The sequence below is a fragment of the Microtus oregoni genome, unplaced genomic scaffold, assembly GCF_018167655.1.
Source record: "Microtus oregoni isolate MIOR12 unplaced genomic scaffold, Mior012 000029F_ref0000214, whole genome shotgun sequence".
In the NCBI taxonomy this organism is placed as follows: Eukaryota; Metazoa; Chordata; class Mammalia; order Rodentia; family Cricetidae; genus Microtus; species Microtus oregoni.
The window spans coordinates 16,427,947-16,500,035 of NW_024543088.1; the positions used below are offsets into that span (position 1 = coordinate 16,427,947).

A 72,089-nucleotide genomic window follows, 5' to 3' on the forward strand; every position below is an offset into this window, starting at 1 on the left:
CCAATAACACAAATGAAGAGGCCAGGGATGGCACTACCACGGCTACCGTTCTGGCACGTTCTATTGCCAAGGAGGACTTTGAGAAGATCAGCAAAGGGTCCAACCCAGTAGAAATCCGGAGAGGTGTGATGTTGGCTGTTGATGCTGTAATTGCTGAACTGAAAAAACATTCTAAACCTGTGACAACCCCTGAAGAAATTGCTCAGGTTGCCACAATTTCTGCAAATGGAGACAAAGACATTGGAAACATCATTTCTGATGCGATGAAGAAGGTGGGAAGGAAGGGTGTCATCACAGTGAAGGATGGGAAAACCCTGAATGATGAGTTAGAAATTATTGAAGGCATGAAGTTTGACAAAGGATATATTTCCCCATATTTTATTAACACATCAAAAGGTCAGAAATGTGAATTCCAAGACACCTATGTTCTGTTGAGCGAAAAGAAGATTTCTAGTGTGCAGTTCATCGTACCTGCTCTGGAAATTGCCAATGCTCATCGGAAGCCCTTGGCCATCATTGCTGAGGACGTTGATGGAGAAGCTCTAAGCACAGTGGTCTTGAACAGGCTGAAAGTGGGTCTTCAGGTTGTGGCAGTCAAAGCACCATGGTTTGGGGACAACAGGAAGAACCAGCTTAAAGATATGGCTATTGCTACTGGTGGTGCGGTATTTGGAGAAGAGGGGTTGTATCTGAACCTTGAAGATGTTCAAGCTCATGACTTAGAAAAAGTTGGAGAGGTCATTGTCACTAAAGATGACGCCATGCTTTTGAAAGGAAAAGGTGACAAGGCTCAAATTGAGAAACACATTCAGGAGATCACTGAGCAGCTCGACATCACCACTAGTGAATACGAAAAGGAGAAGCTCAACGAGCGGCTCGCAAAACTCTCAGATGGCGTAGCTGTATTGAAGGTTGGAGGAACAAGCGATGTGGAGGTGAACGAGAAGAAAGACAGAGTTACAGACGCGCTCAACACCACGCGAGCAGCTGTGGAAGAAGGCATCATGCTAGGCAGGGGCTGGCTCTGCTCCGCTGCATCCCAGTCTTGGATTCCCTAAAGCCTTCCAATGAGGATCAGAAAATAGGTATAGACATTATTAAAAGAGCACTCAAAATTCCCGCGATGACCATTGCTAAGAATGCGGGTGTTGAAGGGTCTTTGATAGTTGAGAAGATTCTGCAGAGTTCCTCGGAAGTTGGGTATGATGCCATGCTCGGGGAATTTGTGAACATGGTAGAAAAGGGAATCATTGATCCGACAAAGGTCATAAGAACTGCTTTACTGCATGCTGCTGGGGTGGCCTCCTTGCTAACGACAGCAGAAGCTGTAGTGACCGAAATTCCTAAAGAAGAGAAGGACCCTGGAATGGGCGCGATGGGGGGAATGGGAGAGGGAATGGGAGGTGGCATGTTCTAATTCCTAGAATAGCGCTTTGCCCTTACCAATGAACTGTGACAGGAAGCTCAAGGCAGATTCCTCACCGATACCTTCAGAGAAGCCCCTGAAGAAAATGATAAAAAGGCTGGCTGATCACTATAACCATCAGTTACTGGTTCCCATTGACAATACATAATGGTTTACTGCTGTCATTGTCCATGCCTACAGGTAATTTATTTTGTATTTTTGAATAAAGACATTTGTACATTCCTGATACTGGGTGCAAGAGCCATATACCAGTGTCCTGCTTTCAACTTGAGTCACCGAGGCAGGCCTGCTGGTCCGTCTGCTACGGTCAGCACTGTGGCGCTTGTGCCACCAGAAGAGAGGTCAGAGGCAGCCTTTCTGTGGAGCGAGAACTGTGCAAAGTAGAGAAGTATCCAATTATGTGACAACCTTTGTGTAATAAAATTTTGTTTAAAGTTCAAAATAAAAGAGTCATATTAGTGTAAATCTGCCTTACATTATATACAATACACATGAATGTAAATATAAATATACACATATAAATGAAAATTTCTCACCTGGGCTGGCAATGCGCCCCTCAAGACTGATAGACCATCAGTCACACCTCTAACACCAAGCATGAAAATCCTCTTGAGTTGTTGTTGGTCAAGGTTGTTCAAGACACTCTCAAAAGGTTATAGGCTAAAAGTACCTATTGATGAGGACACCGTTTCCTGTCCTTCCCATACAGACCCTGGAAGATACAAGCTGAATTAGACCTGAAAGCTCTCTCCCTCCAGACTAGCTTACATGGTACCAGGAGATACTGTGCAAATTTCCAAGGGAGGGAAGCATTCATTTGCCCTACCCATGTGCTGATCTAAGGGACACATCTACAACACAGCTCCCATACATAAGGCTCAGGGGTCTAGAGGTAGAAGGGGTGGAAAGACTGTAAGAGTCAGAGGCCATGAAGCTTCCTCTGAGATTATGTCTCCTAGAAATGTCAGAAGGAACTGCAATAATGAAATCTTATCAACACAGTTTCCTGAACATGAACGACACCAGCACACATCCTTAAGGGGAATTATTATGGAGTCCCACGTTCTTCCAAAGGACTACAGGCTACTAAGAAATATGAGGGCAGGAGAAATAGAGTTCCCCAGAGAAGAGCCCCCAATTGACTATCCAATAGCAAGCAGTCAGATCTGAAAAAAATATACAGAGAAGTAAAAAGTGTATTATAGAATGCACTGTTTGTATTTATGTATAACAAACAATTCCCATCTTATGAAAGAAAATGAGACCATGATTTAAAAGAGAGCATGGGGTGAATGGGGGTGCTTGAGGGATGTAGAAGATGTGTAATTGTTCTTTAGTGTCAAAACTAAAAATAATTATATAGAAATTACAGAAAAAAACCATAGCGACAAAACCCTTGGAAGTATAAAGAAAAGTTGTTAGTCATATTTAAAGAGGTGAAATAGAAGTTCTCAAAAATTACATCTAAATTTTTCTGATATGAGCCCCTTGGTATAAAAAATGGAAGTCCCTGGAAGAAGTGCTGGTGGGTAATGAAGACAGAACCAAGAAAGGAAGCTGTGAATCCAGCCCAGATGAGAAACCACTAAGGAAGTGGAGCAGGGAACTGGGCGGTGGGCATTGGGCGGAGCTATGTCTGAGTGATGTTTATTGCTTGTTTGCTATTTTTATGTCTGTAAATATGAGGCTGAAGAAGCCTCTCTGAGATTTTACTATCATCACTCATGGCCTCTATGCATTTACTGGTAAATTCATCTTTTATCAGATGTCCTTAATTCTCTGAGTGAGATTGCTCTTTGTTTCTGTCCAGTTATCTCGGATGTTTCCTGCACCACCTTTGTTACTGTGTTGTGCTCTTCATAGCCACCTGCTTCCTCCTGGTCTGGAAAGGAAATGACAGTGGTAAAGGTCAACTAGAAAAATCAGTTGTAGTGATTGTTGCCTCACTTGTGTGGCCAGTGGGTGGGGTTGTGCACAATATACAAACCAGAGCCTCTCAGATCTAAGTTGGCCGATTTGATATAGGTATGCATGGGATCAGCCATGTTCATCTTGTTTGCTTATTAATTTACATAGTAAAGGAGCAATGGTTATGGATTTATCCCATTGTAAATATTATCAAGGTGAAACGTTCATATCCATAGTTGAAATGATCATCATCATGATAGGGAAAAAATGAAAACATTTGAATATTATTTCTTTTTTAAAGAGATTGCATAAAGATATAGTGACATCATATCTTCCTCCTTTTTCTCCCTCCAAACCCTCTCATATACCCCTCCTTTCTGTCTTTCAAATTCTGTGCTTCTTTTTAAATCAGTTTTTATTCCTGCCATTGCTGCTGGTTGTGGTGGTGGTGGTGGTGGTGGTGGTGGTGGTGGTGGTGGTGGTGTGTGTGTGTGTGTACGCATGTGTGTTCCTAAGAAATAAATTCAACCAACATTGGATGTTATTTGTACATATGTTTATATGTTTTCAGGACTGATCATTTGATACCAAACAATCAGTGAGTTACCACTTCCCTGAGGAAGACAATGGCTCTTTAATTGAGCATTCCCAAGTTGCCTACAGGTTTTTCTGTAGGGATGAGACATCCAGGATTCACTGCTCCACCCATCAACCAGGCCACATTGTCATGTCTATTGCTCTTTTTCTTCTTCATCTCAAGTGTAGGCAGTAATGTTGGTGGGATTTATGTGTGTGGCTTCTCATAGACCCAAGTCACATAATCTCAGATTAAACTCACTGGGCTGGCTCTTACAATCATTCTAGTCCCACACACGCAATGATTCCTGAGACTCAGATAAGGTGGTTGTATTATAGATGTATCCAAATTGGGCTCCAACTCTGCACTTTGACTGCTTGTAGCTTCCTGTAATGGTCTCAATCTGTTTCAAAGACAAGTTTCCCAGATGAGGGATGAGGGTTACACTTACATGTTGGGACAGAGACAAATACATGGACACTACAGCATTATTCTTATTTATTAAAGTGGTGGTTATAGGTTCTCTTCCAAGATCCATGACTTCACTATCCCTGATTACCTGAGTTTCCTGTGCTAGGAATGATTGCTCTCTTGTTGAGAGGGCAGTAAAAGCAATTAGCAAGCTGTTGTTTGCTGCCAAGGTACACGTGCCACCATTGTACCCTGGGCTTGTTGTGCCATGCTGGGCACTGCTGTGGTTCATAGACATTATAGCTGGGTAGGATTGCTGGTGTTTCCCTCCTTTGGAAGTTTGCATGACTCCTCCTGGTCAAACAAAATGGGCAATTTTAATTTATATTTATAGACTTAAATATATTATTGGCATTGTAATAGATAGGTATTAGTATAATTCATTAGGACTTTTCCACAAAATCCTTAGTATGCTGCCTTCACTCCTCCTTCCTCTGTACTTATCTCTCTTCTCTTGCCTGGTTCAAACCCCCTGCCTTCTTTAAATTTCCCCTCATTTAGCCACTGGAACACTAGTGTTCCTGTCTCTATTACTCCACTACCTCTACAGCCCCAAAATGGCCCCTTTTTACTTTCCTGACTGACGCACTTCCTCCAGGATATGTCCTCACATCTGAAGATGGAGCTAGGGATATCAGATGAGAGAGAACACACAGTGTTTATCTTTTGGGCTTACCTGAGTTGGTATGATCTTTTCTAGTCCTACCCACTTACTACAAAGTTCATGATTCCATTTTCCTTTATAACAGAACAGTATTCCAAAGTCTATATTACCATATTTTCATATTCATTCCTCAGTTGTAGAGCATTTTGGTTGTTGCTAGCTATTGTGAAGATAGCAGCAATGCATATTGCCCAGCAAGTACCTGGGAGGAGAACGTCCCGAGACCTTTGGGCATATGCCAAGCAGTATGTTCTGCTTTCAGTCAGAGAGATGTTGATGACCACAAAGAATGTGTGGCGCTACTGCACCCCAGGTTTATCATGCTGTGCTAGCAGTTGATGTGTTTCATAGGCATCACATCTGGGGAGGAATGTTGGTTGTCTCCTTCTTCTTGAAGCTTCCATCTTTCCTTCTGGTACCATGATAGCCAGTCTCTAGGTAGGGAGCACTCAGGTCTGCTCCAGCTCGGGGAACCCTAGCCATGGTCCTGAAGTATACAGTGTTTTCAGCAGTGGGGACCTACCTTCCTCCTAGGTGTACCAAGGGCAACAGTGATGTGCTGTATGTTTTGGGAATCTTCTGGACGATCTTGACCAACAACTCAAAAGAGGGATTTTCCTGTCTGATAGCAGCATTTTTTGGTAGGTGGACTGGAGTTTTCTCTTGGACAGAGCACCATGAGCCCATCCAAAGTTCATTAAAATTATCTACATATGTTTATATACTGAATTCCATGCATTATTTTCTCCTAAGCAAGTGATGCCCATGAGTAGAATTTGTAATCTTTGGTGTTTGTGTAACATCTTTCTGGATACCTGTTTCTTTGATTAGAATGCAGTGTCCTTCATCTCTTCTGGTTAGTCCTAGTTTGAAAGCTCTCTTTCCAGGTATTAGATAGGGATGCCTGCTTCTTTCCTGTTCTCACTTGATTGTTTTACTTCTGTCCATCTTTTTATACAAATGCAGTGCCTACTTTCAAAATGAATACTTTGGACTGGCGAGATGGCTCAGTGGTTAATAACACTGACTGCTCTTCCAGGGGTTCTGAATTCAATTCCCAGAAACTGCATGGAGGCTTGCAACCGTCTATACTGAGATCTGGTGCCCTCTTCTGGCATGTAGGCATACATGCAGACAGAAAATTGTATACATAATAAATAAAATCTTTTTAAAAATTAATATGTCTTTCTTGTAGACTACAGACAGATGGATGAATGGTTATTAACCATTCAGTCATCATGTGTATTTTAACTGGAAAATTGAGATCATTAATATTTCAAGAGCTTTTGAAAATATATATGATAATGGAGATCATTGTGTTGTTTGGGAATGTTTGTGTTCTCAGTGGTATTTTGGGCTTTAGTAATAAGGCTTTATATTTCTCTCCAAAGTCATATAGCTATGCTCATTTCTCTCTTCAGACCAAAGTATTGCTTCTGTGTTTTCTTTAGGTTTGCTCTGTTGATTCAAAACTGTTTTGGATTGTTTATATTGTGGAGTCCATTTTTTCTTCTTCTTCAACTATAACAGGTAGTTTTCTTGCCATTTCAGTCTACGTTGATCTTCATTGTCTTTTATGACTTGGAACGTGTTGCTTTGATGTGGGAATCTCTTCTGTATGCCACGAATACCATTGGTTAATAAAGAAACTGGCTTGGTCTGATAGGGTAGAATAGAACTAGGATGGGAAAACTAAACTGAATTCTGGGAGAAAGAAGGCTAACTCAAGAGAGAAGCCATGTAGCCCTGCCAGAGACAGATGCTGGAACTTTACCTGGTAAGTCACAGCCTTGTGGCAATACACAGATTAATGGAGATGTGTTAATTTAAGATATGCATTAGCCTGAAATACACTTAAGCTATTGGCCAAGGAGTATTGCAAATTAATATGGTTTCTGTGTGGTTATTTCGGGGATGAGCAGCAGGGACCTAACTAGGGGCCTCTTACAACACTGCTTTATACTCCCAGGTCTTTCAAAGTTTCCACTAAGATATCAGTTGTTATTCTGATGGGTTTCTCTTGCAGCTTTCAACAAATCCTTTTTCTATATACCTAGTTCTTTAGTTGTCATATGTTCTGGCATTCTCTCCTCTGGGTTTCTCTATATGGTGTTCGGTGTGCATCTTATACCCATATGGCTGTGCTTTTCCATAGTTTATGGATGTTTTATTCCATGATCTTGACGAAGATTTGGGTCTATGACATTGACTATTAATTCTTCTCTTCTCCATCATCTATGTCTATAATTCAAAGCTTTCTTTTATTTGTAGTTTGACATGTACCCTGCTTGTTCTTCTCCTGTATGTGCTGTGGATTTTTGTTTGTTTGTTTTTTATATTCCTTGCTTACTTGGTCTAGATTCTCTGTTTCATCTTGAAATCCTGATCGTCTATCTTCTGCTTGGTACATTCAACTCTAAGACTTTCTTTCGGTTTCTCTGCTTTGGTTTTCTACTTCAGTTTTCAAATTGCATCTGCATCTCTGCTTGAGTCCTCTTCAACATTTCTCTGTGTTTACTGATTTTGTGTTTACGTCCTGAGCTGTCTCCATCATTTCCATCAGCTGTATGCATGTATTTGGTATTGCTTAGTCATTTATTCTACTGATATTCTTTCTCCTTCATTTCATTGAGCTGTTTCTTTATCTCCTTTTTAAACTCAGTGAATTTTTGACGAAGTTTATTATTATTCATTTAAATTTTGTGTCCTCGAGTTTTCTAGATAATTTTCACTGGCAACCTTTATTTATTTATTTATTTATTTATTTATTTTTGATTTTTATTGAGCTCTACATTTTTCTCTCCTCCCCTGCCTGCCTCTCCCCCTTTTAACCCTCCCCCAAGGTCCCCATGCTCACAATTTACTCAGAAGATCTTGTCTTTTTCCACTTCCCATGTAGATGAGATATATGTAAGTCTCTCTTAGTGTCTTCATTGTTGTCTATGTTCTCTGGGAATGTGATATATAGGCTGGTTTTCTTTGATTTATGTTTAAAAACCACCTATGTGTGAGTACATGTGATAATTGTCTTTCTGTGTCTGGGTTACCTCACTCAAAATAATGTTTTCTAGTTCCATCCATTTTCCTGCAAAATTCAAGCTGTCATTATTTTTTTCTGCTATGTAGTACTCCATTGTGTAAATGTACCACATTTTCCTTTTTATTTAGTTTTTCTAGACATAGTTTCTCTTTGTAGCTCTGGCTGTCCTGGAATTCTCTCTGTATACCAGACTGGCCACAAACTCACAGAGATCCACCTGCCTCTGCTTTCCAAATGCAGAGGACACTGTCATTAACACAAAAAGGCAACTTACAGAATGGGAGAAGATCTTCACCAACCTTGCATTAAATAAAGGCCTGATCTCCAAATTATATAAAGAACTCAAGAAACTAGACTTTAAAATGCTAATTAACCCAATTAAAGAATGGGGCACTAAACTGAACAGAGAATTCTCAAAAGAAGAAGTTCAAATGGCCAAAAGACACTTAAGGTCATGCTCAACCTCCTCAGAGATCAGGGAAATGCAAATCAAAACAACTTTGAGATACCATCTTACACCTGTCAGAATGGCTAAAATCAAAACCACCAATGATATCCTTTGCTAGAGAGGATGGGGAGTAAGGGGAACACTCATTCATTGCTGGTGGGAATGCAAACTTGTGCAACCATTTTGGAAATCAGTGTGGCTGTTTCTCAGGAAATTTGGTATCAACCTAACCCAGGATCCAGCAATACCATTCCTGGGAATATACCCAAGAGATGCCCTATCATATTACAAAAGCATTTGTTCAACTATATTCATAGCAGCATTATTTGTAATAGCCAGAACCTGGAAACAACCTAGATGTCCCTCAATGGAAGAATGGATAAAGAAAGTGTGGAATATATACACATTAGAGTACTACACAGCGGTAAAAAACAGTGACATCTTGAATTTTGCATGCAAATGGATGGAAATAGAAAACACTATCCTGAGTGAGGTAACACAGACCCAAAAAGTTGAATATGCTATGTACTCACTCATTAGTGGATTCTAGCCATAAATAAAGGACATTGAGCCTATAATTCAAGATCCTAGCGAAGCAAAATAGGCAGGTGAACCCAAAGAAAAACATGTAGTTATCCTCCTGGATATTGGAAGTAGACAAGATTGCAGGGCAAAAACTGGGAACTTGGGGGTGGGGGTAGGGTGGGGGTAAGGGGAAATGGGGAGAGAGAAGTGAGAAGGGGGGATGGGGAGAGCTTTGGGTAAAGGGATGGTTGGGACGGAGGAAGTGTGGATATGGGAGCAGGGAAGTATATATCTTAATTAAGGGAGCCATTTTAGGGTTGGCAAGAGACTGGACTGTAGAGGGGTTCCCAGGTGTCCAAGGAGATGTCCCCAGCTTGTTCCTTGAGCAGCTGAGGAGAGAGCGCAGGAACTGGCCCTATCCTATAGCCACACTGATGAATATCTTGCATATCACCATAGAACCTTCATCTGGCAATGGATGAAGCTAGAGACAGAGACTCACATTGGAGCACTGGACTGAGCTCCTGAGGTCCAAATGACGAGCAGAAGGAGGGAGAGCATGAGCAAGGAAGTCAGGACCGTGAGGGGTGCACCCACCCACTGTGACGGTGGTGCTGATCTAATGGGAACTCACCAAGGCCAGCTGGACTGGGACTGATGGAGCATGTGATCAAACCGGACTCTCTGAATGTGGCTGACAAGGAGGGCTGACTGAGAAGCCAAGGACAATGGCACTGGAAATGGAAGGCTGGGAGGAGGTGGAAATTTTTTTTTCAATAAAAAAAATAAAAAAAATAAAAAATAAAATAAAATAAATGTGTGTGTGTGTGTGTGTGTGTGTGTGTGTGTGTGTGTGTGTGTAAGAACAGTTAATGAAAAAAGAGGCTGTAATTTGAAACTGGGTGTCTGAGAACATTTAGAGGAAGGAGGCGAAAGTGGGAATTTTTGTAATTATACCACACTCTCAAAATAAGAAAAGAAACAAAAATTTAAAACAACACCACTAACAAAAGCCAAACGTTTGATTATAGTGTAAAACTCTAGGACAACTCTGAGGCCATTTCTGAGGCCTCTCCGTCTTAGTGCTTTCCCCTCTCCCCTGGGAACCTAACAACTACACAAGCATGTGCTGGAATGTTGGGGACTTTCCATCTCCCTGTGTTTTTGTGGATGTTCTCTAAATAGAGCTCTGTTCCTGGAATTGGGACAAGATAACGCCCAGATGTTTTGACTCAGATGTTCCCTCCTACCTCGCCTGATCTGGCAACCGCTCTCCAGCCTGGCTCAGATCAATTATTGTTAGTAGCCCTTTCAATAAGCCAACCCTAATAGTTGAAAAACAATCCCCAAGCTTCCCCCTTTGTTTCTATGGCTTTTTACTTTAAAAGTAGCTTGTGACAGTCATTTGGGGTCTTTTGGCTTCTTGAATGCTGAAGGACCCTGTCACGACAGAATTAAATCCTCTTGCTTTTATATCAACTGCAGTATGCGAGTGGTCTCTTAGGGCAACTCCTCCCTGGTAATTGGACTTCAGGGTCCAACAATAGGTTGATATAATTGAGATGTCATTCTATCAATATCAACTGTAACATACTTTCTGTCTTGCCTCAAAACAAAACAAAAACTTCATCACTATCACCAGATGTCTTAGTTTGGATTTCTATTGCTGCTACTAAACATCATGACCAAAGAAATCTGGGGAAGACAATGTTTATTTGACTTACACTTTCAACACTGTTCATTATCAAATGAAGTCAGGAAAGAGCTCAAAGAGAGCAGGATACTGGAGGCAGGAGCTGATGCAGAAGCCAAGGAAGAGTGGTGCTTACTGACTTGCTCATTATGGCTGCCTCAGCCTTCTTTCTTATAGAACCCAGGACCACCAACCCAGGGATGGCACCACCCAAAATGGGCTGGGCTCTAGACATCGACTTCTGATTCTGCTCCTAAAGCCTTCGATGTTTCAGGTGTGACCATGGATTCTGGCTTTTAAGAAAAGGATGTGTCCTTTCCAATGCACCCTCTAACTAACCCAAAAGAGTCACAGTAGCCCACGAAGTTTAATATTAAATATTTACATAATTTTTCTGGGAAGGATGATTTTAATGACAAGAGTCTTGGAGAAATGCTAATAAATCAGCGATATCAGGAGTTAATGGGAACAGTCTAGAGATGGGGGTGAAGTAGAATCAGAAGCCCTCGGTTCTCTCAATGCTAATAATTGTGCCAAACCCCAAGAACTTAAGGGAGAAGGACATGAACACAAGGGATAAATAGTGCCAGCTATTAAGAGTAAGTTTTCAAGTTATGTTGCTTATAGAATAAAAGGAAAAAAACTGGCATATCCCCAGAAGAGTCGGAGTAGCACAGATTGTAGGATGGATTGATCCAGCTTCAGTGGTGAGTTGGTTGTGAGAATCTAGACCTCACCAGATGGAAATATTAATCACTAGAGACAAAAATGTCTCTCACTCTGCATGACGCTGTAACTGCAAATGCTGTCAGTTGGGCAAACGGTTCTACCTGTAGGTGAGCAGAGTTAGAAAACTCCCTTTGTGGCTTGCAACACTGCTTATGCCTCTAGTTTTAGAGCTATAGATCAAGTAGGTAATGGTTATGGGTGGAAAAGTTGGGGGATGGAAGGGGAAAGAAGCAAAGGAACAAACTGGTAATTGTAAGTATTTTTAGAAACTAAAGGAAACAAAACTTATTGTAAAACTGTCCAACCAAACCATTGAAATTGTATAAATAAAAACGGCCTAGGCTATTCAGGGCCACTTGTTTGAACAACAGTGCCAACTTCACACATTATCCCAGGCCATTGAACCTACCTGGAGCGAGGCTTCCAGCAACTGTACTTCCTCTTTACTGGGATTCTTTTTTAGTTATGCAAAATCTTTTTAGTTTTATGAAGTTTCATTTTTCCATTATTGGCTTGAACAAATGGAGTCCATTTGGAAAGTCCTTTCCTACACCGATAGCATGGGGGTTCTGCCTATGTTCTCTAGCAGTTTCAGGGTTTCAGTTCCAAGGCTTTGATCCATTTGGATTCAGTGTGGTGTGTGTGTTCAAGGTGATAGACAATGGGTCCATTTTATTTTTCCACATGTGGACATCCAATTTCTCATCATCATTTCTTGAAGACTTTTTTTCCCTCCAGCTTATGCTTTTGGCATCCCTGTCAAATATTAATTGACTGAAGCTATGCATGTTGATGTTTGGGTCTGATTTTTGCTTATTGGTCTACATATTCACTTTGTGCCAGTGCCATGTTGCTTATGTTGCTATGCTTCTATAATATATGTTAAGATCTGGCATGGTAATCTCTTCAACATTGTTTTGCTTAGGATTGTTTTGGTTATCTGTTTTATTTGTGTGTGTGATTTTGTATAAATGTTAGGATAGTATTTTATTTATTTTAATTATATATATATATATGTAATTTGTAAACCATAAGATGTGGATTTTGATTGGGGTTGATTTGAATCTGTAAGCAGCTTTTGGTAATTTGGTCATTTTCACAATATTAATTCTACTAATCCATGAGAGGGATGTCTTTCTATTTCATAGTACCTTTCTCTCTTTCTACAGAGGTCTAAATTTTGATTGTGGAAGTACTGGACTTCTTTGGCTAGGTTTATTTCCAGATATTTTAATTCCTTTAAGGTTGTTGTGAATGGAGTGTGTCTATTATGATCTCCTTCTTAATATTCTTGTTCAATAGAAAAGCTATTGATTTGTGGATGTGGGTTGTTTATTCTGCAAGGTTGCGGAATTGATTTATCACTTCTAGAAGTTTTCGAAAGGAATTTTTGGCATCTCCAATGTATAGTGTCATGTCATCTGAAAGCAGGGAGTTTGGCTTCTTTGTTTGTTATTTGTATACTTTAATTTCCTTCTTTTCTCTTAGTGCCCCAGCAAGTACTTTGAGCACAATGTTGAAAAGGAAGCAGAGAGTAGATGTCCCCGTCTGCTCGCTGCAGTGGGATTGCTTCAAGCTTTTCTCTTTTCAGGATGTTATTGTTTGTCATACATATCTTTTATTATGTTGGTGCATATCCCCGACAGACCTCCATTTTCTAGGACCTTTATTGTGAAAGTATGTTTTACCCCCCCTCCCCCACGTCTATGGAGATGATCGTGTAATTTTTGCCCTGAAGTCTGTTTATATAGCCTATTACACTAATTGACTTTGTATGTTGAACCATCCATGCATTTTAGGGGAAAAGCCAATGGGTCATGGTGTATACTCTTATGACTTTTGTATTATCACCAGATATGGCTGTACCACACCCATAAACAAAGAACTTCAGATAACAAATACCAGCTGAGAGAGGACAAACTAACCTCTCACATAGAAGAGACCCATATTGGTGATCTGATACACAATAGTAAGCTCTAAAAACACATACACACAATAACAACAATACATTCAGCACTTGTATTTATATATTTGTGCACATAATATATATATATGAAATGATAATGAAAATCAATGAAATATAGACTATAAAATTGAGAATGAGGTGTATGGCATGTGTTGAAGGGAGGGTCTTTGAACGAAGCTGGTGGAAGAAAAGAAAAAGGGAAAGGGATGTAATTCTAGTTTAGTTAAAATCTGACTCTGAACATTAACAAATTCAGAAAAATTGAAATAATTCTATGTATCTTTTCTGACCACAATGTAATAAACTTACATCAATAACAAAGGAATCCCTAGTAATCAAACAAACTCATAAATATTGAAGAACATGATGATGAATAAGTCATAGAAGAAATATAGAGAGAAATATAAAGATTCCTGGAACTAAAATAAAATGAAACCAGCACAAGAAAATCTCTGGGCTCATATAACACAATTAAATAAAGTCTCCGCCACAGCTAAGATTGAATATGTGTTACTTGCATGAAAATGGGTAGAACTAGAGGTCACTGTGTTAAGTGAACTAAGACCCATAAAGACTTGTATCCTATGTTTTCTTTAAGATGAGGAAAATACATGAAAATGCAATGGGGTGTGCCAGGAAAGATGAAAAGAAGAGTGAGGGGTAAGAAAGAGTCACAGAAGTGAATACAATAAAAATACATTGTATTCATGTATGGAAATGTCAAAACAACTCATTTTATACAATTAATATGCAATGATAAAAGGAAAAAATAGAAAACCTCTGGGGCAAAAATACAGCACTGAGAGGGAAGCATAACAGGATGGTCCATTATTAAAAAAATATTGACACAAATAAATAACTTAATGATGCAACTCAAGAATTTGGAAAAAGAAGAACAAACCAAATCCAAATACAGTAGACCAGAAGAAAAAGCAAAAATAATATGGAAAAGTCGGGAAATACAAGTGAAGATAATACAAAGAATCAACAAATCTAAAATATGGCTCTCTTAAATGGTAAATTGAATCAGTAAAACTTTGACATACTGTGATTTCATTTAGTTCCATGAATCTAATGTTAGTCTTCATAGTTGTGTAAGATTTCTTTAAATATTTTCAACAGTGATGATTTACGGGTGATAAATTTCTTGTGTTTCTGAATATTGTCAATGTCTGGATTGATTTGAAGGATAATAGTTTCCATCCCATTAATTTCAATGCCACACTCCTCACTTGTTTTAGCTTTGTGACTATAATGAAAAAGGCTGAGTGTTTCCTCTTCCAGACTATTATAATATTGGAATTGTTTTGTAATGGGGACAATGAGGTCAAGGACTTCTGTGATCATAACTTGGTCAAAAAATCATGAGTCACCCCTTTGTTTTAGAAAAGAATAATAAAATTCATGGATATATTAACAGTTGTATACCCAAACAAAGTCAAGGCTTTGAAGGACTCATGAGACCTATTCATTCCAGGATACATTCATCAGAAGAGAGACAAAAGAAACATGAAGCAAACATTTGGCCAAAGTGAAGTCATGGTCTTAGTAGGTTATATTTTGGAAGGTAGACAAGCACATAGAGATGGATAAATCAAGTGTGATTCACGTGACACTTAATCAGGTGTCTTGGGAACAGAAACTCCACAAGAAAAACTCATTTCTAAGAAGAGCAAAGTCCCCTAGGAAAATGATGTAATCAGGATTGGAGATGGCAAGAGGGAATGGTGTATATAATATGCAGGTACAGAGAATTTTAAATATCTCCCTAACCTTTGCCTCCACATTTCAACCTTGCTGTGGACAGAGCATTTCTGTTTTCTTTAGCATATTCACCTAATTTGGAAATTAATACATGACCCCTCCCTGCCGTAGTAAAACTATCTCCAGTTCTTATTTTCAGCCATTAGGTAGAAAATTAGATTTCTAATCAGTGTCTTTCCATCCAGAAGCCCTATCCAGGTGAGTCTGAGGTCTCAGCAGTTGTGACAGAAATGAGACAGAGATCAAAAGCAAGAACACCTAGAGTGACTTATCCAGGAGGCTGCAGTTGTCAGCAGCCACTTAAAACTTGTCTGATTAATCCACTGATGCAGTCATCTGAAGAAAAAGGTGTTTTCTCCATGTGGAACCTCTACCTAAGAGTCTTTATAGTCAATTTGCTGGATAGAGAAGCATCCTAGGAACTGTGGAGGAACACAGTGAAATGAGGATGCTCCTTATTTCTGAGATGAAACACGAGTTTGATTAGCTTACACTAAACTTATGCCATGAGTCTTCTCAAGTAGTTTTTACTTTTGGCTTTTTCTGTTTCATTAAATGGTTCTCTCTTCATACTAAAGAGTTTTTGTAGCATTGTAGATAATTTTGTTCCTCCAATCTATATGTAGGTTTTTTTTAAGTGTTCTTTCAAAATGTATGGTTTGCTTTCACATAGTTTTTGTTTTGACCTTTTGTAGTATGTTAGCTAGAGGACTGGTATCATCTTACTCTAGACTGATAGCCATATATTTAAGTTTTATTTAAATATTTAAGTTTCTATAACAAGCATTCCCTATTGAAATCACATGACTACAGGCAACATTAAACAGCCTCAGCAGGTTGTATTTATACATCTATCTATATGTGGATATCATTGCCTCTCTCTCTCTCCATAGATATAGATATAGATATATGTAATAATGACAAAGAAAAAGGCTAGGATTCTGGGAGGAAGAGACAGAGAAGACATGGAAAGGATTAGAAGGAGGAAAAACAAGAAACAAAGTGATATTTTTATAATTTTTAAAAATTTAAAAGATAGGCTGTATAGCTGAGTTTAAATAACACATTAGCATGTGTTATATTTCTAAATGTACTGAGACTCAATTTCCAATTAATTAAAACAGCTACAGAGTATGTATTATGTACCACAATGTTAAAGAAACATTACAGTATTTATTTATTATTAGGTCACTTCCAATTAAGTTATGAATTTCTCTTGGAAACATTTGTTGATTTTCTGTTTAATTTGTTTAATCCAAATGTTTTAACATGAATTAGCTAAATCTGACATTATTTTTCTGCCACTATTTTTGTTACATAATATCTTTTTTAAAACCCTTTCACCAAATAATGCAAATGTGTTTGGCCAACTGCGAATATTGAAATGAGAATAAAACAGAATACTTCTCATTTGAATCTTTAATTACAACATCAATACAAAGTAGACTGTAGTAAATGTGCATAGAGTCCAACGTCCTCAGGGATCATGCACATCCCGTACTTTGTTTAGTGTAAAAGGTAGAGCAGTGCTGGTAGGTACAGGACATGATATAATATAGTAAATATAACAGCATTTGTTTATAGAATTTGAAGATAGCAGTCACAATTACAGTGCTCCTGTGCTATTTATTCTAGCAGATAAATTTTGAAAACCCAGAGTAAGACAGAAAATATACTCTATGGGATGATGGAGGTCTAACCTGCTATTGTTCACTTGCTAAATCATTGGTATTTGTCTTTCTATATCTGGTGCGTGCCACAGAACTAGACACACTGATGTTTCCCTGTGAATCCTAGGACATTTTTATCACAAAATTGAGGAGATCAGAATTTTCAGAGGCCAACAAATAAGAACTGAGGGAGATGGAAACGTGAGTAGTAAGACAGGAGGTCACATCGAGACATGAAGGAGATTGTGCCCTCCTTTGTGCACCGCAATGACTGTAGCTAATGTGCCATAAACTTCACAGTATGTAGAGGAGAATATTTGGAATGCTTGAACCACAGGAATTCGTGGTGGTAGACATAAAGATTATCTAGACTTGGTTATTATGTCATGTATAGATGTATATAGCACTATAAATATATTATTTAATTCAACATATTCAATTATTATGTGTAAGTTAAAATTCAAATTAACCTTGTATGTAGCAGAAAAAATTTCTTAGACTTTATATGTGCTGTTCTCTTCCCTTTGCATTTTGTGACCAAATGGAAGCTCAGTCTGTGAGGATGTGAGCACCAAAGTGATGAAACAGATTTTCTTCTGAGTACCTCACTTTGATGGTTTATTGTTCTAGTGATGCCTCGAGGGATATGACTGGGTTTGAAGTGCAATCAGAATCAAGAAAGCTTTTCTTCCTTTCTGTCTCTCAGGAACCACTTGAGCTAATTAGACAATATTATCCCTGGAGACATTTTTAAAAATAAAATCTGTACCTGTCTTTGCTCATGAAGCTAATGCATTATATTTAATTAATCACTGGGTAGAAAATGATCATGGTAAAATATACTCTCAAGGGTATAAGTGGAGCATGGCCCATATTAAAGTGTATTTCCCAACTATAACATTCATCGGAAACATTTGTATTACAAGTCTTCTTGGGTACAGGCTTAGAGTAAGAGAGCAGTTGCAAGTGAATTATACCAGAGACTGCCCCAAAAAGATCCACACTCGGACACAAAACAGGAGCTACTGTATGCGTACTATAGTACAAACTATAGTTTTTCTGTTTAACATTGCATAGTGTTATAGATAATAATGTAATTCCATCAGGTTACTTTTCTTTTTGTTGTTATACTAGCTATATGGAGTTGGAAAATGACACACAAACTTTGAAATTTATTCTCCTGGGAATTTCAGAGGATCCGCTATGGCAACCATTCCTTTTCGGACTGTTTTTGTTCATGTACCTGGCCACTCTGCTTGGGAACCTGCTCATTATCATTGCCACAGTTACAGATTCCAGTCTACACACGCCCATGTACTTTTTCCTCTCTAACCTGTCCTTTGCTGACATTTGTTTTACCTCTGTTAGCATCCCAAAGATGCTAGTGAATATTCAGACACAGAACAAGGAGATTACATATGAAGGCTGCATTGCTCAGGTGTACTTTTTCATACTGTTTGGAATTTTGGACAACTTTCTTCTAGCTGTGATGGCCTATGACCGATACGTGGCAATCCGTCACCCTCTGCACTATACAGTCATCATGAATCGCCACCTCTGTGGGTTGCTGGTTCTTGGGTCCTGGATCACAACAGTCTTGAATTCCTTGCTACAGAGTTCAATGGCATTGCGGCTGTCTTTCTGTACTGACTTGAAAATTCCCCACTTTCTTTGTGAACTTTATCAACTGGTTCAACTTGCGTGTAATAACACTTTCCCTAATGACATGGTGATGTTCTTTGGAGCTGTACTTGTGGGTGGTGGTCCCCTGGCTGGCATCCTTTACTCATATTCTAAGATAGTTTCCTCCATCCGTGCAATCTCATCAGCACAGGGGAAGTACAAAGCATTTGTCACCTGTGCATCTCATCTCTCAGTTGTTTCATTGTTCTATTCTACACTCTTGGGTGTGTACTTTAGTTCTTTTGTTACCCAAAACTCACAGTCAACTGCACGAGCATCTGTGATGTACAGTGTGGTCACCCCCATGCTGAACCCTTTCATCTACAGTCTGAGGAATAAGGATCTGATGGGAGCTCTCAGAAGACTCTTCAGAAGGAAGCCATGAAGGAGACATTCATCACAAAGTGCATAATGTCTGGGCAGCGAATACAGGCATCACAACTCCAATCAAATAACTCCAGCTAATTTCCTCTTTCAACTTTTCCCCTAGGGTTTTGATTTCTTTTGATGACCTCACTCATCTGTAGAATTGTTAGCACGTTTTTTCTTCTCTGTTGTATCATGTATCATGTCAGTGGCCACCTGTAGATTCTCATCTATTTTACATAGCCATGACTTGTGCTGGTACTTTGGAATAAACTGAACAAAGACTTATGAGGTCTTTGATATGATTTTACTATAGAAGAGATTCTGTGACTGGTTTTTACTACTTTTCTGTTCACCTTTCTATATTGCTGCCTTAATATTTCTTACAGTGTAGACTTCAATGTTATTGCTTTTATATTTGTGTAAGAGCCTAATACTGATTAGGTTGTTGTGTCTATGTTCAATTTTGTGTTCATAAAGCCCATTCTATTCCTTGGTATACAATAGTAGCAAAATATTCTTATAAAATATACATTGGTGTGTACTGGTACCATTTCCTGCCATGATACCTGTTCTAACGACATGCTGATGTACTTTCCAGCTGTGCTCACCCCTTTGTTAGCATCCTCACTCTTTTTCTAAGGTAGCTTCATTGTTCCTAAAACCTTTTGTACAGGAATATAAATTTGCAACATTAATTGTCTTAAGGTGGCTTCCAAGTCAGATAAGATCTTCTATATGTAAATATTTAATCATACATTAAAACCACAGTAATATACTTTGTGATATGGGATATTCTTCTGTATATGTGTTGTTTTTATTAGTTAATGAATAAAGTTGCTCTGACTGATGGCAGGGCTGAATATAGCCAGAATGGAAGGGAGAGAGAGAGAGAGAGAGAGAGAGAGAGAGAGAGAGAGAGAGTCGGCACAGTCTGGGAGACACCATGTAGCTGCCTTAGAAGCAAGAGGTAACAAACCACAAGCCTCGTGGTAAAATACAAAATTATAGAAATGGGTCTCTGCCTCAGCACTGAACAGAAATCTCAAGGTCCAAATCAGGACCAGAAGGAGAGGGAGCACAAGCAAGGAACTCAGGACCGCAAGGGGTGCACCCACACACTGAGACAATGGGGATGTTCTATTGGGAATTCACCAAGGCCAGCTGGCCTGTGTCTGAAAAAGCATGGGATAAAACAGGACTCGCTGAACGTAGCAGACAATGAGGACTACTGAGAACTCAAGAACAATGGCAATGGGTTTTTGATCCTACTGAACGTACTGGCTTTGTGGGAGCCTAGGCAGTTTGGATGCCCACCTTACTAGACCTGGATGGAGGTGGGTGGTCCTTGAACTTCCCACAGGGCAGGAAACCCTGATTGCTCTTTGGACTGACGAGGGAGGGGGACTTGATTGGGGGACGGGGAGGGAAATGGGAGGCAGTGGCGGGGAAAAGACAGAAATCTTTAATAAATAAATAAATTAATAAAAAGGTATAGAAATGGGTTAATTTAAGATGTAAGAGCTATCTAGAAATATGCCTGAACTGTTGGCCAAACAGTGTTGTAATTAATATAATTTCTGTGTGATTATTCAGGTCTGGGTACCCAGGAAACAAACATGCAGTTTCTGTTTGCAACTTTTTATGAAATATACAGTTTATGATGTATGTCTGTTTGTTTCAATGCCAAGCCACAGTGTCCAAACCTAAATCATTTATTAAATGGCCTTAATTATCAGATATGTGTGAAATGGCTTCATTTGCTTTTCTTCTGAAAAATTTCAAGTGCTGGACTGAAGGGATGCTTCAGGGATTAAGATCACTGGCCATTCTTCCAGAGGGTCTGGTTCAATTTACAGTAAAAAAAAAAAAAGTAAAAAAAGAAAGGTAGATATCAACCATCTGTAACTCAAGCTTCTGAGGGCTCTGACATCCTCTATGGACTACATGGGCAATGTGCTCACATGGTGTGTGTGTGTGTGTGTGTGTGTGTGTGTGTGTGTGTGTGTGTGTGTATGCATGAATACACTTCAACACACAAAATAAAAACATGCAAATCTTTAAGACCATTCCAGACCTTCTTACAAATTTCTTCCATTACCCTATAGCAAGAACACTACCCTTTAAATATCTGCTCATGAACATTAATGTTCTGTTAGCGAAAACATATTTAAATATTGTTTTCATTTTCTCATGTTCTGAAATCTCTTCAATGCACACACACAGGAAAGATGTCTTGTGTAAGAACTGCAGTCTTAAGTATACTCACTTCTAAGAAAGAGGCTGGACAGAAGGTATCACTTCATAAACAACCTGTCCTTTCAACTGCAGAACAGCTAGAAGAGAAATCAAACAATGGCCAATTAAAAATAATTACCCTAATGTCAGCTGTGGTTCCCTGCATTTTAATCCCGGCACTCAGGAGGCAGAGGCAGGTGGATCTCTGAGTTTGAGCTCTGCCTGATCTACAGAGTGAGTTCCAGGACAGCCAGGTATAGACAGTGAAACCATGTCTCAAAAAAATAAAACAAGCAAACAAAACCAAAAAGAGTTATATGTAATAAATGTGAACAATTTGATAATTGTTAATATTATCTTTAAATATCAGAGCAAATGTCAAATGTAAGGTGCAATGGGTTGTTCTGAACATTTTCATTGCTGTTTGCATTTGTTAATTGTAGTCGTCAGTCTTCTCCAAATAAATGGTTGAAAATAATGTGCTTCTATTTTCTTACGTAGACATGCATACTGGGAGTCTTTTGAACCTTCCTCGTCTTTGTCTTGACTGTAGTCAGGTCTGAGTCTGGACTTGCTCTGTTAATCTTAGTTGGAATCATTTGGATTTGAGGGCTTGCCTGGATCTAGGCTGGCTGGTGGTGGTCTAGGTCAGGTTATCTGATAGCACATAGTTTGAGCCTATAGCAGGTAGCCTGCTGGTACATCCCACATTATAACAGAGAACAGTAGATCCCCACAGAGGTCCCTTGAATTACATCATAACTTTCAGTGCATCCTTGAAAAGATCAAGGATGAATAAATCGACATGGCACGAGGACATCTCTAACAATGGCTCAATGCAAGTATCATTTTCAATTCAGAACATTCTTACACAGACATTTTAGTCTAAAATTTGAGGGATTATTTCCTCACGTTCACCTACAGTGACTGAATCAATTCTTGAATAAGGCAGTGATATTCAAACTCTGTGTATAGTGACATGCTATAGAAGCTGCATGGCATAAAGTCCCATGTGAGATCCAAATATTCCCTTTCTGCTCCTTAATTCTAGCTCAGTGTTCTTTGAAGGAAGAGCAAAGATTCTTTTGACATTCTAAGCACTGGGCCCCTGACATTTCTCACATATTGATTAGCAGAGTCATTGAAATTTAGTCACTGATATCATCTTAACCTCACTCTTTATTAATGTATATTAATTATATAAAAATGACGATTTCATCATGACATCTTCATATGTGTGCACAATGCAATTTGTCACCCATCTTACGCTAATGGCACGGGAGAGTCAGTATGTGATGGAGACAGGATTGTGGGGAAAGATGGATTTTACTTGCAGGGATTCTTGGGATAATGACATGAAACTGTGTTTGACAAGGTCTCTAAGCACAAAACTTCAGATTCTCTACAGTGTAGGCATGGATCCTCTCACTAGTTCATTCTGTCCCAGTTTCACTTTCCCCTCTTCTGACTCAAGTCTCAATTTTCATAATATTGACTTTACTTGTCTGTACCTGATATTTACTCCACAGTCCTGCTCCTGTGTGGCTTCTTATGATTTCCCTTGTGTTCACATTATCTTATCATCCTCATGTTTGTTAAAATATAATATTCAGTAGATGTGAAGACTATCCTAAAATTCCAAAAGTCTGAAGAAATAGTTTTATAACTTTTCATGCAGAAACACAAAAACCAGTAAACACAGAAACCCAAAGACACGCTGAAATACACAGGGCAGAGCATATAAGAAACATGTGGACACAAGCTGGCAAACACATTAACCCTGACCAGGAAGACTGGAGATCTTTGGGGAAGACAATGTTTGCTTATGCAAGCTTTTCATCTTTGTTCATGCATGCATGCATTTGTATGTGTGCATGTGTGCATGTGTGCACACGTGTCTGTACATGACTATGTGTGTGTATGTGCATGTGTGTGTGTGATTGTGTGTGTATGTGTAAAACAATAGTCAAGGAGAGAAGGCTACCAATTTGAGAGGGAGTGGGGGGTACATACATGGTGTTGGTGGGAACAGACGTGGGAGGACTTGAGGCAGGAAAGTGATATGACTGTATTTTCATTTAAAAATTGTAAAGAACATATTTTAGTAAAAATGAAGCATTCATTTCTTGTTTTCTTGAATACTACATTCACAATGAGAAAAGAATCCTATTTTATCATTTGTAAAACCAAACAGTATGAAGGTGAATATAACTTCTTTAAATTCTGTTGAGTAGTGAATCATGACCTTTTTGGGAGGTCACTAACAGATACCCTGCGTATCAGATATTTACATTACAACACTTTTTAAAAAATTATTTAAAAATTTTTTAAATTATACATACCAACCACAGTTCCCACTTCCTCTCCTTCTTCCCCAGTTCTCCCATCTTCCCCTGATCCTCCACCCACTCCTCAGAAAGAATAAGGTCTCTTATGGGAAGTCAACGAAGTCTGGCATATCAAGCAGGACCCAGGCCCTCTCCACTGTACGAAGGCTGAGCAAGGAATTCCTCCATAGGGAATGGGTTCCAAAAATCCAGTTTATGCACTGAAGAATAAATCCTGGTCCCACTGCCAGTAGCCCCACAGAATGCCTAGGCCACACAACTGTCACCCACATTCAGAGAATCTAGTTTGGTCCTATACAGGATCCCTAGCAATCACTCCAGAGTCAGTGAGCTCCTACTAACTCAGGCCAGCTGTCTCTTTGGGTTTCCCCATCAAGATCTTGACCCCTTTGTTCATATAGTCTCTCCTCCCTCTCTTCGACTGGACTCCAGGAGTTTGGCCCAGTACTTAGCTGTGGGTTTCTGCATCTACTCCATCAGTTACTGGATGAAGGTTCTATGTTGACAATTATGGTGGTAATCAATTTGATTACAGGATTAGGCCAGTTCAGATATCCTCTCCATTATTGCCAGGAATCTTGCTGGGGTCATCCTTATAGGTTCCTGGGAGTTTCCCTAGTACCAAATTTCTCCCTAATCCCATAATGGTTCCCTCTTTCAGGATATCTCTTTCCTTGCTTCTTTCTTTGTCCCTTCCCCCCAGCTCTACAATGCATGTCTCTTTTAGGGTCCTCCTTGTTACCTAACTTCTCAGGGCTTGTGGATTATAGCCCGGTTATACTTTTATTTATATCTAATAGCCACTGATGAGTAAGAACATGCTATGTTTGTCATTCTGGGCCTGGGAACCTCATTCAGTATTTTTTCCTAGTTCCATCCATTTGCCTGCAGATCTCAAGTTGTAACTGTATTTTTACTGCTGATTAATATTCCATTGTAAAAATGTACCATAATTCTTTGACTGAGGGGCATCTAGTTCATTTCCATGTTCTGGTTATTACAAACAATACTGCTACGACACAGTTGGGAAAATGTCCTTGTGGCATGAGTGTGAATACTTTGGGTATTTGCCCAAGAGTGGTATTGCTGTTTCTTGATGTAGATTTATTCCAAATTTTCTGAGAAACTGCCATACTGATTTCCAAAGTGGCTGTACAAATTTGCTCTTCTACCAGCAGTGGAGGAGTGTTCTCCTTACTCCACATCCTCTCTAGCATAAGCTGCCTTAGCCATTCTGACAGGTGTTAAGATGCTGTCTCAGAGTCATTTTGATTTGCATTTTTTTCTGATGATAAAGGATATTGAGCAATTCCTTCAATGTCTTTCAGCGTTTGAGTTTCTTCTATTGAGAATTCTCTGTTTAGATCTGGACCCCATTTTTAAATTGAACTCTTTGATATTTTGGTTTCTAGTTTCTTTAGTTCTTTATGTATTTTAGAGATCAGCCCTTTGTCAGATATGGAGTTGGGGAAGATCTTTTCCTATTCTGCAGGCTACTGTTTGTATTATTGATTGTGTGTCTTGCCTTTCAGAAGCATCTCAGTTTCAGGAGGTCCCTTTTATTAATTTTTGCTCTCAGGGTCTGTGTTACTGGTGTTATATTTAAGAAGCGTTCTCCTGTGCCACTGTGTTCAAGGCCATTTCTTCTATCAGGTTCAGTGTATATGGATTTATGTTGATGTCTTTGATCGACTTGGACTTGAGTTTTGTTAATAAAGATAAATATGGATCTATTTGCATTGTTCTACATATTAATATCCAGTTATGCCAGCAACCTTTGTTGAAGATGCTTTCTTTTTTCCATTGTACAATTTTGGCTTCTTTGCCAAAATTCAGGTATTCATAGGTGTGTGGATTAATCTCAGGGTCTTCAATTCAATTCCATTGATCCACATGTCTGTTTTTATGCAATATCAAGCTGTTTTTATAACTATAGGTCTATACTATATAGTATATAGCTTGAAGTCAGGAATGGTGATGTCTCCAAAGTTTCCTTTATTTTACAGGATTGTTTTGACTGATCGGAGTTTTTCATTTTTTCGTATGAAATGGAGTATTATTCTTTCGAGGTCTTTCAAGAATTGTGATGGGATTTTGATAGGGATTGCATTGAACCTGTAGAATGCTTTTGGTGAGATTGCCATTTTTACTATGTTGGCCCTACCTATCCTGCCTATTTGAGAGCATGGAAGCTCTTTCCATTTTATGATATCTTCTTCAATATTTCTCTTCGGATACTTGAAGTTCTTGTCATATAGCTATTTCACTTTGTTAGTTAGAGTTACTTCAAGATATATTATGTTATTTGTGGCTATTGTAAAGGGTGCGTTTCCATTTCTTTTTCATCCTGTTGATCATTTGTGTATAGGAAGGTGGCAGAATATTTTTTTCAGTTGATCTTTTATCCTGCCACATTGCTGAAGTTTTTTATCAGCTGTAGGAGTTCAAAGTTAGAACTTTTGGGGTCACTTATGCATGCTACCATATCATCTGCAAATAGCAAAAGTTTGAATTCTTACTATCCAATTTGTGTCTCTCTGATCTTTTTCTTGTTTTATTGCTCTAGCTAGAACTTCAAGTACCATATTAAATAGATATAGTAGATATGAAAAAAGTGGACAGTCTAGTCTTGCTCCTGATTTTGAATCACTTTGAGCTTCTCTCATTTTAGTTTGATGTTGACTGTCAAGTTGTATATGCCCCTTATTATGTTTAAGTATGTTCCTTGTATTCCTAATCTCTCCAAGTCCTTTATCATGCAGGAGTGTTGGATTTTGTTGAAGTATTTTTCAGCATCTAATGAGATGATCATGCGATTTTTTTCTTTCAGTTTGTTTATATGGTAGATTACCTTGACAGAATTTTATATTTTGAACCATCCCTGCATCTATGGGGTGAAGCCTACTTGATCATGGTGGATTTTTTTTTGATGTATTCATGGATTCAGTTTGCCATTATTCATTGAGTCTTTTTGTGTCAATATTCATGAGAGAGATTGGTCTGTAATTCTCTTTCTTTGTTCATTCTTTGTGTGGTTTGGATATCAGGTTTGGAACTGTAGTCTCATAAACGACTTTTGAAATGTTCCTTCTGTTTCTATTGTGTGGAACAATTTGAGGAGTATTGGTATTAATTATTTGAATTTTTGCAAAATTCTGCACTGAAATCTTCTGGCCCTAGGCTTTGTTTGTTGTTGTTGTTGTTTGGGAGACTTTTTAATAATTGCTTCTATTCCTTAGGTCTATTTCAGTTGTTTATCTGGTCTTGATTCAACTTGGGTAAACTGTACCTATCCAAAAAATTATCCATTTCTTTTAGTTTTGCCATATTTGTAGAGTGCACGTTTTTGAAGTATGACCCCAGCTAAGATTCCTAGCAGTATTGGAGAGGATGCCTGAACTGGCCTAACTCTGTAATCAGATTGATTATCACCCTAATTTCAACATAAAACCTGTAGGGGAAGGCCAGCCAATCACCTTGCTTGAAGGGCGGGATCCCCTTAAGGCTAATATTTACTTATAAATTTTGCGGGTGTGCTCCCCGCCTTCCCTTCTGTTTTCCTGCTCTCCGCTGGAACCTTGGTTTTGTAAGTCCTCCCCTTATTAAAGCTGAATATTTTATAATAAATTCTATCTGCCGTTCTTTCACGCCGTAACATTTTGGCACCCTAACTTGCGGCTTTTTGCCTCCGCCCCTGAGGGAGGCCCCGCGGTGCAGGGGCCTCTCTCCTCTCCACTGTGCTGAAGATTCGGCTTTGAACTTTAGATTGAGAGAATGCTTGAATTCAGCAGGTCTCCCAACGCACAATTTTTTTTTTTTTGGTTTTTCTTTTTTTTTTTTTTTTGATTTTTCTCAGTTTTTATTTTATTTTAATGAGCTTCCTGAGGATAATAAATATAGTTTGACAACTGATTTAATTAAAAATGTAAAGGACCTTCACAATATAGGTAATATTTTTGGAAACCACCGAATGAATAAGTTAATTGCTTGGCAGCCTTTTGCACTCTGTTGGCATTCTAGTGGCAAACTTAATAAATACTCTCTCATACAGACAAATGTCCATCATTTTCTGAAGCACATTTTTTTTGGTTTTTCGAGACAGGGTTTCGCTGTGGCGTTGGAGCCTGTCCTGGAACTAGCTCTTGTAGACCAGGCTGGTCTCGAACTCACAGAGATCCGCCTGCCTCTGCCTCCCGAGTCCAGCGCACAAGTTTTTCAGGAGCTGCCCACCCTCTCAGCCGCCCCTGCGCACTGCACTCTCTCTTCCTGAGGGCCGCTGCTGAATGAGAACAGCCCCCAAACGTCCTAGTTAGTTCCCCCTGTGTCGCAGCTCACTGCCTGGGTCCTGTCTTCCCGGCACTTGAGAGCAAGTTTCACAGCGTGCTCCAGGCCCAGTAGCCAGGCACCCGGCTGTTTAGTACACAGTGCGGCTGGGAGGCTCCAGAGCCTCCTGATTTTCCCAACGCTTGCAACAGAGCGCAGGACACACGTGACTTGGGCTCGAGCGCGCTAACCTCTCCCCGCCTGTCTTGGCTGAGTTTCCCAGCGTTTGAGCTTGGTTGGCAGCAGTACAGCTGCGGCTGAACGAGCGCAACCCCCTAGCCAGCGGTTACTGCCGGCACCTGCAGTCGCGGGAGTAAGGCAGGAGGACCGCAGGGCACGTGTCTCGATCCGAGTGTGCTCCCTCGATCACTCTAATCTCTCAGGCAGTGTCATCCACATCTGCCTCAGCTGAGTCTGGCTTCAGCTCTGCCCAGTTTTCTGGCCCTCCCACTGCTGTTTACAGCCATACTCTAATTCACACAGCACACAGGCTGCAGTTTAACTTCCAGTTTTGAGTATTTATTTCAGACCGGCTCTGACTTCCCAGCCACGTGAATTCAGGTGCACCCCACCATCTACTGGCAGGTAACGGTCATTAGAGGTAAAATTTTCTTTTAATCAATCAATCAATCAATCAATCAATAAGGATGAATAAATAAAAATAAATACAGATTTGATTGAAAATGTCTGATAATGTCACCATTGAAGGCTTCTACAGCCTATTTAATTACACCATGGCTGATATATTGCAGGACACATATGATATTCCAATAGGGCTTGGAATATTTTCGTTTTTGTTTTTTTCGTTACAACATGGTTAGACAATAAAAAGATGATAAAGTTCTTACAAGACGAATCCTGGATTCTTAGGGCAGAGATTGAATGCTTAAAAACAATTCAGACTAACAACAACCTCCTCAAGAAAGAGTTTGAAGTTCTCAAGGAAGACAATAGATCTTTGTCTAACATGATTCTGTCAACTGAGCAAAATTTAGAGAAGGTACAGTCTGATATTAAGGGAAGATTCGCTACTATGGAGGAGGGAGCAGCTGATCTGGACTGTAAACTTCAGTCCCTATCTGTAGGAACTGAAACATTAACTGAGAGAATTAAAACTGCTGAATGTAACAATCGGATTTTGTCTAAAGGATATGACAGATTGGCTGATAGATTATCAATACAAGAAGGCACAATTCATGCCATGAAAATTTTATCCAAAGATGAGATATTATCTGTAATGGACAAATTTCATACCTTAGAATCCTCAATGAAGGCTTTGGAACATAATTCTGGACAGGAGATTCAGGCCTTGCAGAAGACAATGGTAAACAGATTTGAAAAGATTGAGGAAATTCTAAATTCTGATGAAGAGGAGCAAAAGATAGAAAGGCAAATTTTAACTCCATCAGTGAGTAAAACTCTCCGGGATAATTCCCACAAAGCTCTATCTAAAGCTCTACCTGCATTTCCAGTAATAACAACAGAGAAAGTGATTGGTTCCAGATTGATCAATTGTTAATTGGTAGTGTGCTGCAAGCCTCTGAATTTCATAAAAAATCATGTTAATAGCAAAGGCTTGAAGAAAGAGTTTTCTATTACATGGCAACAAGCTAAGGAGATTGTAAAGAAATGCCCTACTTGCTCTTTCTATAATCAAACACCACTGACTGCAGGGGCTAATCCAAAGGGCACTCAAAGGAATGAAATCTGGCAGATGGATGTGTTCCACTTTGCAGAATTTGGCAAACTAAAATATGTACACCACACCATTAACACTTATTCAGGTTTTCAATGGGCAAATGCTTTAGGCACAGAAAAAGCTGATTCAGTAATCACTCATTTATTAGAAGTTATGGCCATCATGGGTATACCTACACAAAAAAGATGGATAGTGGTCCAGCTTAATGTTTATAGGAAAATGAAATGGTTTTTTGCTTATTATAATATTAAGCATGTTACAGGTATACCATACAATCCTACAGGTCAAGCAGTCATAGAAAGATCAAATCAAACTATAAAGGATATGTTAAACAAACAGAAAGGGGTGGAAAACACCCCCAGAAATAGGTTACATAATGCTTTATTAACTTTGAATTTTCTCATTGCTAATGAGAAGGGAACAACGGCTGCAGAAAGACATTGGATAATGGAAAAGTCTGCTAAACTAAATCAACCAGTTTATTTCAAGGATGTGCTGATCTCACAATGGAAGCCAGGAGATGTGCTGCGTTGGGGAAGGGGTTTTGCTCTTGTCTCCACTGGAGAGGAAAAATTGTGGATACTGTCAAAATTAATAAAGGTTCGGTTTCAAGAGGAGAAGCCCCTTGGAAAAGATAAATAACAATTCATTCACAAGGATGGCGATCATACTGATGGTAAGAAATACATATAGGTTGGGGGCAGGGTTCTTTTCTTATCTCCACAGTAAGACACTCATCTTCAAAGAATTTAAGGGACCCTGAATATTTAGATACTGATGGCTGGAAACTAGTTACAACCCACTATGATTAGCAATAAAACTGAATAGATTATGTAAGCATGAATTTTTTAATATGTCTTATTAAGCATTTCTTTATAAATATGTAAGAGCTGGTTTTGGAGTTGGACTATGGCTCAGTCCCTCTTCAATTCCAAGCCTGTTGATAAGAGATATCTCAGAGTTTCTGTCTCAGGTCAGGAGCCATGATATGGGACAGAATAAGAATAATAATATACTTGATAAACTTTCTTTGCCTTTCCTCATATCTGTGTCTTTCTTTATATGTCAGTATATGTCTTTGTAGTTAATGTTTAAATTTCCCGCAACAAACAACAAATTTTCCTACAATAATCTTTAAAGTTTCCAGGATGAAGATGGGGCCCCACAACATCAACTCAACCTGGTTATTATGACATCATAATTTTTTTAGCACTAAAATTATACCTGTGTTTTGGTACCAACTGCAAAAGGCAGTTTTGAATGGTGCACATTTTTGACAACACTCTGGCCGGACCTCCTCGAAACACTCAGAGGCTAGTTACAATTTTCTTAGACCAAATGTTATTATGGGAATTTTACCGTCATTTGCTTTCATAGGACCCCTTAAGAAGAATGTCGCCCCTATGTCAGCTGGAAGCAATCTTAGAGGACGATGTCCCCACTCCCAACAGGAGTTTGCCCTCAGGATTAGGGACATCATTTAGTGGTTGGTATAGGGTTGAGGGGATGGGGGAGGTATTTTATGGGATTAGGGGTACTTTCATGAAAAAAAAGGGGATTAACTGGTTTGATGGGATGATTGGTATTTGTGAATTACTGTTTTTAGAAAATTGTATTGGTACTAATTCTTTTTTTTATTTTTTTTTTATTGAGAAAAAAAAATTCCGCCTCCTCCCAGCCTCCCACTCCTCCCCCCTCCCCCCACTCCTCTCTCCCTCCCCCCACTTCTCTCCCCCTCCCTCTCCAGTCTGAAGAGCAGTCAGGGTTCCCTGCCCTGTGGAAAGTCCAAAGTCCTCCCCCCTCCATCCTGGTCTAGGAAGGAGAACATCCAAACTGGCTAGGCTCCCACAAAGCCAGAACATGAAGTAGGATCAAAACCCAGTGCCATTGTCCTTGGCTTCTCATCAGCCCTCATTGTTCGCCATGTTCAGAGAGTCTGGTTTTATCCCCTGCTTTTTCGGTCACAGTCCAGCTGGCCTTGGTGAGCTCCCAGTAGATCAGCTCCACTGTCTCAGTGGGTGGGTGCACCCCTTGTGGTCCTGACTTCTTTGCTCATGTTCTCCCTCCTTCTGTTCCTCATTGGGACCTTGGGAGTTCAGTCCAGTGCTCCAGTGTGGGTCTCTGTCTCTATCTCCATCCATCACCAGATGAAGGTTCTATGATGATATGCAAAATATTCATCAGTATGGCTATAGGATAGGATCATTTCAGGTTCCCTATCCTCAGCTGCCCCAGGAACTAACTGGGGACCTCGCCTTGGGCACCTGGAAGCCCCTCTAGGTCCAAGTCTCTTGCCAACCCTAAGATGGCTCCCTTAATTAAGATATGTGCTTCCAAGCTCCCCTATCCAACCTTCCTTTATCCCAATCATCCAGTTGCCCTAGTTCTCCCCATCCTACCCTTCTCACTTTTCTCTCCCCATCTCCCCTTACCACCCTCCCACCCCACCCTTAAGATCCCGATTTTTGCCTGGCAATCTTGTCTACTTCCCATACCCAGGAGGATAGCTGTATGTTTTTCTTTGGGTTCACCTTCTTATCTACCTTCTTTAGGATAACAAATTATAGACTCACTGACCTTTATTTATGGCTAGAACCCAATTATGAGTGAGTATATCCCTTGTTCATCTTTTTGGGTCTGGGTTACCTCACTCAGGATACTATTTTCTCTTTCCATCCATTTGCATGCAAAATTTGAGAAGTGGGCTCTTAGTGCTATGAACTTTCCTCTCAGAACTGCTTTCATAGTGTCCCATAAGTTTGAGTAGGTTGTTTCTTTATTTTCATTGAATTCAAGGAAGACTTTGATTTCTTTCTTTATTTCTTCCTTGATCCAGGTGTGGTTCAGTTTCCATGAGTTTGTAGGCTTTCTGGGGGTAGCATTGTTGTTGAATTCTAACTTTAATCCATGGTGGTCTGATAAGATACAGGAGGTTACGAATATTTTTTTTTTGGTTTTTTTTTTTTAATTTATTTATTTATTAAGGATTTCTGCCTCGTCCCCACAACCGCTTCCCATTTCCCTCCCCCTCCCCCTGATCAAGTCCCCCTCCCTCATCTGCTCGAAGAGCAATCAGGGTTCCCTGACCTGTGGGAAGCCCAAGGACTGCCCACCTCTATCCAGGTCTCGTAAGGTGAGCATTCAAACTGCCTAGGCTCCCACAAAGCCAGTACGTGCAGTAGGATCAAAAACCCACTGCAATTGTTCTTGAATTCTCAGTATTCCTCATTGTCCGCTATGTTCAGCTAGTCCGGATTTATCCCATGCTTTTTCAGACCTAGGCCAGCTGGCCTTGGTGAGATCCCAATAGAACATCCCCATTGTCTTAGTGTGTGGGTGCACCCCTTGTGGTCCTGAGTTCCTTGCTCGTGCTCCGTCTCCTTCTGCTCCTGATTTGGACCTTGAGATTTCTGTCCAGTGCTCCCGTGTGGGTCTCTGTCTCTGTCTCCTTTCATCGCCTGATGAAGGTTAATATTCCTGAGGATGCCTATGTGTTTGTCTTTGGATTCGCCTTATTTAGCTTCTCTAGGAACATGGATTATAAGCTCAATGTCCTTTATTTATGGCTAGAAACCAAATATGAGTGAGTACATCCCATGTTCCTCTTTTTGGGTCTGGCTTACCTCACTCAGGATAGTGTTTTCTATTTCCATCCATTTGTATGCAAAATTCAAGAAGTCCTTGTTTTTTACTGCTGAGTAATACTCTAATATGTATATATTCCATACTTTCTTCATCCATTCTTCCGTTGAAGGGCATCTAGGTTGTTTCCAGGTTCTGGCTATTACAAACAATGCTGCCATGAACATAGTTGAGCATATACTTTTGTTGTATGATAGGGCCTCTCTTGGGTATATTCCCAAGAGTGGTATTGCTGGATCCAGGGGTAGGTTGATCCCGAATTTCCTGAGAAACCGAAACATTGCTTTCCAGAGTGGTTGCACAAGTTTGCATTCCCACCAGCAATGGGTGATTGTACCCCTTTCTCCACAACCTCTCCAGCAAAGGCTATCATTGGTGTTTTTTATTTTAGCCATTCTGACAGGTGTAAGGTGGTATCTTAAAGTTGTCTTGATTTGCATTTCCCTGATCGCTAAGGAAGTTGAGCATGACCTTAAGTATCTTTTGGCCATTTGAACTTCTTCTGTTGAGAATTCTCTGTTCAGCTCAGTGCCCCATTTTATAATTGGGTTGATTAGCCTTTTACGGTCTAGTTTCTTGAGTTCTTTATATATTTTGGAGATCAAACTTTTGTCAGTTGCAGGGTTGGTGAAGATCTTCTCCCAGTCAGTGGGTTGTCTTTTTGTCTTAGTGACAGTGTCCTTTGCTTTACAGAAGCTTCTCAGCCTCAGGATGTCCCATTTATTCAATGATGCCCTTAGTGTCTGTGCTGCTGGGGTTATACATAGGAAGTGGTCTCCTGTGCCCATGTGCTGTAGAGTACTTCCCACTTTCTCCTCTATCAGGTTCAGTGTGTTCGGACTGATATTGAGGTCTTTAATCCATTTGGATTTGAGTTTTGTGCATGGTGATAGATATGGATCTATTTTCATTCGTCTACAGATTGACATCCAGTTTTGCCAGCACCATTTGTTGAAGATGCTCTCTTTTTTCCATTGTATACTTTTAGCTCCTTTATCGAAGATCAGGTGTTCATAGGTTTGTGGGTTAATGTCAGGGTCTTCTATTCGATTCCATTGGTCGACTTCTCTGTTTTTATGCCAATACCAAGCTGTTTTCAATACTGTAGCTCTGTAATAGAGTTTGAAGTCAGGGATGGTAATGCCTCCAGACAATCCTTTATTGTATAAGATTGTTTTGGCTATCCTGGGTTTTTTGTTTTTCCATATAAAGTTAATTATTGTCTTCTCCAGATCTGTGAAGAATTTTGATGGGATTTTGATGGGGATTGCATTGAATCTATAGATTGCTTTTGGTAGAATTGCCATTTTTACTATGTTGATCCTCCCAATCCAAGAGCAAGGGAGGTCTTTCCATTTTCTGGTGTCTTCTTCAATTTCTTTCTTCAAAGACTTATAGTTCTTGTCAAGTAGATCTTTCACTTCCTTGGTCAGGGTTACCCCAAGGTATTTTATGCTATTTGTGGCTATCGTGAAAGGTGATGCTTCTCTGATTTCCCTCTCTGCTTCCTTATCCTTAGTGTATAGGAACGCAACTGATTTTTTGGAGTTGATCTTGTATCCTGCCACATTACTAAAGCTGTTTATCAGCTGTAGGAGTTCTTTGGTAGAATTTTTGGGGTCGCTTATGTACACTATCATATCATCTGCAAATAATGAAAGCTTAACTTCTTCCTTTCCAATACGAATCCCCTTGATCTCCTTATGTTGTCTTATTGCTATTGCTAGAATTTCAAGCACTATATTGAAGAGGTATGGAGAGAGTGGACATCCTTGTCGTGTTCCTGATTTTAGTGGGATGGCTTTGAGTTTTTCTCCGTTTAATTTAATGTTAGCTGTTGGCTTGCTGTAAATAGCTTTTATTATATTTAGGTAGGACCCTTGTATCCCTATTCTCTCCAAGACCTTTATCATAAAGGGGTGTTGAATTTTGTCGAATGCTTTTTCAGCATCTAGTGAAATGATCATATGGTTTTTTTCTTTCAGTTTATTTATATGGTGGATTACATTGATAGATTTGCGTATGTTGAACCAGCCCTGCATCTCTGGGATGAAGCCTACTTGATCATAATGGATAATTTTTCTTATGTGTTCTTGGATTCGGTTTGCCAGTATTTTATTGAAAATTTTTGCGTCGATGTTCATGAGTGAGATCGGTCTGTAATTCTCTTTCTTGGTTGGGTCTTTTTGTGGTTTTGGTATCAGGGTAACTGTAGCTTCATAAAAGGAATTTGGCAATGACTCTTCTGATTCTATATTGTGAAATACATTAAGGAGTATAGGTATTAGTTCTTCTTGGAAGTTCTGGTAGAATTCTGCATTGAAACCATCTGGTCCTGGGCTTTTTTTCGAAGGGAGATTTTTGATAACCATTTCTAATTCTTCGCGAGAAACCGGTCTATTTAGACCATTCACCTGGTCTTGGTTTAGCTTTGGTATATGATACTTATTTAAAAAAATGTCCATTTGTTTGTATTTTCCAGTTTTGTGGCATACAGGCTTTTGTAGTAAGATCTAATGATTCTCTGAATTTCCTCTGTGTCTGTGGTTATGTCCCCCTTTTCATTTCTGATCTTATTTATTTGCGTGTTCTCTCTCTGTCGTTTAATTAGTTTGGATAGGGGTTTGTCGATCTTGTTGATTTTCTCCAAGAACCAGCTTTTTGTTTCATTGATTCTTTGGACTGTTTTCTGTGTTTCTATTTTGTTGATTTCAGCCCTCAGTTTTATTATTTCCAGTCTTCTACTTCTCCTGGGCGCGTCTGCTTCTTTTTTTTCTAGAGCTTTCAGGTGTGTTTTTAAGTCCCCATTGTATGCATTCTCCGTTTTCTTTAAGTGGGCACTTAGTGCTATGAACTTTCTTCTTAGCACTGCTTTCATTGTGTCCCATAGGTTTGAGTATGTTGTCCCTTTATTTTCATTAAATTCAAGGAAGATTTTAATTTCTTTCTTGATTTCTTCCTTGACCCAGGTGTGGTTCAGTAGTTGACTGTTCAGTTTCCATGAGTTTGTCGGTTTTTTGGGGGCAGCGTGGTTGTTGCCTTCTAACTTTAATCCGTGATGATCTGATAAGACACAGGTGGACACTGATATTTTTTTGTATCTGTGGAGGTTTCCTTTGTTTCCGAGTATGTGGTCAATTTTTGAGAAGGTTCCATGAGCTGCAGAGAAGAAGGTATATTCTTTCCTATTTGGGTGGAATGTTCTATAGATGTCTGTTAAGTCCATTTGCTTCATTACCTCCAATAATTCTCTTAATTCTCTATTAGGTTTCTGTCTGATTGACCTGTCCCTTGGAGAGAGAGGTGTGTTGAAGTCTCCTACTACTAGTGTGTGTGGTTTGATGTCTGCCTTGAGTTGTAGTAATATTTCTTTTACATAAGTAGGTGCTTTTATATTGGGGGCGTATATATTCAGGATTGAGACGTCCTCCTGATGAATTGTTCCTGTTATGAGTATAAAGTGACCGTCTCGGTCTCTTCTGATTGATTTTAGTTTGAAGTCAGTTTTGTTAGAAATTAGTATGGCCACACCTGCTTTTTTCTTAGGACCATTTGCTTGAAAGACCTTTTCCCAACCCTTTACTCTGAGTAGGTGCCTGTCTTTGTGGTTGAGATGTGTTTCTTGCAAACAGCAGAATGTTGGATCCTGTTTTCGTATCCAATCTTTTAGCCTGTGCCTTTTTATAGGTGAATTGAGCCCATTAATATTAAGTGATATTAATGACCAGTGGTTGTTTACTCCGGTTATTCTTATTGCTTTTGGTAGTAGAGATTGTGTGTCTCCCTTCTTTGAGATGTGCTCGTGAAGGGTCATTAGATGCCTGGGTTATTGTAGGCAGTGTTGGCAGTGTTGGATTCCTTGGGTTGCGATTTTCCTTCTATTACTTTCTGTAGTGCTGGATTTGTGGCTACGTATTGTTTAAATTTGTTCTTATCCTGGAATGTCTTGTTTTCTCCATTGATAATGAACGATAGCTTGGCTGGGTATAGTAGTTTGGGTTTGCATCCATGGTCTCTTAGCTTCTGCAGAACCTCTATCCAGGACCTTCTGGCTTTCATAGTTTCCATCGAGAAGTCAGGTGTAAGTCTGATCGGTTTACCTTTATAAGTTACTTGCCCTTTTTCTTTTGCAGCTCTTAATATTCTTTCTTTAACCTGTATATTTTGTGTTTTGATTATTATATGGCGAGGAGATGTTTTTCTTTGATCCAGTCTGTTTGGTGTTCTGTATGCTTCTTGAATATTTAAATGAATATCTTTCTTTAAGTTGGGAAAGTTTTCTTCCATAATTTTGTTGAAAATATTTTCTGGGCCTTTGAGCTGTGACTCTTCTCCTTCTTCTATTCCTATTATTCTTAGGTTTGGTTTTTTTATTGTGTCCCATAGTTCCTGAATGTTTTGTGTTGAGAATTTGTTGGCTTTGCTGTTTTCTTTGATCTGTTCGTTTATTTTCTCTATGGTGTCCTCAGCATCTGAGAGTCTTTCTTCTAGCTCTTGTATTCTATTGATTATGCTTGTTTCTGTAGACTCTGCTCGTTGGCCTAGATTTTCCATATCCAGCTGGTCCTCAGTTTGTATTTTCTTCTTTGCCTTCATTTCAGTTTTCAATTCTTGAACTGTTTCCATTACCTGCTTGATGGTTTTTTCTTGGTTTCCCAGGGTATCATGTACGTATTTACTCATTTCTTCAAACTTTTTGTTATACTTCTCATCCATTTCTATAAGGGCATTTTTTACATGTTGTTTAAGGGACTCTATTATCTTCATAAAGTCGATTTTTTCCACTTCTTCTGTGTTAGGTTGTTCAAATACTTCTGTTGTAAGATCATTGGGTTCTGATGTTTTCATGTTGTTTTTCGGATTATTGGGTGAATTCTTGCCTTGGCGCCTGCCCATTTCCTCCTATTGATCCTATCCAATGGGTCCTTTAAAAACCGGATCAGGTTTCCCTGCTGGCCAAGGGCTCCGCTTACAAAATGCCCTCACTCTCTTTCGTGGTTCCTGCTGCAGGCCAAGAACCCTCTCACCCCTCAGAAGGATCTTCAGGACAGGACCAGGCTCCCCTTGTGCCAGTGACCTGGCCAACCAAAAGCCTACCTCTTTGATTCAATTGTAGTAGGGCGAACTGCTCTCCTTATTGCATGCCTGTCCCCGCCGCTTGGGTCTGCCGCTGTGCTGGTCCCCGAAAGCCTCTTCCTGTATGTGGTGTTGCGCCGCTCCGCCTCTGCGCGTCTGGCCGCCGCGCCGCTCCGCCTCTGCGCGTCTCACGAATATTTTTTGTAACTGTGGAAGTTTGCTTTGTTACCGAGTATGTGGTCAATTTTCGAGAAAGTTCCATGAGCTGCAGAGAAGAAGGTATATTCTTTCCTATTTGGGGGGAATGTTCTATAGATGTCTGTTAAGTCCATTTGATTCATTACCTCCATTAATTCTCTTATTTCTCTGTTAGGTTTCTGTCTGAATGACCTGTCCATTGGTGAAAGAGAAGTGTTGAAGTCTCCTACTGTTAGTGTATGCCATTTGATGGCAGCCTTGAGTTTTAGTAATGTTTCTTTTATGTACGCGGGTGCTTTTATATTAGGGGCATAGATATTCAGGATTGAGACTTCATCCTGATGAATTGTTCCTGTTATGAGTATAAAATGTCCCTCTCTATCTCTTCTGATTGATTTAAGTTTGAAGTCCAGTTTGTTAGAAATTAGTATGGCCACACCTGCTTGTTTCTTGGGTCCATTTGCTTGATAAACCTTTTCCCTGCCCTTTACTCTAAGTAGGTGCCTGTCTTTGTGGTTGAGGTGTGTTTCTTGTAAACAGTAGAATGTTGGATCCTGTTTTCGTATCCAATCTTTTAGCCTGTGCCTTTTTATAGGTGAGTTGAGTCCATTGACATTAAGTGATATTAATGACCAGTGGTTGTTAACTCCAGTCACTTTTTTAGTAGTAGAGTTTGTGTGTTTCCCTTCTTTGAGTTGTGCTGGTGAAGGGTCTCTAGGTGTTTGAGTTATTGTGGTCATTGTTGGACTCCTTGGTTTGTGATTTTCCTTCTATTACTTTGTGTAAGGCTGGATTTGTGGCTACGTATTGTTTAAATTTCTTTTTATCCTGGAAAATTTTGTTTTCTCCATTTATAGTGAACTAAAGCTTGGCTGGGTACAGTAGTCTGGGCTTGCATCCATGGTCTCTTAGTTTCTGAAGTACATCTATCCAGGACCTTCTGGCTTTCATGGTTTCCATAGAGAAGTCAGTTGTAAGTCTGATAGGTTTACCCTTATAAGTAACTTGACCCTTTTCCTTTGCAGCTCTTAATATTCTTTCTTTATTCTGTATGTTTTATGTTTTGATTATTATATGGTGAGGAGATTTTTTTTTGGTCCAGTCTATTCGGTGTTCTGTATGCTTCTTGAACCTTCGTAGGAATATCTTTCTTTAGGTTGGGAAAGTTTTCTTCTATAATTTTATTAAATATATTTTCTGGACCGTTGAGCTGTACTTCCTCTCCTTCTTCTATCCCAATTTTTCTTAGGTTTGGTCTTTTTATTGTGTCCCAGATTTCCTGAATGTTTTGTGATGAGAATTTGTTGGTTTTGCTGTTTTCTTTGATCAGTGTGTTTATTTTCTCTATGGTATCTTCAGTGTCTGACAATCCGCCCCTGGATAGCACACACTTACCCGTCCAGATGGGATTCCTCAGCAACTACTGGTACTGATTCTTGTATATTGATATATTGAATATTGAATGTATGCTTCTACCTCTACCTATTGTATAAGAGTATGTTTATACCTCTGTTTATATTGTATTGACATATTTACCATATTGCAATGTACATTTTTACCTCTGATATTATTTATGTAATGACATTGTTTGCAGTTGGAGATCATTGTCCTCATATATTGCACAGTTGTTTATTCTCTTAGTCTTCAAGTTAGATAGGTTTGGAGAATTATAGGTTTGTCATATTTATATTTAGGATAATCAGGTTTTTTAGATACATAGAGATTATATTTAGTATAGATAGTATAATCTTCAACCTCTTCGAAAAGCTGTAGAAAATGGCCTTTAATCTAACCTAGAATTCCATGCCAACGAGACACAATCACTACTGGCAACACCGCTCTACTCCTGAGAGAATGTTGAGCACCAAAGACACTGCACTGGGAGCTTGTCTTCTTCTTGGCACAACTGGCCTTTGGGCAAAAGAAAAGCCCATACCTCAACTACTGACAAAGATACAAAATATCCATAAGTGGATAAAACAGGATTGTCTTATCTTGCCAAGACAGGGTAGGATAGTTCTAAAAAAGTTTCTTGCCTTTGATAATGGTATGTCAGTTATGTTAGGCCTTAGCCAAAGTTGGTTGACTCAACATTGCAAACGAGACTTTGGATGATTGCCCAGGTAGTCAGTTGTCTCTGTCATGTGTTACACATTTTGGAAATTTCTCGTTTGTTCTTCCAGGTTGCTTAAGTAATATTATTTCCCTTCTCAGATCTTTGATGGAGTTGAAAATTAGATAATTGTAGTTACTCTCTACATTATTTAGACTCCTTGAAATAGAATGTTTAGTAAAACTTTTGTTATATGTTTCTTGCTCAATATTGTTTGTTATTTGTAATTTTATATTTATTATTTGTTCCTGTTGTATATTGTTATATTTGGTTTGGTTCTGTCTTATTTAGACAAAAGGAGGAGATGTAGGGGAAGCCCAGCCAATAACCTTGCTTGAAGGGCGGAATCCCCTTAGGCTAATATTTATTATAAATTTTGCGGGTGTGCTCCCTGCCTTCCCTTCTGTTTTCCTGCTCTCCACTGGAACCTTGGTTTTGTAAGTCATCCCCTTATTAAAGCTGAATATTTTATAATAAATTCTATCTGCCGTTCTTTTACACCGCAACAAAAACCTTCATCCAGTAACTGATGGAGCAGATGCAAAAATCCACAGCTGAGCACTGGGCCAATTTCCTGGAGTCCAGATGAAGAGAGGGAGTACAGATTATATGAACAAAGGGGTCACGATCATGATGGGGGAAACCCACAGAGACAGCTGACCTGAGCAAGTAGGAACTCACTGATTCTGGGCTGATTGTTGGGGAACCTGCATAGGACCAAACTAGGTCCTCTGAATGTGGGTGACAGTTCTATGGCCCGGGCATTCTGTGGGGCCACTGGAAGTGGGACCAGGAGTTATTTGCCAGTGCATGAATTGGATTTTTGGAGCCCGTTCCCTATGGAGGCATTCCTTGCTCATCTTTGATACAGGGGAGAGGGCCTTGGTCCTCCCTCAACTTGATACACCAGACTTTGTTGACTCCCCATGAGAGACCTTACTCTTTCGGAGGAGTGGGTGGAAGATGGAGGGATGAGTGGGAGGAGAGGGGGAGAAAGAAAAGGAGTGGGAACTGTGGTTGGTATGTATAATTAAAAAAAACCTTTAAATAAAAATTTCAAAATGATTGTAATGTAAATATCTGATACACAGGATATCTGATATGTGACCCCCCCCCAGAAATGTGACCCATGGGCTATATACCACTACTCAACAGAATTTAAAGAAGTTATATGCACCTTCATACTGTTTGGTTTTACAAATGATAAAATAGGATTCTTTTCTCATTGTGAATGTAGTATTCAAGAAAACAAGAAATGAATGCTTCATTTTTACTAAAATATGTTCTTTACAATTTTTAAATGAAAATACAGTCATATCACTTTCCTGCCTCAAGTCCTCCCACGTCTGCTCCCACCAACACCATGTATGTACCCCCCACTCCCTCTCAAATTGGTAGCCTTCTCTCCTTGACTATTGTTTTACACATAAACACACAATCACACACACACATGCACATACACACACATAGACACACATACATGTGCACACACATGCACACACACAAATGCATGCATGCATGCACGCACAAAGTTGGAAAGCTTGCATAATCAAACGTTGTCTTTCCCAAAGGTCTCCAGCCTTCCTGTTCAGGGTTAATGTGTTTGTCAGCTTGTGTAGAATCATGTGTCTACATGTTTCTTATATGCATTGCCCTGTGTATCTCAGCATGTCTGTGGGTTGCTGTGTTTACTGGCTTTTGTGTTCTGTATGAAAAGTTTTAAAACTGTCTCTTCAGACTTTTGGAATTTTCAGAATAGTCTTCAAATCTACTGAATATTATATTTTAACAAAGATGAGGATAATAAGATATTGTGAACACCAGGGAAATCATAAGAAGCCACACAGGAGCAGGACTGTGGAGTAAATATCAGGTACAGACAAGTAAAGTCAATATTATGAAAATTGAGACTTGAGTCAGAAGAGGGGAAAGTGAAGCTGGGACAGAATGAACTTGTGAGAGGATCCATGTAGAGAATCTGAAGTTTTGTGCTTAGAGACCTTGTCACACACAGTTTCATGTCATTATCCCAAGAATCCCTGCAAGTAAAATCCATCTTTCCCCACAATCCTGTCTCCATCACATACTGACTCTCCTGGGCCATTAGCATAGGATGGGTGACAAATTGCATTGTGCACACATGTGAAGATGTCATGATGAAATCGTCATTTTTATATAATTAATATACATTAATAAAGAGTGAGGTTAAGATGATATCAGTGACTAAATTTCAATGACTCTGCTAATCAATATGTGAGAAATGTCAGGGGCCCAGTGCTTAGAATGTCAAAAGAATCTTTGCTGCTCCTTCAAAGAACACTGAGCTAGAATTAAGGAGCAGAAAGGGAATATTTGGATCTCACATGGGACTTTATGCCATGCAGCTTCTATAGCATGTCACTATACACAGAGTTTGAATATCACTGCCTTATTCAAGAATTGATTCAGTCACTGCAGGTGAATGTGAGGAAATAATCCCTCAAATTTTAGACTAAAATGTCTGTGTAAGAGTGTTCTGAATTGAAAATGATACTTGCATTGAGCCATTGTTAGAGATGTCCTCATGCCATGTCGATTTATTCATCCTTGATCTTTTCAAGGATGCACTGAAAGTTATGATGTAATTCAAGGGACCTCTGTGGGGATCTACTGTTCTCTGTTATAATGTGGGATGTACCAGCAGGCTACCTGCTATAGGCTCAAACTATGTGCTATCAGATAGCCTGACCTAGACCACCGCCAGCCAGCCTAGATCCAGGCAAGCCCTCAAATCCAAATGATTCCAACTAAGATTAACAGAGCAAGTCCAGACTCAGACCTGACTACAGTCAAGACAAAGACAAGGAAGGTTCAAAAGACTCCCAGTATGCATATCTATGTAAGAAAATAGAAGCACATTATTTTCAACCATTTATTTGGAGAAGACTGACGACTACAATTAACAAATGCAAACAGCAATGAAAATGTTCAGAACAACCCATTGCACCTTACATTTGACATTTGCTCTGATATTTAAAGGTAGTATTAACAATTATCAAATTGTTCACATTTATTACACATAACTCTTTTTTGGGTTTGTTTGCTTTGTTTTTTGCTTTTTTTGATATAGGTTTTCACTGTCTATACATGGCTGTTCTGGAACTCACTCTGTAGATCAGGCAGAGCTCAAACTCAGAAATCCACCTGCCTCTGCTTCCTGAGTACTGGGATTAAAGTGCGGGCAACCACAGCTGCTATTAGGGTAAATTGTCTTTAATTGGCCATTGTTTGATTTCTCTTCTAGCTGTTCTGCAGTTGAAAGGACAGGTTGTTTATGAAGTGATACCTTCTGTCCAGCCTCTTTCTTAGAAGTGAGTGTACTTAAGTCTACAGTTCTTGCACAGGACGTTCTTCCTATGTGCACTGAAGAGATTTCAGAACATGAGAAAATGAAAACAAAACTTAAATATGTTTTTGCTCACAGAACATTAATGTTCATGAGCAGATATTTAAAAGGTAATGTTCTTGCTATAGGGTAATGGAAGAAATTTGTAGCAAGGTCTGGAATGGTTTTAATGATTTGCATGTTTTTATTTTGTGTTTAGTATAATGATGAAAATAAAAATTCTGCCAGATCCCTGGTGGTTGCAGCAGCACAAACACTGCAGGTTTTTAGGCGGTGGCACACAGTGGGCCATGTGGTGGCAGGCAAGGGTCAGTGGTTCCAAGAGCATCCAGTCCCATGCAGTTCTCCGAGTGGCTACAGCAGGCCACCAGGAGAGACAGACAGATAGGCACATCACAAGACCATACCAGACCATACCGCACATCTCCCAAGTTGGCTGGTCCCGGGCAGGGAACCACGCAGTGGGCAGGCAAGAGACAGATGGATAGGCACACCATGCAGAGTAAGGTTGGATATTTATTTATCAGGTTATGGAGGAGGGAGGGAGAAGGTGAAAAGAGCAGAGAGGCAGGGAGAGATTCAGAGAGAGAGACAGAGAGAGACAGAAGTGGGAAGGGGAGAAATGGGGAGAGACAGAAGGTGCCTTTCGAGAGGGAGACAGAAAAGGAAGGGAGTCAGGCTGAAGCAAGAAGGAAGATCTGCCTGCCTCAGCGGACAGGGGAGGGAGTGGGTAAGGCTTGTCTCTCCCCCGAAGTCCTTGGGACTGGCTGCTTTTGGAGCAGCTGATCACTGCCACTGCTTGGGGACCTGAAGCGTTTCTGCTGCTAAGCCCCTCGGGGATCCGCAGCATTTTACTTTTCCCATTACATGTAGGAATGTATTCCTGCTTATATGTATATACATCATGTGAGCACATTTCCCATGTAGGCCATACCAGGGTGTCTGAGCCCCCTGAAACTTGAGTTACAGATGGTTGTTATCTACCATTTGTTGACTGGAAATTGAACTAGACCCTCTGGAAAAATGGCCAGTGATCTTAATCCCTGAAGCATCCCTTCAGTCCAGCACTTGAAATTTTTAAGAAGAAAAACAAATGAGGCCATTTCACATGTAACTGATGTTTCAGGCCATTTAATAAATGCTTTATTTAGGTTTGGACACTGAGGTTTGACATTGAAACAAACAGACATATATCATAAACTGAATATTTCATCAACATTTGCAAACAGAAACTGCATGTTTGTTTCCCGGCCGCCCAGACCTGAATAATCACACAGAAATTATATTAATTACAACACTGTTTGGCCAACAGCTCCAGTGTATTTCTAGATAGCTTAATATCTTAAATTAATCCATTTCTATTATTTTGTATTTTACCACGAGGCTTGTGGTTTGTTAACTCTTGCTTCTCTTAGACACCTACATGGTGTCTCCCTTACTCTCCCTACTCTCTCTCTATACCTTCCAGTCTGGCTATATTCTACCCTGACATCGGTCAAAGCAGCTTTATTCATTAATCAATAAAATAACACATATACAGAAGGATATCCCACATCATAAAGTATATTACTGTAATTTTAATGTATGATTACATATTTGGATATAGAAAGTCTTATCTGATTTGGAAACCACTTTAAGACAATTAATGTTGCAAATTTATATTCCTGTAAAAAGGTTTTAGGAACAATGAAGCTACCTAAGAAAAAGAGTGAGGATGCTAACAAAGGGGTGAGCACAGCTGGAAAGTACATCAGCATGTCGTTAGAACAGGTATCATGGCAGGAAATGGTACCAGTACACACCAATGTATATTTTATAAGAATATTTCGCTACTATTGTATACCAAGGAATAGAATGGGCTTTATGAACAAAAAATTGAACATAGAGACAGGAACCTAATGAGTATTAGGCTCTTACACAAACATAAAAGCAATAACATTGAAGTCTACACTGTAAGAAATATTAAGGCAGCAATATAGAAAGGTGAACAGAAAAGTAGTATAAACCAGTCACAGAATTTCTTCTATAGTAAAATAATATCAAAGACCTCATCAAGTTCAGTTTGTTCCAAAGTACCAGCACAACTCATGGCTATGTAAAATAAATGAGCATCAACAAATTGCCTTTAACATGATACTAAGGAGACTACTGGAAAATATGAAACAACAGAGAAGAAAAAGCTTGCTAACGATGCTACAGAAGATCAGTAAAGCCATCAAAAGAAATCAAAACCCTAGAGAAAAAGTGGAAAGAGGAAATGCTCTGGAGTTATTTGACTGGAGTTGTGATGCCTGTATTTGCTGCCCAGACATTATGCACTATGTGACGATTGTCTCTTTTTTTTTTTAAGGACAACATTTTATTGCTACCAGAGGCTTTATCACCAGTCCATGGTTCAGACTACAGTGCCTTCTTCAGACTGCAAAGGGAGCTCAGGGTGCAGAAGTCACTCAGAGAAAAACAAGGGGAATAACTTCTTATCAAGAAAATCCTGACAGCTTAATATAAACTAGGGTACTGAATTCAATTATAAGTTAGACTCCAATCACGGCTGCCCCATAGCTAGGCAGTTGCTCCTACTCATTTTAAAAGAAAGAGAACAGATCAGTTACAAAAATCTAAGTATGTGTTACATACATGTTTCTTTGGTGAGCACCCAGATATATTAACTTTATAAGAAATTCTTTATACAAATGTCAAAAATGCTCAAAATGTCCTAATTACACACCATTTTTAAACTTTAAGATAAGCAAAAAGGTAAAAAAAAACAAGTCATCTTGTTTTTCAACTAAAATGAGACACACAAAGAGAACTTTTTCAGTTACCATTGATTCATGAGGATAGCTCAAAGTGCCCTTTTTGAACTAACCAACTTGAGCCATGGATTAACATGGATGCCACACAAAAATTTGCTTACTGAATTGTTTTTTTTTTTAAAAAAAAAGGTGGGGCTACCTATTCAGTGGGAGTCAGAACACATACATCAAGCACAAAGATTATTAAGTATCCAACAGAGAGGCAAGAAAACACAAGAGAAAAACCCGAGGACACTGGAAACAAGGTTTCTAGCATTGAATTTTGCAACTTTCCCCCTTAAACATTGATTTTTATTTTAGTTTTTTGGATATGGGGCAAACTATTATTTTAACAAAGAAAAAAGTGGAACTGACATAGTGCAAAGAACTTTACCTTTAAATATATTTTGGATCTTGAGTCTATAAACATATGCCTTTATATTAAATGTTGAATTGTAAGTAGCCACACAAAGGAACAAAAAGGGCACTTGTTTTTCTTTTCTCCTGGCTCACTTCACTCAGTCTGATAAAGCACATGCCCTTCTCTACAGCCTTTCCTGGTTTTTATTGTCAGCCCTAGTGTGCACCGGAAGGTAACACCTGAAACTACATGACTGAAACAGGCTGCAAGGGTGGACAGGGAGAAGCATGCCCTTCTTGCCTTGATAAATCAGTGCCGCACACAGAGCCCACATTCTCTGAAGCATTATCTTCATTGTAGAGCCGCTTGATGCCATCGTAGAAGTCATCCACTTCCATTTCCTCCACTTTGCGTTTAGCAGAGGTATGCTTGCACCCAGTGGCAGCTGGGAGGTGATGGTAGAAGGCTGTTGTACCTCTGACTGGCACTTCTGGCTTGCTGTTGTCCTTGGAGAAACCTGGGCCTGAGACAGAGGAGGGATGTAATTTCAACGCTCCTCTGTCGCAGGACACCAGGGTGTGCTTGAGGGGACGGTAGACATAAACGGAATTTAGAGGCAGGGAAGACTGCAGAGCAGAAAGGTGATGTGCTGCTAGCTCCCGACAGTGGATCAACTGCGAGCTTTCTGAAGCAGTTCAATTGTAAGAGGAAGCCAATCGGGAATGAGTTTCTCCATTTCCAGACTAACCATGGCCAGAGCAAGCATGTATCCTTTGAACTGCAGAAGTTGGTTGCAAGCCATACAGTGAAGTAGTTGCTTGGTCAGGAATGCCAGATGTTGAGACGGACTCAATTTGGGTAAACTGAAAAGTAACTGAGGCCTAGTTGACACCGCAATGGCATGGAAAATGTGAAGAAAATCCAATGGTGTGGCTGTGTGAAGATCCCAATTCAACTTATCCAGAATAATTCTCTCCATTCTCAAAATCTCAGATGAGGAACAGCCACAAAAACTGTCTCTTGCCAATACCTTTAGTGCTGGAATTTTCTCGTCTTCTTCAACAGTCTTAGCAGCTAGAAAAAAAACAGCTGATTGCAATACAATTCAAATATTTTGGATGGGCTTTGACTGTAGCTAAAAACCTGTCCAAAAGACTGCTTGCCAGAGCAAATGTTTCTGGGTAAAGGTTGAACTGGTATTTGAGTTTGGCCAACCATTGAATTACTTCATCTCTCTGGGATGGAGAAACATTCTGATTTGTACTCATTTTCGGCACATTGACCTTCCACATCTGGGCTTCCCTGGAGATTGCCCTTTCCAATAGGAATGACAATCTCTGGTTTTCCAAAGGTCCTGGAAACTTCATGATATCCCTTTGGATCTGCCTGTCACCCAGCTTGATGTGGCTACCTTCTTCTCCTCCTCTTCCTCCTCCTCCTCCTCCCCGGCAGAGCTGTAGGCCTCACAGTGGTGACACGGGGTCATCCGGGGACCCGTTACCACCTCATGATCCTCGGCGCGCGGCAGCGGGGCGCGCGGGACCAAGGGCCGGGCCGACTGAGGAGGGAGAAGAGGGCGAACCGGGCCGGCGGGCGCGGGCACTCGGGCGGGACGCAAGGCTGCGGCCGAAGGGTCAGTCAGCGAACTAATTCCATGATGACCCTGGGCCCGAGGCCGCCGCCGCCGGTCCCGCTCCTCCTACCGCCGCCGCTGGTGCCCGGGTGAGGAGGGGGCGCCCTCTCGCCATAGGGCGGCGGGGGCCGGGGAGAGGCGCGGGGTGAGGCCGGCTCTGCCCCTGCCCGGGGGAAGCGCCTCCGAGGGGAAATGGTGGAAGGGGGGGAAGGGGGGAAAAAAGAAAAGAAAAGGGGAAAGGGGGAGAAAAGAAAAAGCGAGACAGAGGCGCTGGCGCGTCCGCTCGCGGGGAAGACTGGGGAGGGAGGGCACGAATGTCTCTTTCATGTCTTCTTTCTGAAAAATCTTCTGAGAGCTCCCATCAGATCCTTATTCCTCAGACTGTAGATGAAAGGGTTCAGCATGGGGGTGACCACACTGTACATCACAGATGCTCGTGCAGTTGACTGTGAGTTTTGGGTAACAGAAGAACTAAGGTACACACCCAAGAGTGTAGAATAGAACAATGAAACAACTGAGAGATGAGATGCACAGGTGGAGAAAGCTTTGTACTTCCCCTGTGCTGATGAGATTGCACGGATGGAGGAAACTATCTTAGAATATGAGTAAAGGATACCAGCCATAGGACCACCACCCAGCAATACAGCTGCAAAGAACATCACCATGTCATTAGGGAAAGTGTCATTACACGCAAGTAGAACCAGTTGATTAAGCTCACAAACAAAGTGGGGAATTTTCAAGTCAGTACAGAAAGACAGCCGCAATGCCATTGAACTCTGTAGCAAGGAATTCAAGGCTGTTGTGATCCAGGACCCAAGAACCAGCAACCCACAGAGGTGGCGATTCATGATGACTGTATAGTGCAGAGGGTGACAGATTGCCACGTATCGGTCATAGGCCATCACAGCTAGAAGAAAGTTGTCCAAAACTCCAAATAGTATGAAGAAGTACACCTGAGCAATGCAGCCTTCATATGTAATCTCCTTGTTCTGTGTCTGAATATTCACTAGCATCTTTGGGATGCTAACAGAGGTAAAACAAATGTCAGCAAAGGACAGGTTAGAGAGGAAAAAGTACATGGGCGTGTGTAGACTGGAATCTGTAACTGTGGCAATGATAATGAGCAGGTTCCCAAGCAGAGTGGCCAGGTACATGAACAAAAACAGTCCGAAAAGGAATGGTTGCCATAGTGGATCCTCTGAAATTCCCAGGAGAATAAATTTCAAAGTTTGTGTGTCATTTTCCAACTCCATATAGCTAGTATAACAACAAAAAGAAAAGTAACCTGATGGAATTACATTATTATCTATAACACTATGCAATGTTAAACAGAAAAACTATAGTTTGTACTATAGTACGCATACAGTAGCTCCTGTTTTGTGTCCGAGTGTGGATCTTTTTGGGGCAGTCTCTGGTATAATTCACTTGCAACTGCTCTCTTACTCTAAGCCTGTACCCAAGAAGACTTGTAATACAAATGTTTCCGATGAATGTTATAGTTGGGAAATACACTTTAATATGGGCCATGCTCCATATATACCCTTGAGAGTATATTTTACCATGATCATTTTCTACCCAGTGATTAATTAAATATAATGCATTAGCTTCATGAGCAAAGACAGGTACAGATTTTATTTTTAAAAATGTCTCCAGGGATAATATTGTCTAATTAGCTCAAGTGGTTCCTGAGAGACAGAAAGGAAGAAAAACTTTCTTGATTCTGATTGCACTTCAAACCCAGTCATATCCCTCGAGGCATCACTAGAACAATAAACCATCAAAGTGAGGTACTCAGAAGAAAACCTGTTTCATCACTTTGGTGCTCACATCCTCACAGACTGAGCTTCCATTTGGTCACAAAATGCAAAGGGAAGAGAACAGCACATATAAAGTCTAAGAAATTTTTTCTGCTACATACAAGGTTAATTTGAATTTTAACTTACACATAATAATTGAATATGTTGAATTAAATAATATATTTATAGTGCTATATACATCTATACATGACATAATAACCAAGTCTAGATAATCTCTATGTCTACCACCATGAATTCCTGTGGTTCAAGCATTCCAAATATTCTCCTCTACATACTGTGAAGTTTATGGCACTTAGCTACAGTCATTGCGGTGCACAAAGGAGGGCACAATCTCCTTCATGTCTCGATGTGACCTCCTGTCTTACTACTCACGTTTCCATCTCCCTCAGTTCTTATTTGTTGGCCTCTGAAAATTCTGATCTCCTCAATTTTGTGATAAAAATGTCCTAGGATTCACAGGGAAACATCAGTCTGTTTAGTTTTGTGGCATGCACCAGATATAGAAAAAGAAATACCAATGATTTAGCAAGTGAACAATAGCAGGTTAGACCTCCATCATCCCATAGAGTTATTTTCTGTCTTACTCTGGGTTTTCAAAATTTATCTGTTAGAATAAATAGCACAGGAGCACTGTAATTGTGACTGCTATCTTCAAATTCTATAAACAAATGCTATATTATGTTTACTATATTGTAATTAAGTCCTGTACCCACGAGCATTGTTCTACCTTTTACACTAAACCAAGTGCTGGATGTGCATGATCCCTGAGGACATTGCACCTTATGCACATTTATTACAGTCTACGTTATACCGAAGTTGTATGAGAAGTATTCTGTTTTACTCTCATTTAAATATTGGTTGACCAAACACATTTGCATTATTTGGAATAAGGGTTTTAAAAGAAACACTTAGTATTTGTAACAAAAATAGTGGTAGGATAATAAGGTCAGATTTAACTAATTCATGCTAAACCATTTGGATTAAGCAAATTAAATAGGTAAACAACTAATATTTTCAAGAGGAATTTATAACTGAATTATAAATAACCTATTAATAAATGAATACCATAATGTTTCTTAAACATTGTGGTGCATAATACACTCTCAGTAACTATTTATTAAATAAGTTGGGAATCGGGTCTCAGTGCATTAGATATGTAACACATAAATTTATCTATATGTTCTATCTTTTTAATTTAAAAAACTATAAGTGTATCCATTTCTCTCTTCTTTTTAATCCCTCTAACCCTTCCCATGTTCTTCCCTTATCACTCTTTCCAAGATTCATGCCTTCTTTTTTCTTATTACAAATATATATGTGTAGATAGAGATTCATATATTTATAAACAGATAAATACAATCTGCTGAGGCTGTTTAGTGTTGCCTAGGTGTATATTATTTCAGCAGGAAATGCTTGTTGAGGAAGCTTAAAGATTTAACTGAAAACTTGAAAATATAGCTATCAATCTAGAGGAGGATGATACCAGTCCTCTAGATAACATATTATATAATGTCAAAATAAAAAAAACCTATGTAAACAAGCAATACATTAAAAAAAACTCTAAAAAGATCCACAAAATCATAGATTTCATTAACAAAATTATCTACATTGTTGCAAAAACTCAGTAGTAAGAAGAGAGAACCATTTAACAAAAGAGGGAAAAGCCTAAAGTAAAAACTACTTGGGAAGACTCATGGCATAAGTTTAATATAAGCTAATCAAACTGGTGTTTCATCTCAGAAATAAGGAGCACCCTCATTTCACTGTGTTCCTCCACAGTTCCTAGGATGCTTCTCTATCCAGCAAATTGACTATAAAGACTCTTAGGTAGAGGGTCCACATGGAGAAAACTCCTTTTTCTTCAGATGACTGCATCAGTGGATTAATCAGACAAGTTTTAAGTGGCTGCTGACAACTGCAGCCTCCTGGATAAGTCACTCTAGGTGTTCTTGCTTTTGATCTCTGTCTCATTTCTGTCACAACTGCTGAGACCTCAGACTCACCTGGATAGGGCTCCTGGATGGAAAGACACTGATTAGAAATCTAATTTTCTCCCTGATGGCAGAAAATAAGAACTGGAGATAGTTTTACTACGGCAGGGAGGGGTCATGTATTAATTTCCAAATTAGGTGAATATGCTAAAGAAAACAGAAATGCTCTGTCCACAGCAAGGTTGAAATGTGAAGGCAAAGGTTGGGAAGATATTTAAAATTCTCTATACTTGCATATTATATACACCATTCCCTCTTGCCATCTCCAATCCTGATTACATCATTTTCCTAGGGGACTTTGCTCTTCTTAGAAATGAGTTTTTCTTGTGGAGTCTCTGTTCCCAAGATACCTGATTAAGTGTCATATGAATCAGATATGATTTATTCATCTCTGTTTGTCTACCTTCCAAAATATAACCTACTAAGACCATGACATCACTTTGGCTAAATCAATCAATCTTTCTTTCTTTCTTTCTTTCTTTCTTTCTTTCTTTCTTCTCTCTTAGATTTAATATTATGGCTACAGTGTTCTGCCTGTTTGTATCCCTGCAGGCCAGAAGAGAGCACCAGATCTCATTACAGATGGTTGTGAGCCACCATGTGGTTGCTGGGAATTGAACTCAGGACCTCTGGAAGAGCAGCCAGTGCTCTTAACCTCTGAGCCATCTCTCCAGCCCCTTCTTCATGTTTCTTTTGTGTCTCTTCTGCTGAATAGGTACTGTAATGAATAGGTCTCATGAGTCCTTCAAAGCCTTGAAAGTTTGGATATACAATTGTTAATATCTCTATGAATTTTATTATTCTTGTCTTAAACAAGGGGGCAATTTGTGATTTTTTGACCAAATTATAATCACAACAGTCCATGGTTTCATTGTCCTCATTATAAAACAATTACAATATTATAATAGTCTGGAAGAGAAAACACTCAGCCCTTTTCATTATAGTCACAAAGCTGAAGCAGGTGAGGAGTGTGCCATGGAAACTATTATCCTTCAAATCAATCAAGACATCGGAAATATTCAGAAACACAAGAAATTCATCACCCTTAAATCACCACTGCTCAAAATATTTAAGAAATATTACAGAACTATGAAAACTAATATCAAATTCATGGAACTAAATGAAATGAAACTATGTCAAAGTTCTACTGATCCAATTTGCCATTTCAGAGAGCCAGATTTTATATTTGTTGATTCTTTATACTATCTTCATTTGTGTTTCCTGATTTTTCCATATTATTTTTGCTTTTTCTTCCAGTCTTCTGTATTTGGATTGGGTTTGTTCTTCTTTTTCCAAATTCTTGAGTTGCATCATTGAGTTATTTACTTGTGTCAATATTTTTTAATAATGGAACATCCTGTTATGCTTCCTTCTCAGGGCTGTTTTTGTGCCATTTTCCTGTACTGTTTTCATTTTATTTTAGTTCAGAAATCTTTATGTTTCTCTTTGGATTTCTTCTATGACTCATTCATCATTATGTTATTCAATATCCATGGGTTTGTTTAATTTCTAGGGATTCTTTTGTTATTGATGTAAGTTTATTACATTGTGGTCAGAAAAGATACACAGAATTATTTCAATTTTTCTGAATTTGTTAACATTTATAATCACATTTTAATTAAAATAGAATTCCATCACTTTCCCTTTTCCTTTTTCTCCACCACCTCCTCCCTGGCCCTCCCTTCACCAGGTGCCATATGCCTCATTCCCAGTTTGATAGTTATATTTCATAAATTATCATTACATATACTTTTAATATGTGCACAAATATAAAAATTCAACTTCTGAATTTATCATTGTTATTTATGTGTATGTGTTCCTAGAGCTTACTATTATGAATTAGATCACCAATATGGGTCTCTTCCATGGGAGAGGTTAATTTATCCTCTCTTAGCTGTTATTTCTTATCTGAAGTCTTTGTCTACTGATAAAACCTAATGATATTTCCTCCCATTCCACATAAGCATATATCTTGATATTGTCATTGTTCTGGTCTTGTTTACGTGGCCATTCTATTTTACAGCAGACTTCCTGGTGTTCTGGTTATTAGGACCTTTCCACACTCTCTTCCCTAATGTTCCATTAGCAAGAGATGTCAGAGCTATGATGGAACTGTATTCACTGGGATTGGTCTCTTCATTGTGTCCAGTTATTGTTCTCTGTGATGGTCCCCATTGCTGTAAACAGAAGCTTCTTTAGTGAGGAGCAATAGATAGACTTATCTAGGGGCATTACGATAAGTTTTAGAATTGTGCTCTTTCAGCAAAGTGTCACTAGTAGATTCTCTTCTAAGACGTCACTAGCTGTGGAAACATGGCTAGGTGTCTAATAATAGACATGATTTGTCTTCTGTTGAGTATTTCTTACATTTAATCAAACAGTTGATGAGTGTCACTAATTGCATTTCATGAATCCTCCTTGATGACCCTAGGGTTTTTGGAACCAATCACCTTCTCTGTTGTTATTACTGGAAAGGCAGGTAGAGCTGTAGGTAGAGCTTTGTGGAAATTGTCCCGGGGAGATTTACCCATAGATGTAGTTAAAATTTGTCTTTCTACCCTTTGCTCTTCTTCATCAGAATTTAGAAATTCCTCAATCTTTTCAATTCTATTCACCATTGCCTTCTGCAATGTCTGAATCTCCTGTCCAGAATTATGTTCCAAAGCCTTCATTGAGGATTCTAAAGTATGAAGTTTGTCCGTTAGAGATAACATCTCATCTTTGGACATAATTTTTATGGCATAAACCGTGCCTTCTTGTATTGACAATCTTTCCGTCAATCTGTCATAAGCTTTAGACAAAATCCGATTGTCACATTCAGCAGTTTTGATTCTCTCAGTTAATGTTTCATTTCCTACAGAAAGGGACTGAATCTTATGGTCCAGATCAGCTGTTCCCTCTTCCATAGTAATGAATTTCTCCTTAACATCAGCCTGGAGAACTTCAAACTGATTCTTGAGAAGATTGTTATCAGCCTGGAGAACTTCAAACTGATTCTTGAGAAGATTGTTGTAATTCTCAATTGTTTTTAAGCATTCAATCTCTGCCTTAAGAATCCTGGATTCGTCTCGTAAAGACTTTATCATATTTCTATTATCAAACCATTTGGTGACAATGAAAACTACGAATCCCAGAAGGATCCATAGATGTGGGGTGATAGACACCTCTTGTAAAATCTCCCACATGGTACAATTAAAAAAAAACTGTTAAATTCTTGAATACTAATGTGTTCAGACATTTTATTTATAAAAGAAAAAATTTTTACCTGCAAAGATAGGTTCCTGCCAGTAGTGGTCTCTGTGTTTTTGGAGCCTGTCCTAGAACTAGCTCTTGTAGACCAGGCTGGCCTTGAACTCACAGAGATCCGCCTGTCTCTGCCTCCCGAGTGCTGAGATTAAAGGCGTGCACCACTACCGCCTGGCTGGTCTCGAACTCACAGAGATCCACCTGTCTCTGCCTCCCAAGTGCTGGGATTAAAGGTGTGCGCTACCACTGCCTGGCCGGCCTCAAACTCACAGAGATCCGCCTGCCTTTGCCTCCCAAGTGCTGGTATCAAAGGCTTGCGCCACCACTGCCCGGCCAAGTCACTTTGTATCAGACCAAATCTGCCGCTGTGGCAGCTTTTGTTGCAAAACCGCAGGTACTTGAGCTTCTGCTAATTCAGGCAGTGGGGTTCCGCTGCAAACTTAGCCAAGGCAGGCAGAATGGGCCTGTGTGGCCGAGTATGTCTCGGACTCAGCACTGGGGCCGGAGTCACGAACTAAAAAACAGCACCCAGGAGGGTGCTGTGTTAGCTAGCGGGCTACCCGCTTGAGTCGGGGGCAAAATAGCCCACGTTGGATGCCAAAATGTTATGGCGTAAACAAATGCAGACAGATTGTAAAAATAAATATATATCTATAGCTTTAATGTAGAAATAGACTTACAGAACCACCGTTCCCGCGGAGACCAGGAAAGCAGAAGCTATGGCTGGGAGCACGCTGGCCAAATTTATAGGCAGACATTAGCCCGAGGCGAACACGCCCCCCAAGGGGCGGGACCTATCCCTACAGGATTCAGAGCTGCATAGTACTCTCAGTTGACTATCAGGTACAGTGATACACACTAGATTTACTCATTTTACATATAGTGTAAGAAACACTAGCCAGTGCGACAAGGCAAAAAAAAAATTAGAAGCATATAATTAAGAGTCAAACAAGTAGTCAAATTATCCCAATTCATAGATGGTACTAAAAGACAGCAAAATCCCATCAGAAAAAAATTAGAGAAAATCATTAATTTCAACAAAATATCAACTTTCAAAAATCAATAGACTTTCTAAATATCACCAACAAGTACTGAGAAAGAGATCAGAGTCACACACTCATTTACAATAACATCAAAGACAGTAAAATGCCTTCGAATAGACCCAACAATAGATGTGAAAGACTTACACAAGGAAAACTTCAAATCAATAAATAGATTGAGAAAGATACTGAAAAGGGGAAAAACATCAGTGTTTATAGATTTAAAATTAATATTATGAAAATGACCATTCCACCAAAACCAATTAGAGGTTTGATACAATATAAATCACAACATTCTCACAGAAATAGACAAAACATCCTAACATTCACATAAAACCAAAAATACCTCAGATAGCTAAAATAAGTCTAATAAAAAAGAATAATATTGGAGGAGTCACCATTCCAGACTTTAAGATATTCTATAGAGCTATTGTAGTAAAAAATTGTAGTATTGTAGTATTGGCCCCAAAACCTGCACAAATCACAGGAATAAAATATAAGACTCAAACTTAAGTACTTATAAGTACAACCATCTTCTATGTAACAAAAAGGAAAAATAATTAAAACAAACAAACAAACAAACAAAATAGCCACACACTGGGGAAAAGACAGTATCTTCCACAATAGTTCTGGGAAAACTGGATGTCTATAGTTGGAAGAATTATATAAAATCCCTATGTGCCCTGTGCACAATAGTTATATCCAAATTCAGCAACGATTTCAATTTGAATCCTGAGACACTAAAGTTTTCAGAAGAAATCATAAGCAGTACTTTACAAGATATTGGTGTAGGAAAGGACTTTTTTTTCTGAACTCTATTTGCCCAGAAATGAAATTCTACAATCAACAAGTGGGACCTCTTAAAACTAAAATATTCTATATAGCTAACAAGAAATCAGATGAGTAGTGAAGAAACATCCAGATTGTCAGAGTATGAAGAAAAAACCAAAAATAAATAAATAAAATTTCCTGAAACTAATTGAAAATGAAAAGAACATCTCCAAACCTCTGGGACTCCTAGGCAGTCACCCTAAGAGGGATATTTATAGCTCTAAGAGCCTATGTTAAAAATCAAACAAGAAGCCGGGTGTGGTGGTGCATGCCTTTAATCCCAGCACTTGGGAGGCAGAAGCAGGTGGGTCTCTGAGTTCAAGACCTGCCTGGTCTACAAGAGCTAGTTCCAGGACAGGCTCCAAAGCTACAGAGAAACAACAACAACAACAACATAAGAACAAAATGAACAAGAAGCAAATGACATTGAAACAACCAAAACAATATTTTAAAAAATCAGTGGATATAAGAGTTGGTTTGTTGAGAAGATAAACAAGAGCCTTGGTCCAACTAGCCAAAAGAAAGAAAGTGAGGACCCAAATTAATAAAATCAGAAATTAATTGGGAAATACTGCAACAGATACAAAAGACATTCAGAATATTATTTTTAAAAACTTGATAGTAATACTTAATCATTATTTTGTAAGAGATGGTATTTACAATTCACACATGAAGGTTACCATTATTTACTATTATTGATTAAACATGGAATCTCATACATTCAAATCCTTCAAGACAAACGAATGTCATGTGTTAGCTTCTCATGCTCTGATTTAGACTTGAATATCATGATTCTCTTTCCAATAGAAAATAGTTTCTGTTGCCAAACTTTCCTTAGGGCATTCTTCATCTCTGTATTTCTCATAGTGTAGATCAGAGGGTTGAACATGGAAGCTATAGTTGTGCATAAAAGAGCAAACATTTAAAAAAGCTGAGCCATGCAGCTGGTATAAGAAATCATGTTCCTTTGTTTGAGAAGGTCAGTGAGAAGCTTGGGAGTCATTGTGGAGATATAGCACAGGTCTGACAAAGCAAGTCAATTAAGAAGGAAATACATTGGCTGTTCATTTAGATGGCTAAGTGTGATAGAAATTATTATGAACATATTTTCCCCCAAAATAGCTAGTACCACAATAAGAACAGCAAAAAACATAGAATTTTAATTTTCTGATTCTGAGAAAATTCTAATAGTATAAATTCAGTGATGTTATTAGTATTTTCTATACTCCAAAGAAAGGAAGATGTAGATGGAGGTTTCTGTCTTGCCCAGTCCTGTAGCCATTCAGTTCCAAAGAAACATACAGAGGATTATATTAATTATAAACTGTTTGACGTATTAGATCAGGCTTATTACTAATTAACTCTTACAACTCAAATTAACCCATAGTTCTTGTCTATGTTTAACCATGTGGCTTGATACCTTTTATCAGTGAGGCATTCTCATCCTGCTTTCTCTGCTTCTGGCTGGATTGCAGATGGAACCTTTCCTCTTCCCAGAATTCTCCTAATCTGGTCTCCTAGCCTATACTTCCTGCCTAGCTATGGGCAAATCAGTGTTTTAGTAAACCAATACAAGCGACAAATTTTTATAGGATATAAGGTATCCCACAGCACTTCCCCTCCTTTTTTTCAAAACAAAAACTTGGAATCTAATCTCTTTTTTTTAGTTTTTTCCTGATCATTATTCATAACAACTTGTAACCAACACTCTAAACAAAGACAAACATTCATAATCCATTTTTTGGGAATATGGGTGTAGTTTTCTAGGCTACTTCTTCCTGATTGTGGGCACTGTTTATCTTACAGGGAAACAAAGAAAATTTAGCAGATTATTCATAGGGTCTTTCTCAAAAACCTTATTTTTCTTAACCCAGAATGAATCCACAGCCTCTCATTTTCTGTTAAAACAAAAACAAAACCTCTTCTCCAAAGTAACATAACTTTTGACATAAATTTTGAAGTTAAAATATTTTCAAAATATATAGGTTGAATTAATCCAGCAACATTTACAATCAAATGTCTTTTAGCAGCTTTTGCTCCTTCCTCAGCAGCCAAATAATTCAAAGACAACACAATAACATACAGTATCCAGATTCTCTGTGTATTTTCCATCTTTATATGACTTTTAAAAAACCCTACTTTTTATCTTTATTTTTAATTTTTACTGTTTTTTTTTGAGACAGGGTTTCTCTGTGTTCTTTCACTGTCCTGGATCTTACTCTGTAGACCAGGCTGGCCTGACACTCACAGAGATCCACCTGCCTCTGCCTCTCAAGTGCTGGGATGTGCCACCACACCTGATTGTATTTCTTTTTTTTAAGGACTTTCCCTATCCTTTTTTTCTCCCAAGTGCATGTGTGTGCACAATATGCACACTATAAACCATTTTGAGATTTTTTGTATGAATCTGTCTTTACTGTATATCTCTCTTTTTTGATCACATGTGTCTTTAATTTGCTAAGTAATATGGCTAGAACTAAGGCCACAGCTTTGGTGGCTGAATCCACCACATTCCTTAGCTTTCTGAGAGTCTAGCTTCATGGTAGAGGGACTGGTAGGACTATGTTTATTGCCACATCTCTATGGAGTTTCAAGATCCCTGCCACCACCAAGAAGCATGCTGCCAGCTACTCATAAACACCATTTTGGCATTTGGTGATGGGACCTGAAAAGAGCTGCAAGATTTTTGTAGCTAAGGCTGAGTCAGAAAGCCCCTCTTAAATGAGACATGCTTGCCTCTAGCAAACAGAGCCTACCTGAGAGAATGCTGCTAACAAGAAACTGGCTTAACTCTGTGCTTTTGTGTCTAGAATTCCTCCCAAAGCTCTTTCAGGTTTTATGGGGATGTAGTTGCCTCATGTTGGCACCTTTTGTAGACAGAGGTTTATGTCCCACCCAGTCCCATAGCCATCACAAAGAAACACACAGAATATTATATTAACTATAAACTGGTCAATTAGCTCAGGCTTATTATTAACTAATTCTCACAACTTAAATTAACCCATAATTCTTGTCTATGTTTAGCCATGTGACTTTTTTTTAAGCTATGTGACCTTTTATCAGTGTGGCATTCTCATCTTGCTTCCTCTACTTCTGATGACAACTTCAGATTGAGTCTTTCCTCTTCCCAGACTTCTCCTAGTCTGGCCACCCCACCTAAACTTCCTGCCTGACTACTGGCCAATCAGTGATTTAGTAAACCAATACAAGTGACAAATATTTACAGGGTACAAGAGCATTATCCCTCAGTATTAAGATTCAATAGTGTTAGCTGAAAGCAAATGACAAAGGGTTAAAAATGTTTATTAATTGTTGTATGAATCATAACCAATACTATAAAATTTTATTTATTTATGAAAACATCTCTCTTTTTTCTCCCTTACTCTCTCTCTCTCTCTCTCTCTCTCTCTCTCTCTCTGTGTGTGTGTGTGTGTGTGTGTGTGTGTATTTCTAATTCTCATATTCTATACAAAATTTTCATTTGAAAACCATCATCATTTCAAACACATTAGTTATTTTGGTTAAAGTTTGTAAAACTAAAAGTCACATTAGTGGAAACCTAAATAAAGTATATAAGGTATACAAAAGTGACTTTGAGATTCTTATCACAGTGTAATTTGCCCATTTGGTAGCTTAAGATTGCCAGAAAAAGTGAAGGAAACAATGAAAATAAACATAGAGTATTATTTTAGAATTAATATTTTGTTGTGATTTTTTTAGTTATGATAATAAAACATTTATTTTGTTATTAAATTGTTATCATGAAAAGCATTATAGGTGCAAAACCCAACCCCTGACTAGGGGCTCAAAAATGCGTTCTTGTGAATACTATAGCAAGAGGACAAAGAACATCATATCATGTGAAGTTTAAGCAGTTATACTATTTTTAATTTCATTGATGCATGATTAATAAAAACTCAGGGTCAGAAATTGGGGTCCAACCTGAAGATTCAAAAAGCAAAACAGCCAACCACTGGTTCTTCCCTTGACCTCAGTCTGAAATGGTGATCCTGCCTCCTGGAATCTCAGAAGGAGAATGTATTTTAGAGCTATCTTCCCCCATTTTATATTTCTCTTTAGGGGTAGGATTAAAGGTGTGCACCACCGTCATTAAAGGCATGCACCACCCAGTTTCTGTGGCAACTAGTGTGGCTACTGGGATTAAAGGTGTGTGTTACCATAATCTGGTCTGTAAGGCTGACCAGTGGGACTGTTTTACTTTCAAATCTTCAGGCAGTCTTTGTTTATTAAAATACAATTAAAACGCACTACATTTCATAGTTTAAAATAGTAATCATTAAACTACAATGTGACAAATATATTGCCAGAATATACAGAAATACCAGTTTCCAAAGCCATGGTTAGCAGAAATAAAAAACCAGAAGTTTAATGATGTTTAAATAAGTGAACGCTTAGAATATAGAAAGTTCTGAATTTATAGAAACGACTTCATAAAAGTAAATATTACTCTGAATTTTGTTATGCCAGTTCCCACATCATATAGGAGGTCCCTAGCCTCTGTGTATGTTTTGTTTAATCTCTAATATCATAGTTCTTTTAATTGCACTCCACATCAAAAGTAATTATTTGCTCTTTAGCCATTAGGAAGCTTCCCTACCCTCTGTCTTATTATCCCACCTGTCTAACCTCTAACTCCCCACAAGTCCACCAATGTTGTCATTAACATGTAATATTAGTGGTCCCTCTTATGCAGTTCTTCAAGGCAGTTCTTCAGACAAACAAGTACAGCGTCTAACATTCTGCTTCCCTTCATAATTTGCTGCCATGGTCAATGTATCTCATTACACAAGTTTGATATTCAGATACAAGATCTGGCCATATGTTCACAGATAAGAAGATCGCTAACCTATCTTATGCTCACCCACTCTTCTTTAGGATGAGCAGAAATTTAGAATATTATAAGGGAATATTTTAGAGACTTGTACTTCATTAAGCAGGAAGTATTTTTTTTTTAATTTGTGAAGCATGAGATGGGGATTTTGGTTGGGATTGTATCAAGTCCTAAAGTTTATATGGAAACACACACACACACACAAAAAAAAAAAAACCAGATAGCCCAAACAATCTCGAGCAAATAAACAATGCTAGAGAGACTGCCATTCCAGATCTTAAGATATACTGCAGAAATATAATAATAAAAACAACACGGTGCTGGCACAAAGCAGGCATGTAGCTGGCACTCAAACCTCAGCACAGGTAAATTAAGCCAATTAACACTTAACAATGATGCGAAAAGCATAAGCTGGAGAAAATAAATAATCTTCAACAAACGGTGCTGAGAACCTGGATGTCCACACGAGGAAGAATAAATTAGACCCAATATCTATCACCTTGCACACACGCACACACACACACACACACACACACACACACACACACACACACACAACTAAATTCAAATGGATCAAAGATTTATAGCTGAAACACCGAAACGGCTACAAAACAAGGCAGAACCCTCCATACTATCGGAGTATGGAAGGACTCGGAATGGACTCCATTTGTTCAAGCATGCAACAATGGAGAAGTGGAACTCCACAAAACTAAACAGAGTCTGCACAGCTGAAGAAACTCACTGAAGAGGAAGTGGAGTGAATGTGGGGGAACCTTTGTTAGTTTACAACTGACAGAGACTAAGTACCCGAAATGGACAAAAAAAAAATAAAAAAAAAAACCAAATAATTAAAACAACTACAACAAAATGACCCATTCAAAACTGGGCCAGGGACCTGAACAGAGAGTTCTCAAAGGAAGAAAAAACTAGCCAAGCAATATGTTCATTGTCCCTAACAAATAGGGACACCCAAATCAAAATGACTTTCAGATTTCCTTTTTTCCCTGGTCAGCGTGGCAAAGATCAATAAAATAACCAACAGCACACCCTGGTGGTGTGTGGTGAGACGGGATGCCAACTCGCTGCTGCTGGTGCTGAAAAGTGGCCCAGGAAATATGGAAACCAATGTGGAGAGATTTAGTCAAACTCAAAATACATCTGCTCTGACCAAGCTCTACCACTCCCCAGCATGTGCCCTAAGGACTGGATCTCATAACCCACAGGTACTTCCTCGTTCCACCTTGTCCATTGCTGCTCTATTCACAAAAGTGGAACATGAAAACAACCATAATGCCTTCCGGCTGATGGACGGGTAAAGAGAATGTGGGAGATATACAACGGAATACTCTTCAGCTGTAAAGCAAAATGATGTCACAAGCAAACGTCTCATGTTCTCTCCCATTGGCGGCTCCTAACTCCAAATCTTCAGATGTGGGTACATATCCTGGGTAACTGCAGAAACCAGGAAACTGAAAAGGGGACACTGTGAAGATAGGGAGTGGGGAGCAAGAGAGAGGGGACTAACAAGACACAAATGATCTGGTCAGGGAAATAGGAAAACGGAGCTCAGTAAGAGAGAAAGGAGACAAACACAGAAGAAGGATAGAGGGGAAACCAGCAGAGCAATAAATGAAGGAAGGGGACTCTTTATGATGGAGCAGTGAATACCTAGAAGGAGGGAGGAGGATACCAAGAATGTCTGTAAAAAGTCCTAAGGAATCATGCTATTTATCTGAAAAACATTATGATGTATAATTATTTATATTTGTATCCACAGACACATAATTCTGTGCATAAATAGGCATATGTTGCTTTAATGAACTTTTCTCACTTTTGCTGACCTTGCTCCCTCCAAGAGCCAAAGACCATCTAACAAAAACCCCAATACCAGACATAAGAAGCCCACTTTGAGCTGTTGGTGAGGGTTGTCCAAGAAATTACCAAAATATGCACCTTTTTATTTGGTCCTTGGTTGCCTCCTAGAGGTAGAATTTGAGCCCATATTGCTGAATATACCATGCACTTCAGAAATAGTGTCTAGAATTCCCGGAGTTAGTTGACCTGAAGGCCTCCTTGCTGAGGACTAACTTTCAAGGGAATAGAATGTGCCACACCAACTTCCAAAGGAGGGACACAACCAGAGTCCTGCCCAGCTGTGATGTCTGTGACATCCAGCCTGGAACAATATTCAGATGTATACAGTAGTTGCGAATGTATATTGCAGGTAACCGAAGGGCTCTCTAACAGACCGAGTGTAGCAAACACAGGCCTAAATGTGGCAAACATAGTGCTGCCAGGTCTTGTCCTTTGCTCCTTTTCACTCTCCCCATTACTAAAGACCAGTAGGTCACATTACTAGAGCTAGTTCTCAAGTTGTATTCCTGTATTTGGCCACTGACACATGCCAGAGACAACACACCAAGGTCCAACAATCAAAATTCATTACATGGCTAATATGTCCAATCAGGACTTCTCAGCTTACTCTAGCACAGACTCCCCTTTTCTTCTGCTTAAAAATCCACTCCTGTACAAGTACCTGCTTATCTCAATTGTGCTTGCTGCTGCTGCTGCTTACTCTCAGCCCTTGCAGCCTCCTCTCTCCCTGCTTATCCCTCTGGGGGAATAAATCTTTGTGCCTAGAACTTGGTGCCTGGGTGTGTCCTGTACTGAATCCAAGTGGGCCTTCCTCCCTTACAGTAACCAAGAACTCTCTACTTAGAATTAAAACTCACTCATTAAGAGGGAAACCTCGTCTGGTTCTGGAAACCTTGCCAACTACCCAGGGATAATGAAGTTATGGATTTGAAGGTGAGTCACCAACCACAATTTACTGAACCTGCAGAACCCCTCGCTACATTATGATCATTTTCCTTATGCCCACAGATAAGTTCAGTCTTCACCCCTCATCAGGGAAACTTGTCTTTGCAAGGATCGCCGAGGCTTTGACAGGCAGCAGAGAGGCAAGCTGTTGCAAGACTCCAAGGCGGTTTAGCGCAACAGGACTCAGCAGCTGCCGTTGGTTCCAGCTCTGTGAGTCTGACCCCAAACTGTTTGTATAGGGTACACTTAAACATAGCACAATCTGGTAAGATGATTCTTGTGCACAATCCCATATGCGCATCAAAGCATATCTAAAACCCTTTAGAAACAAGGTAAGCTAAATACAGGTAGATGTGGTTACATCAAACTCTTTGCAAAGCACATGTGACACCTTCCAGAAAGACAGGTTTTGTAGCTTGACTGAGAAAAACAAGGCCATGGGAATGGGTCAGTAGAAGACTGCAGTGCCAGAAAGTCTTCGGCCACACAAATTGTGCAATGGTCACCAGGCTGCAGCCTTCTGGGCAGGCAGAAAACAGGGTTTGAATTCCTCCCTTTGAAGGATCAATCCTGTGTGATTAACATTTCAGGTTTCCCTAGTTAATGTCATCCAGCCTTCTACAGGAAGCCATTACAGAAACCCACAGCCAATCAAAATGCAGAGTTATGGAGTCCAGGCTCAATGGACACATCTATAAAACACTCCTGCTCCTGAGGCTCAGGGAACATTTAGGAACATGGGGCAGAAAGATGGTAAGAGCCTGAGAATCAAGGAGTTGGCTGTGAGATTGTCTCCTAGTAATGTCAGAAGCGACAGTCATGAAGCCTCACCAACATGGCTGTCTAAGTACGAGTTGAACAAGGATGACAACAATACACAACCAAAGCAGCAGCATTGGCAGGAAACCAAGAGGCCTCTAGCCAAACAACAAACTATACACAAGCAAGGAATGCCAAGAGTGGGAGCAATAGTCTTCTCTAGAGAAGAAGGAACCAATTGATCATCCAATATCAAAAGGTTGGTCCTGAAAACATACACACTCATGATACTGTAATGGGGATTTGCTTATTAGTAATTAATTATAATACAATTATAATATATTTATATTATATGTAACATATAATTAAGAATATATATATATATATATATATATATATATATATATATATATATGGTCTGAAAACTACACTGGATGAAAAATGAGGCCAGGAATTTGTAAGAGAGCAAGGCAAAGTAAATGGGATTGATTGGTCTGACTCCATCTTAAGAATGGAAACCATTTTGTTATAAATTCAGAACAAGTTCATTTCTGGTTGCTGCAAGATTCAAGTTGACTGTGTTTTAACTTGTTTCTGAATTTGACTTGCATCCCATCTTATGGAGTTTGACTCATATCTTGAATATTCCCTGATAAGATAAAATGTTCTACCCCTTAAAACGTGCCCCGAAATGCCAGAATGCACCACCCCTGGGCTCCATCCAAGCTGCTCCTAGGTACCCCAGGGTAGAAAACACCTACCACCCACTAAACTTGTTAAGCCTTCCCAACAACCCTAGGGATCCCCATCCCTGGTTTCCATATCCTAGCCTACTTCATTGGATGAATTCTTTGGTTTTCCTAGAAGCTAGGCAGGATCTAAGAACCCCAGAGGCCAGGCTGGACTTAGGGATCCTAGTCCTGGCAGCTCTACTGGAGGCCATGCTGGTCCTAGGGACCCAAGTCCCCCCCCCATGCTCCATATCCTGGCCTACAACTTTGGAAGAAGACTTTCAGTTTACCAGATGCCAGGAACGATTGAGAAACCCCCAAGCCCCCAAAACCTCAGAAGGGACACCCTACTAGTCTGAAGACTTACTGGTCACCAGAACATGTGACCATTTACGCCAGAAGACCAGAGATGAAAGAGAAACCAAGGGACAAAGCACCCATCCAAAAAAGACAAATGCAGAAATGAACACCTAGACCTATAATCATCCCAAATCTAGATGCCTAAGCACCACTATAAAAACATAATAACAGAAAGGCAACATGGCACTTCCAGAGCATGGCTATCCTATGACAGCAGGACCTGGACTTACCAACACAGCTGAACATTAAGAAATGACCTTACAGATGACAGCCTACAGATGAATTTATAAAGATGATAGCAGCCTTTAAAGGGGAAATGAAAAACTGCTTTAAAGAAATGGAGAAATAGACAAACAAAAACTTAGAAGAAATCAATAAATCCACTAACAAATGCCAAGTCAAGAAGAAAAAGAACAATCAAACAGGTGAAGAAAACAGTTTAAGACCTGAAAATTGAAGTAGAAGCAATAAAGAAAACACAAACCAAGGGAATTCTATGGTGTAGGAAGTCCTTCTGTATTTGTCTTGCTTTCATTGGTTATTAAAGAAACTGCCTTGGCCTAGTTGGTAGGGCAGATCTCAGGTAGGTGGGGAAGACAGAACAGAATTCTAGGAAGAAGGGCAGAGTGGCAGACACATAGGTTAGAATCTTACAGGTAAGCCACGACCTCGTGGTGACATACAGATTATTAGAAATGGGTTGAATGAAGATGTGAGAGTTAGCCAATAAGAGGCTAGAACTAATGGACCAGGCAGTAATTAAATTAATACATTTTCTTTTTGGTTATTTCAGGGATTGAGCTAGCTAGGCGGTGGGATGCGGCCCGCTCCTCCTATTACAGAGTGGCACTCCAATGTGGTAACAAACTCCATGTAAAACCTGAAAGGGCTTAAAAAGGAATTCTAGACACAAATATAGAGTTTAGCACAGTTGGCAGTGTGCCACAGCTCCTTTAAGAGAGAATGTCCTGACTCAGCAGCCTTAAAAAAGGTGTACTGTTTTAAAACATGGCTTCCTGGGCTCTGCCACCTGTGCAAACTTTGGCTGTGGAGCATTTGTGGGCTCAGATGTTTGTGTGTCCACTTGGGGTTAAGAAGAAAGTACCTGAGAACATGCCTGTGATCAGTGCTCCCTGCCTGGGCAGACGGTGGGATCAGGTTTACTAGGCGTACACAAGCAGGAGAGCATGGTGGATTTCTGCCGCCATACACAGAGATGTCTCCCGGCTGCACAGTACTCTGTGTGGCAGATTTGGCTGTAACTCAGATCAAAAAAGTTTGTGTGCTGCATGCTCATTCTCAGAGTTAAAATGCTAAGTGCAGCTCCTACCTGGTGGCCCCGGAGCTAGCAGAAACGGTGCATCCACTATTTTGAAATTGGAGAGAGGTGGAACCAACATCCAGGGCAGCTACAATCAAGATGCTTAGCATTTTAAAAGCTCTTCAAGACAATAGAGAATTAAAGATAATACAATAGGACATATTCAGACATAAAAGACCTCTAAATGGGTCACAATGTTGGATAAATGTACGACGGCTTGGGGGAGAGAAGAAAAAGAATATAGAGTCATAAAATAAAGTTAATGCAAAAAAGGGTAAAGTCTTTAAAGAGATAGAGTACAGATAGTCATTGATTTAAAAATAAAGAAAAAAAAGCCAAGTAAAATGGAAAATTCACAGAGAGTCTGGATTCTATGTATTATTGTGTTTTCTTTGATTTTTTGACTGTGAAGGAGCTAAGTACAGAGAGACATTTCATTGTATGGGCTAAGCTAAGCCAGCATGTATATTATAAAAGTATAATGACTTCAGAATTTGGGTCTAAGGATATGATGCTTTGGAAAAGAGGTTCTTCTTTTGTTTCACAGAAGATGAGAACCTGTGTATTGCTTCTAGACTAATATGGTTTGATAGACCACACCCTCCTGAAAGGTTGCTGTGGACACTCTCAAAAAATTACTTCACCCACTGCTGACTGAGATGAACCTAGCACACAGGACACACTATAAAAGACCTGATTAAGAGTCCCCACCATACAGCATGTTGGAGGAAAAAAACTATGTCCATATTCCCAAATATTGTTTATAAATATTCTTTTACATTTAAAGAGGGATATAATATAGATATGAATAATTTACATTGGTATATATCTTGATTTATTGATACAAGTTTAAAGTCAATTTTATTATATGTATATGTATTTCTGATCTTGATTAAGGTATTGCGATTATGTAGTTCATTTAAAAAATGTAATGTATAACTAGGAAATATAGGTTGTTAATGGATAATCATCTATAATAGTCAAGTTTGTAGTCATGTTAGTTAGATTTTGTAAATGTGCATAGATATATTTCAGATAGACATTCTTCGTATCTTTCAAAGACTACAGAATATGACATTTAAAATGTTTTAATAAGTTAGGGTTTTTCATGACAATGAAACATGTCTGCTTTTGGCAGCACAAGGTACTTCAAGAGGAAGATGCTCCTTATAGAGTTTGATAGCCATTTGGGCAAGAAACTGCTCTTGCCTGGACTGATGCATGAACTGGACATGTAGTACCCACAGAGAAATTACTGCTGAACTTGCCCAAAGGTGATATGGTCCTTCGGGGCTCCTGCTTCATGAAAGAGTCTGAGAGACATTCTATAGGACACAGAAAAAAGTGACTTAACTATCTTTAAAATTTCCTGCTTCATGGAAATGTCTGCTGGATACTATGGGCCTGTATGCTGAAGATGGATGGCCCAATGGTACAGAAGAACTTTGGGTGACTTTACAGGAAGCGAGATGTCTGTAATTTCTAGAGTTTTGGAAGTTGTTTACTTCTCATTTACATAGGTAATATTATATTCTTCTGGAGTCTTTGATAGAGTTGAAGACTAGATAGGTAGTTATAGTTATAATTTTCCTTTGTTATGATAAAAGATAAAATAGATCTAAATATTTTAATTGTAATTCTTGCTTGATATCTGTTATATGTAATTTTACTATGTTAAAGCCCTCCTTTTTGCTTAAACAGAAAAGGGGAAATGGTGTAGGAGGTTCTTCTGTATTTGTGTTGCTTTCATTGGTTATTAAAGAAACTGCCTGGGCGCAGATGTGGCACAGAGACCGGCGCAGACACGGCCCAGAGACTGGCGCAGACGCGGCGCAGATGCGGCACAGATGCGAACTTATATATTTTTTTGATGGCCAAGCTTGAAACACTGAAGCCCACACTGAGAGCAGATCGTCCCACTACAACTAATTCAAGTAGGTGTTTTGGTGGCTGGCTTACAGAGTGGTAGGCCTTTTGTTGGAGAGGTCCCTGGCTAACAGGAAGCCTGGTCCTGTCCCTGAAGACCCTCCTAAGTGGTGGGAGTGTTCTTGACCCCTGGCGGGACCCAGGAAAAGGAGAGGGGGGGCATTCCCCAACCCCCTTGACTCCCCGGTCAGCCTGCGGGGGCTGCTCCCTCTGATGGGGATGCTCCTCCTCTGCTGCGACCTCTCTCTCCCTGGCCCATCCCAGCTTGCCTCCAGAGGCTTCCTTCCTTCTCCCTCCCTTCCGTGGGGCCACAGGATCACCCAGTTCAGCCATTTTGGGTGCTGGGTCGGGTGCTCGGGGCAGAGAGCAGAGGGAGTGTCTTTGTTTTGGTGGCTGGCCTGCAGAGTGGTAGGCCTTTTTTTGGCGAGATCCCTGGTGAACAGGGAGCCTTGTCCTGTTCCTGTAGACCCTCCTGAGTGGTGAGGGGGATCTTGGCCTGTGGCAGGAGCCAGGAAACGGAGCAGGGGCATTTTGTAAGCGGGGCCCCTGGCCAGCAAGGAAATCTGATCCTGTTTTAGAAGACCCACTAGATAGCATCAGTAGGAGGAGATGGGCAGGTGCCAAGGCAAGAATTCACCCAACAATCTGAAAAACAACATGAAAACACCAGAACCCAATGATCTTACAACAGAAGGACTTGAACACCCTAGCAGAGAAGTGGAAAAAATTGATTTTATGAAAGCAATAGAGTCCCTCAAACAACATGTAAAAAATGCCCTTATAGAAATGAATGAGAAGCATAACCAAAAGTTTGAAGAAATGAGTAAATACATAAATGATACCCTGGGAAACCAAGAAAAAACAATCACACAGGTAATGGAAACAGTTCAAGAATTGAAAACTGAAATGGAAGCAAGGAAAAAAACAAACTGAGGACTGGCTTGATATGGAAAATCTAGGTCAATGAGCAGAGACTACAGAAACAAGCATAATCAATAGAATACAAGAGATAGAAGAAAGAATCTCAGATTCTGAAGACACCATAGAGAAAATAAACGAACAGATCAAAGAAAACAGCAAAGCCAACAAATTCTCATCACAAAACATTCAGGAAATATGGGACACAATAAAAAGACCAAACCTAAGAATAATAGGGATAGAAGAAGGAGAAGAGTCACAGCTCAAAGGCCCAGAAAATATTTTTAACAATATTATGGAAGAAAACTTTCCCAACCTAAAGAAAGATATTCCTACGAAGGTTCAAGAAGCATACAGAACACCAAATAGACTGGATCAAAAAAAAATCCCCTCACCATATAATAATCAAAACACAAAACATACAGATTAAAGAAAGAATATTAAGAGCTACAAAGGAAAAAGGTCAAGTAACTTATAAAGGTAAACCTATCAGACTTACAACTGACTTCTCTATGGAAACCATGAAAGCCAGAAGGTCCTGGATAGAGGTACTTTAGAAACTAAGACACCATGGATGCAAGCCCAAACTACTATACCCAGCCAAGCTATCGTTCACTATCAATGGAGAAAACAAAACATTCCAGGATAAGAACAAATTCAAACAATACGTGGCCACAAATCAAGCCTTACAGAAAGTAATAGAAGGAAAATCACAACCCAAGGAATACAACATTGC

General features: G+C 39.5%; 2 protein-coding genes and 2 pseudogenes across 2 annotated transcripts; 2 read left to right on the plus strand and 2 right to left on the minus strand.

The window, feature by feature from the left end:
* The window catches only part of LOC121465098, a 1,721-nt pseudogene extending 304 nt beyond the window's left edge, over window positions 1-1,417 (plus strand).
* Window positions 1,418-18,019: 16,602 nt separating this feature from the next.
* LOC121464699 (olfactory receptor 19-like) lies at window positions 18,020-18,949 on the plus strand. The gene has a single exon (XM_041677723.1). It carries the CDS (start codon window positions 18,020-18,022, stop codon window positions 18,947-18,949), a length of 930 nt encoding a protein of 309 aa, XP_041533657.1.
* A 28,303-nt stretch (window positions 18,950-47,252) lies between these two features.
* LOC121465121 lies at window positions 47,253-48,950 on the minus strand (annotated as a pseudogene).
* A 114-nt stretch (window positions 48,951-49,064) lies between these two features.
* On the minus strand, window positions 49,065-49,994 carry LOC121465120 (olfactory receptor 19). The gene has a single exon (XM_041678303.1). The coding sequence runs from the start codon at window positions 49,992-49,994 to the stop codon at window positions 49,065-49,067; it is 930 nt and encodes a 309-aa protein (XP_041534237.1).
* Between the last annotated feature and the right edge of the window lie 22,095 nt (window positions 49,995-72,089).

Bases quoted from the DNA above. Each gene is read 5' to 3' on its own strand.
- LOC121464699 (XM_041677723.1), top strand. From the start codon at position 18,020: ATGGAGTTGGAAAATGACACACAAACTTTGAAATTTATTCTCCTGGGA.
- LOC121465120 (XM_041678303.1), bottom strand. From the start codon at position 49,994: ATGGAGTTGGAAAATGACACACAAACTTTGAAATTTATTCTCCTGGGA.